The following is a 69,299-nucleotide window of genomic DNA, read 5'->3' as shown; positions in this document are numbered from 1 at the left end:
GAAACACCATCTCAAGTATCCTTCTTTACACCAACAAAAGACAAGCAGTTGGTTTGGATGCTTGTCTTCATGCATTTTTTTCATTTCATCACGCTCTTTTAGGGTGAACTGTAAGGTAGTTGTCATTTTTTAAACATGACTCTTATTGTTCAGTTGCTGGCTTGCCATGCAAATTTGCATTTGTAACACTCCCAGCTATAACATAGAGGTCAAAGAAAACAGCATTCCTGTTTTTACTTGACTGTTCTCTCGGCCGTTAAGAGTTTTTACTGTTGGCTCCCATCTAGATTATTTATATTAAAGAGAGATGTAAAGGAATTAATTTTTTATTTTTGTGTAGCAGGATAAACCCATCACCAAAATTAACATTATCATCATTTACGCAAACATGTCTTTTTAAAGTTCGTTATGCAGGAATACTTGTGAAGTCCTTGCTGGTGTGAGTCAACATGGATTTTCGCTCCATTTTCACTACATGATGAATGTGTTATGAGGACTGTCACTATCTGATTTGCTTGGCCAAGGACATAGGTTTTGTACTTTATCTCCCAGCAGCGTATTGTGTGTATGCAGCCGCATCAAAACAGCAGTCATGTCTTGTTACCTGGCAACCATCCCACTAGCCAGCGAAGACTCCTGTTCTGGTGCAGAGAGCCAGTTTTAATCACCTAGCGAATATCCAGCGCTGAAAACAGACAGGGCCTCAGCTTAATCTTGTTACCACGACGAGGGCGTTTTCAGATATCATTGCTAATCAAATCATCCCAAAGGCACTAAGCCTGTGGGTTTTTCTTGGTAGATGTGGTGGAAGTGGTGATGTTGGATGCAGTGAGTGCGTATGAGTGTGTGTGCATGTGCTTGTGTTTATGAGTGTGAGAGGAGGCAAGGGCAGTGTCGAGGGTAGTGTCTGTGTTTATTTGGTGGGATGTGCGCATGTCTAAATTCACAGCATTTCTTTGCAAAGGTGTTGCCCAAAGATCTAAATTCATCCCACATACGTGGATCCTCACAGCTTAAACATGAATATAAAATTGTATCTACAGCATATATACACACTTCTTATCAGTCTCTTCGAAAACCTCATCTTTGGTCGCAAACTCACTTCAATTTGAAAGGCTCCCCCGACTTCTCCCAGAAGATAACCTGCATGTTTTTTCTCTTTTTTTAATAGCCCAAAGCCACTTGCCTGCACCCAGAGAGACTCCCCAACCCAAGGCCCAAGAGAGCCTGCACAACAGAGAGAAAAGGAGAACAAAGACAACCTGAAAAGTCTTAAAAAGTTAAAGCATGTACTTTGATAGCCTCGGCCTACCTATTGTGGCGGCGCTGATCCAACCCCAGGGAGACTGAAAGCACCGCAGAGAAAGAAGGAATAGAGAGGGGAAGAAGTGGGCCACACCAAATTCTTCTGCTTCTTCATCTTTTGCTCGTATCTACACTACTCTTACATTTTAGTTTGATGTGTGCAAAGGTGATGGGTTCGTCTGTGTTTTTGCAGTGAGTGTTTGGTAAAAAAAAGCACAGAACATTAGCATATCTATTTTCATCGCTATATTGTGAATGAAAACCAAGAACTGTGAAATATTGTACAGTACAGTAATCCGAAGATTGTAATGTTGCAATTGCACTATACAATTGGAATTTCCTTTTGCTACTAAGCTCTATTTTTCACGCAACATCATCACTTCTCCTGTGTTGTATTTTTACTTTTCTACATCCATATAGTAGGAGATTTCTTTCTTTTTTTACTTAAACCCAATACAAAGTTCCTTATTGGTACAGCAATACAATTATGCAAGATACACTCTACATCTTGAAGTGTGAGACTCCATACACAGCAAGGAAAAAAACTCGCCAAGAAATCATACAAACACACATAACAAGATGTCCACTAATAACTGCGAGCCTCCTCTCTAAACCAGTAATCTGGTGTAGTAATAAATTCGTTGTAGTTCAGTAAAAATAGCAGAAATTCCCAGGAAAGAACTAAACTCAGGCCAATTCCAAGTATTTGTGTACCTCACTTTAGGCCATTTTTTAACTGTCTGCAAGATGCCACAGTTTGGGATTTTGTTACACTTCACCTATAATAATCACTAGCATCTAATACATTTTCCACAAATTCAGTCAATCAAAGAACTTCCCGTGCTGAGCTTACATTGTGATGATGCATTCATTGCGTTAACACAAGACCGAAAACTGATAGGGGTTTTTATACACTGACCTTCATTGTCCTAAAAAAACCTGCTTGCTAAGTGTCAGTTATGTCTGCAAGCTTAGAGTTTACATTTGTATTGGGGGGTTGCATGATTTGATGCCACAGGATTGTTTGACTATTCCATAACACATACACACATGAACCGATACAAAAAAAAACCCTCCTCCATGTGATATTACATTTCCCAGTTAATTTTCTCCGAGGGTTCAGTGTAATTAATGGACCAGTTTAGAAGGGCCAGTGAGACCACAAGCTGCAGTCCCTATGTCTGTTTCTGTGGTCACTTATGAAGGGCCCCTCAAAAGGCCCCACTGGGCTACCCACAGTACAGGGGCCCAGTCCTGTCATTCAAATGCCCACCCAGAGACCAGGTCCTATCCATCGGGGTTAGACTGATGGAGATGCGGAGGCAGAGAGGGATGGTTTTAGTCTGCAATGACCAAATCCCCCTCAAGTCGTTTGGACTGTGCTCATTATTGCCCATTTACATTTAATCGGCAGGCTTGCTCGACCTGTGCTGCTAGCAACTCTAACTCATTAGCAATAACGGGGTAGAGGGTGGCACGGAGGCGGAGTGAGGTGCACGAAGGCCCGAGGCGGCCAACCACTAAAATACACCAGAGGGAGCTTTGTAGGAAAAGAGCACAGTAGCTAAGCTTCAAGGCACAAACACACAAAGATTTACCTCTGTGTCTGTATCTCAACCGATAGGAAGAAGCAGAGTAAAACAGGAAGAATTTAAGTGGATATGTGGCAATATGCAGGGCGTGGATCTGCAATCATATCAACCCAAGCTATACTCTACCTACAGTATATGGATACAATAGAATTATGGTTAGTCAGTAACACAATGCAGACCATGCAAAATGTTGAGTAATATGACTGCTTTCAAACTTAGCCAAGCATTTGGCACCTCAACGGCAATAAAAATAAGTAATCCACTCTGAAAGACCTTTTTTCAGATCACATAGGGAGACAATGCTCCCCCCACCCACCACAAAAAAAAGTTTGATGGATGTGACCCAAAACAAGTGAGTGGACAGACACTGCCATGTGTCACCTAAACAACAAATTACATGGGTCTCCAACTGGTGGCCCGGGGACCGGATACAGTCCACTGCATCATTTTGTGTAGCCCTCAAAAGCAAATAATGTGCATTGACTGGATGTTTCTCGCAAAACACTTGTAATAGCGTATAGAAATAGCATGCATTTTTTTGCCAATCCCCTTTTAAAATGTTTTTAATATGAGCTGGAAAAAGATGCTTTTGTGAACTTGTGATTTAAAAAGCATTTGTCTATCAATGTGTTGTATATATGTAATTATATGAGTTGATAATTCATTTATAGGGGTTAACAGTCATAACCCTCCCCACCCCACCCCCACATCCCTAAGTGAAGTTATAACTACGATAGGGTTTATGATCAAACTGAGTTTGACAACTCTGGTATAACAGAATTTAGCTACAGATTCCAGACCTGTGACATTTATTAAAAAAAATTTAAGTTTAACATAATCCAGCCACTCATTTCCTCTATCACTAATTCCACAGTTGGCTCATGGGCCAGACCTGGTGTGTCACTTCATGTTATGAGGCTCACTAAAGCAAAACATGTATGCCTTCTTCTTTTTTTTATCACAAACCTGTGCCATTATTGCAAATTGTCTTCCCTTTTAATGTGATGAATATTGCAAGTATATTTTTACCAAAACCATTTTTGAAAAATAAGTAGTTGAGCAAACTTTGTTAATTTTCAAAGCTAGGTGAGGTGGACATTGGGGAAAAGCAGATGGTAGCAGTGGTAGGGGACAGCTCGACAGCATAGGATGGCAGTGTGTAGGATGACTCTGGTGGTGGGTAGGAAGATTAAGAAGACAAAGGTAGAGCAGAGAACCATGTGGTGGAAGCTGAGAAAGGAAGAATGTTGTGCGGCCTTTCAGAAAGAGGTAAGACAGGCTCTCGATGGACAGCAGAAGCTCCCAGAAGACTGGACAACGACAGCCAAGGTAATCAGAGAGACAGGCAGGAGAGTACTTGGTGTGTCTTTTGGTAGGAAAGGGGAGAAGGAGACTTGGTGGTGGAACCCCAAAATACAGGTAGTCATACAAGGTGCAGATTGTAATGGACATATTGGCAAAGGAAACAGGGCCGATGAAGAAGTGATGGGTAAGTACGGCATCCAGGAAAGGAACTTTGAGGGACAGATGGTGGTGGACTTTGCAAAAAGGATGAAGATGGCTGTAGTGAACACTTATTTCCAGAAGAGGGAGGAACATATAGTGACCTACAAAAGCGGAGGAAGAAGCACGCAGGTGGATCATATTTTGTGCAGACGATGTAATCTGAAGGAGGTTACTGACTGTAAAGTAGTGGTAGGGGAGAGTGTAGCTCGACAGGGTTAGGGTGGTAGTAGATGGTAGTGTGTGGGATGACTTTGGTGGTGGGTAGGAAGATTAAGAAAACAAAGGTAGAGCAGAGAACCATGTGGTGGAAGCTGAGAAAGGAAGAATGTTGTGCGGCCTTTCAGAAAGAGGTAAGACAGGCTCTCGATGGACAGCAGAAGCTCCCGGAAGACTGGACAACGACAGCTGAGGTAATCAGAGAGACAGGTAGGAGAGTACTTGGTGTGTCTTTTGGTAGGAAAGGGGAGAAGGAGACTTGGTGGTGGAACCCCAAAATACTGGGAGTCATACAAGGAAAGAGATTAGCGAAGAAGTGGGATACTGAGAGGACTGAGGAGAGGCAAAAGGAGTACATCGAGATGCGACGTAGGGGAAAGGTAGAGGTGGCAAAGGCTAAACAAGAGGCATATGAAGACATGTACACCAGGTTGGACACGAAAGAAGGAGAAAATGATCTCTACAGGTTGGCCAGACAGAGGGATAGAGATGGGAAGGATGTGCAGCAGGTAAGGGTGATTAAGGATAGAGATGGAAATGTGTTGACTGGTGCCAGTGGTGTGCTAAATAGATGGAAAGAATACTTTGAGAAGTTGATGAATGAAGAAAATGAGAGAGAAGGAAGAGTTGAAGAGGCAAATGTGAAGGACCAGGAAGTGGCAATGATTACTAAGGGGGAAGTCAGAAAGGCACTACAAAGGATGAAAAATGGAAAGTCAGTTGGTCCTGATGACATACCGGTAGAGGTATGGAAGCAATTTGGAGAGATGGCTGTGGAGTTTTTGACCAACTTATTCAACAGAATACTAGCGGGCGAAAAGATGCCTGAAGAATGGAGGAAAAGTGTTCTAGTTCCCATTTTTAAGAACAAAGGGGATGTTCAGAGCTGTGGGAACTATAGAGGAATAAAGTTGATGAGCCACACAATGAAGTTATGGGAAAGAGTAGTGGAGGCTAGACTCAGGACAGAAGTAATTATCTGCGAGCAACAGTATGGTTTCATGCCTAGAAAGAGTACCACAGATGCATTATTTGCCTTAAGGATGCTAGTGGAAAAGTACAGAGAAGGTCAGAAGGAGCTACATTGTGTCTTTGTGGATCTAGAGAAAGCATATGACAGAGTACCAAGAGAGGAACTGTGGTACTGCATGCGTACGTCTGGTGTGGCAGAGAAGTATGTTGAAATAATACAGGACATGTATGATGGCAACAGAACAATGGTGAGGTGTGCCTTCGGTGTGACAGAGGAATTTAAGGTGGAGGTGGGACTGGATCAGGGATCAGCTCTGAGCCCCTTCCTGTTTGCAGTGGTAATGGATAGGCTGACAGATGAGGTTAGACTGGAATCCCCTTGGACCATGATGTTCGCACATGATATTGTGATATGCAGTGAAAGCAGGGAGCATGCAGAGGAACAATTAGAAAGATGGAGACATGCACTGGAAAGGCGAAGAATGAAGATTAGCCGAAGTAAAACAGAATATATGTGTGTGAATGAGAAAAGTGGAGGTGGAAGAGTGAGGCTACAGGGAGAAGAGATAGCGAGGGTGGACGACTTCAAATATTTAGGGTCAAAAATCCAGAGCAATGGTGAGTGTGGTAAGGAAGTGAAGAAACGGGTCCAAGCAGGTTAGAACAGCTGGCGAAAGGTGTCTGGTGTGTTATGTGACAGAAGAGTCTCTGCTAGGATGAAGGGCAAAGTTTACAAAACAGTGGTGAGGCCGGCCATGATGTACGGATAAGAGACGGTGGCACTGAAGAAACAAAAGGAAACAGAACTGGAGGTGGCAGAAATGAAGATCTTGAGGTTCTCGCTCGGAGTGAGCAGGTTGGATAGGATTAGAAATGAGCTCATTAGAGGGACAGCCAAAGTTGGATGTTTTGCTGACAAGGTTCGAGAGAGCAGACTTCGATGGTTTGGACATGTTCAGAGGCGAGTATATTGGTGGTAGGGTGCTGAGGATGGAGCTGCCAGGCAAAAGGGCGAGAGGAAGACCAAAGAGAAGGTTTATGGATGTGGTGAGGGAAGACATGAGGGCAGTTGGGGTTAGGGAGGAAGATGCAGGAGATAGGCTATAATGGCAAAAGATGACACGCTGTGGCAACCCCTAACGGGACAAGCCAAAAGGAAAAGAAGAAGATGTGTGTGTGGAGGGGTACTGTGAATAAGTGAGCATTTCTGCAAATAACCAAGGAGGTATATATATATATATATATATATATATATATATATATATATATATATATTTATATAAATTGTGAATAAGTGAATCCACAAATGCTAAACCGCTAATATGCATGTATGGTACGATGGAGCAACTGGCTACAGTGTTGGCCTCACAGTTCTGAGGACTGGGGTTCAAATCCTGGCCCTGCATGTGTGGAATTTGCATGTTCTCCCCGTGTCTGTGTGGGTTTACTCTGGACACTCTGATTTCCTCCTGCATCCAAAAAACATGCATTCATTGGAGACTCTAAATTGCCCATAGATGTGACTGTGAGTGCAACTGTTGTCTATGTGCCCTGTGATTGGCTTCAGAGTGTACCGACTCTTTTCCTACGATTGCTGAGATAAGCTCCAGCACTCATGGGACCCTTGTGAGGCTAAGCGGCTATGAAAATGAATGGATGCATGTATGAAATAATATAATGAGGGCTTTGTAGATTTAAATGGTTACTCGGCACAACAGTCCTCTGAGGGAAACCACTGGCCCGGGACAAGATTGAATTAGACACTCCTGCTGTAGAAAAATGCCCGTATGGTGTCTATAACAATCATTAAAGGGGATATCGTCGGAAGGATACTCCTCCCCTCCTTCCTAAAAGTCGATCACTGAGGTCCGTAGACCTACTGTACTTAAGTCGTGAGCAGTTATTCACCACTTCATTCTGTATGGTATACCATTCATTTTCAATGCTCTACCCCCTGGATCACTGAATATTCTTCTGCATAAAAAGATGTCTTCATGCCAGACTATTTGTGCCACTTTTAAAGGGGTTGAAAGAAGTCATGTAGGATTGAAGTCAGCTGTATTTCTCCCATGTTAAATGTGCTGGGGGAAATTACCAAAACTAGCTCGCCTCCTCATTGAGTTACGCCAAGCACAGCACTGTATTTGACTGAGTGACGAACTACAGCCCTCCTGTTTTATAAGGCTTGATGTGTGTTTCTGTGCGTGCAGAAATTTTAAACTGTACGGCCAACTGAAAGCTCCCCCATCAAAGGGTGAAAACAATTATGGTAACCAGACATTAAAATCGTTATTATTATTACTATATTTACTATACCAGTATTTGATACTTTAATTTTATTGTACTTTATTACTTACTCACTATGAGACAACCACTATCCAGTGTGTTTATCAATCCATATATTTAAGAGTAAAACAATAACAATGGGTTAAAGGTAATTACTGAGAATGTGCATTTACTGAGAATTAATTTGGTTAGAAATATCTTTGTCCTGCTGAGCTTATATGCAGACACTATTTATTGGGATAGGAGTGTGATTTGGAGTTTTGTGGAGGTACGAATTGTTCTTAACTGTCAAACTTTTCAACTGCAGAGGAGGAAAAAGCAGCACGAAAAAGATTAAAAGAACATTATGGAATACTGAGAGTGAATACAGTATGCCTGACCTTTTCTGGTCATCACCTCATTATCCACACAGACCTCTCACAGTGTGGGGTGGAGCAGTGGTCAGAGAATGGGGGGGCATTACAACAGATGCTCCACCTCTGGCACATAGCAGCCCTTTAGAGGTGACTGTATATCCCCAAAATTACTGCTAATATTACAATTGTAATATTACTATTCGTTATCAGGTAGGAACTTAATCAACCCCATTAAAATTGTGCAACAGCTAATTATCCAATTCCTTTTTTCAAAGGCATCAGAGGAAAATACAATTTCATATTAGGCACCTCAATTTCACTTGAATATTAATCCAACAGCATTTGAAATAACATTTGCAGCTAAAAAACTGTGACCATATTCAAAATATGATTAAACAATGCCATAGCCTTGTATTTCTATTATTAATCAACCAATAGCTTGGTGATGGAAAAAATAATAATGGGAAATGGGTTGCCTCTGTTTCTTGACTGACAACATTGTTTCCTATCTCATTAGGCAAAGGAAAACTACAGCAAATGATGAGGCATATGGCTAAGTATTACTAATTTTCTGCTGTGCTCGTTTTTGGTTTTTGTAACAACATTCGAAAATAGGGCTCAAACAAAGGATAGTGAGTGATTGGGTAGCAGTTTTTAGATAAATTATATTTATTTGAGACACTGTGTGACTGTGTGTGTGTGTTTGTGTGTGTTTGTGTGTGTGTGTGTGTGTGTGTGTGTGCATGCACGCATGCATGTTCGTGTGCGCAAGGGAGTTCGCCCAGGGCCGACCTCTGCCTTGAGGTGTTTTTGGTGCAGGTGTGGAGCCAACAGGCAGAAATAGACCAGTTAGCCAGGTCTATATATGAGAGTTTTAATGTTAGAATAGATAGCTGATGGTGGGAAGGAATAGTGTCTTTATGTCAATGGTAGAATCTTCTGAGCTGGTATTGTTGGGTGGGGGAGGGGAGATTAAAATTGGTCCCACAGAGGTACACACGTTTGAGGTTATTCGTAGGCCTTGGGCAAAAATTCTGGGCAAGCTAGCGAATGAATGAGAAAGTGTGTCAACACTGGGAAAAAAATACTCCAGGCATGCATTAGAATAGACAATAATAAACATCAAAATGTGGACAGCAGAAGTATCACAGTGAGATGCAACCAAAAAAAAATTTATGATCACGTTGGCTGGTTGCTGTTTAGAAAAAATGTAAAAAAAAAAATATAACACAGGTGAACGTGTTCGACAAGTTGTCTTTCTATTAAGTTCAGTTAAGAAAATACGATGAAAGTTTGCAACTATCTAAAAAATTTGCCAACAAAAAAAACACTGGGTAACAAAATAAACCCAAATATCTATATTAACCATTAACCATCTAGTAATGGCCATATTTTTTAATCAGCATGTTTTCACCACTTTAAAATAATAATTTAAAAAAATGACAAAGATGTTTTATATTTTTTGAAGAATAAACATAGTAGATCACATTGACCCATGAAAGATTTTGGTATAGAGTACCAAAGAAACAAGCACATCAGGATGCTGAATCTCAGTTTGTTTTTTAACGAGTACTTCTTTCTACAATTAAGTCACTGCAGTGAACTTACAACTTCTGCACGAGTGTCAGCAACACATTTGTTCTATATTCTTTACACACATCAATTTCTATTACATCTGCCTTCTTCCCAATGTGACAGTCATAGCAACAATTTAGCAGTTTACACCTTTCTTCAAAACAACTACAAATACACAATTTAACAAGTGTTACAATCACTTAGTACAGGAATCAATTTTATCGGAAGCCCCAAAAGGTTTCTTATGAATTGCAATGCTTTTTCATGCAAAATCTTATTTCCACACCTTAGTGTCAATGTATTGACCTCATCCAGTGTAAGATGAACATGAATCTCATGAGACCAAAGACTATGGTGAATAAAGATTGAAATCTTTATTTCTGACAACTACAGTTCCATATTTGATGCCATTGTTAGTTGTAGTCCCAGGGAGTCCAAGTGTGTCTGCTTTTGCATTGTCTGCTGTGCTTTTGATACTCTGCCAGTCTGTCTGTGTGTGAGTGTGTGTGTGTGCATGCATGCCTGTGCGTGCATGTGTATTTGTGTGCCGACGGCTGAGTGCATCTACCTGCTCTTGTGCTTTTCTGTATTTGTTTTTGCATGAGTACTGTACATGCACGTCTGATTGCAGATGCTCCTGCTCACCTTTGTGCACGGCCTTGTGCACTCCTGCCTCTTGTTTTTTTAACATGCCACCTTTATTTTGTGGACATTTGGTTGGTCCACACAAGACAATTGATAGTATGAACTCCTTTCACCTCACTAGAATTCACTGTTTATGTGTGTGCGTGCACGTGTGTGTTTGTGTGGTGTTCCCCTGGGTTCTCAAAGTAAGCCTTGTCTGCCTCATCAGCCTGTCTGCCGGCATGGCTGTAGGGTGGGCCTCCACTGTAGGAGCCCTGGGACCGACAAGGGACAATCACTGCTGCCTCATAGCTGCAAGGAAGGAGACAGACAGAGCCTGCATGCATGAAAAGATCTTAAGAAACAGGACATTCTGCCATGTATTCCATCTCAACATTCCATTTTCTTAATCCCTCCTTCCTCTGGAAGAAATTACACAAGATATCACATTCTACGTGCATGTAGTAGTTTTTTTTAAAAATGAATCTTCTGTCAACACTTTTTCATTTACTCGCTGACATGATCTCGATCTCACACACCAAAAGGCAAGATTTTTTTTTTTTTTCGTCAGCTCTTCCAGGTGGAGAAACTTTACCTACCGAGGTTATATAGGATAATTACATAAATGAATGTTTTTCTCTTTTGGATGTGGGAGGAAACTGGAGAGGTTGGAGAAAACCCACTGAGGCACGGGGAGAACATGCAAAGTCCGCACAGGCGCGGCATAGATTTGAAACCCTGTCCTCAGAACTGTGAGGTAGATGCTCCTACTGCTCAACCACTGTGTTTAGCTAGTTTAGTTATTTTTTTCTTTTTTCTTTTTATTTTCAGTGGACTGACATTCAAAAATAAAATAAAATTGATGAATGAAATTGCACAATTAAAATGCAATACTTGCTACTCGAGTCATTGGCAGTGCTGGTTAGGAATGTTTCACCTGCATAACTGTCTTCATCACGACATCCATTGGAGTGAGGGTTTTATATACATGAAAATTTCAAGTTACTTCAATTTCAAGGGAATTAATAGTTAAGGCTTCTGACAACTCTTTAAAATAACAATGATTAAGATGTCTTAAGTGCATGGGCGCCAACAGAGAGATGCAGTGAGCCACATATTTTTGTGGGGAAACTCCACCCACTTCATATGAGGCAGAATTTTACAGATAGAGACATTGTAATATCTATTTCATTATACCCACAAACTTGGGCAGATGGTGAGTATATCATAGCCCTATGTTTCCAAGCGGCAACAGTGACTAAATGATTCATTGTACGATAAACTCATGACCAAGCCTGCAAAATCAATCTATCTATCTATCTATCTATCTATCTATCTATCTATCTATCTATCTATCTATCTATCTATCTATCTATCTATCTATCTATCTATCTATCTATCTATCTATCTATCTATCTATCTATCTATCTATCTATCTATCTATCTAGAGTGGAAACCAAATGTGTCAAATGATGGCAGTGTGTTCTCATTGTGTTACAAATCACATTACATAATCTTCCCATGACCTCATTCAATGATCTGTCATCTGAGTACCTGATGTGGCTGGAGTATCCCTTGTTGCTCTTTCACTTTTGAAAGTTGCACAATTATGACACGCTACTTGCTGACACATGGCGAATTCAACTGTGCACCTGTCAATTAGTCTTTACGGCTTGCCACTGTCACAATGGAATCCACGTCTGAGCCGATGACTTCACCTAGATTGGATTACTTGCTCTCCACCCTCTGTGGGAAGAAAAGTAGATATCACCTTGACCCATGGCTCATCTGGAAAAATATGACATACACACAAACACAAGGGAGGACTTCCTGCATTAGTTTGTGTTTCGTTCAATACCAAGATATGTCACTGAGGTCTGAGCTGCAGCAAAATGTGTTGCTTCCTTACACACATCCATCCATTTTCAGAACTGCTTATCCAGAATATTTAATATTATTAAAAATGAAATTATGTTCATTTATCTCCAAAGCTCAACAAGAAGTTATGCTAAAAATCAATTGATATTTATTATAACAATAATATCTTCTCATTTGACAATTCATTGTAGTAATATTGGATGTATAGAGATTTTAATCTATTATTCTGGAGTTTTCAAAAAAACAATAAATACTGCAAAAATAAATACAGATGAAAACTCTTGCATGTACATCTCAGAGCAAAAGTAAACCACCGCACTGTGTAATGATCGATACATAGGTCATGGTAGTAAAGGGCAGCACTGTTCCTGGAAAACTGGTTAGCGCTCTATTTGCTGTTGCAGTCATTCAAAAGTAATACTCAATAAGGAGATACAAATGCTGCAACCTGGAGAATGCAACTAGCCTTGTTAGCTTACCTTACTTAGTGTCACCACTAGTAACTTGCTTTCTTTTGAAGCATTTTGTTACAATTTTTCATAATGAGCCAAAACATCATCCAATTATTTAACAGATAATACAAATGCATTGTGAATTACCGGATGACCACATAGCGTAATCCACAACTCGCATTTTCTATGAGTTCAGCATCTCTAATAAAGCTTCTGTCATGATCCTGCCGCTCCAGCACGAGCTTTGCGGGTGTCCGCGCAGGTGCGCTAATTGGAATGCGATGACAACTGGCCGGCTGCATTTGAGTCCGATCCTCGTTTCCGATGGGACGTGATAAAACGAACTGGCCAATACAGGACCCAGCAGGAAAGACCCGGCGTCGCCGGGACCGACGCAAGGTAGACCATCTGCCGGAGGACCAAGCCTGTCCGATCCGGGTAGGCTCCCTGATGTCCTCCGCTTCCGTGTCTTACGCTCCACCAGCGAGGTATGAATACGTCCCGAACACGACCCGTCCGGCTCCTCATATTCTTCTGGACTCTTATTTTTTGGAAAATGAGGAGGACCGTGATTTGTATGACCGGCTGCCTGAGTACGACTCCGACGACTTTCATTTTGAATCTCTTTGCCCAGCTTTTCATCCCAGTCAGTTTGCTCCGCCTCCCCGCGCTTCCAGCACCCGAGCGTCTTCGCCCGGTAGGTTGAAATACACCAATCCGTTTGAGGGAACCCGCTTGGCCATCTACCTGGGACCTCCGCGTGGCGGCCAGAGGAGACGCCCCGGCCGGGCGCTCCCTGGTGTCTCTCGCTGCGCGGCAACGAAGACACCGTCCTCCCACTCCTCGCCGGCAACGGTGAGACCGGCAGACCCGCAGCTGGTGGCGAAGCTTCAGCCCAGAGGGAGGAGGAGCCGGCAAATCACGAGGCGTTCTGTCGCGAAATGCGGGCGCAGATAGAGCGGCCCTGGTCCGGCAAGGATTGGCGAACCAGCCGAGCTACGCTGACGTCGCAACGGCGACGGACTCGCTGCTGACACAGGTTCACGTGGCAGTTGGAACTGACCCGCTCCCGAGACACGCCCACGTGTCAGTTTCGACTGACTCTCTGCCTACTCTCGTTCACGTTGCCGTGGAAACCAACCCGCCCCCTCGCCAAGTGCACGCAGCAGTGGGAACGGACTCGCCACCTCGTCAAGTGCACGTCGCAGTGGGTACGGACTCGCCACCTCGCCAAGCGCACGTAGCTGTGGAAACTGACCCGCCTCCTCGCCATTCCCACGTCGAGGTTTTGGCTGTTCCGAGCAGAGTTCACGTGGCAGTTGGAACTGACCCGCTCCCGAGACGCGCCCACGTGTCAGTTTCGACTGACTCTCTGCCGACTCTCGTTCACGTTGCCCTGGAAACGGATTCGCCACCGTGCCACGCCCACGTTGCTATTTCAACGGATGCACTGCAAGCTCACGTGGCAGTGGGGACCGACCCGATGCCGCTTCACGTTGCTGTCCAGGAGGTGGCGACGTCTCCACAGCCACTTCTCGTCCGTGCTCTGGAGTACCAGTGGACCGGCCCGCGGACGCTCCACACTCCTGCTCTGTCGGCGACGGGCACGCCCTCACGTTCCTGTCCAGGAGGTGGCGATGGTGTCGCCGCCTTCTCACGTTGCTGTCCAGGAGGGGGTGATGGTGTCGCCGCCTTCTCACGTTGCTGTCCAGGAGGGGGCGAAGGTGTCGTCGCCTTCTCACGTTGCTGTCCAGGAGGGGGCGATGGTGTCGCCGCCTTCTCACGTTGCTGTCCAGGAGGGGGCGATGGTGTCGCCGCCTTCTCACGTTGCTGTCCAGGAGGGGGCGATGGTGTCGCCGGCTTCTCACGTTGCTGTCCAGGGGGGGGGGGCGATGGTGTCGCCGGCTTCTCACGTTGCTGTCCAGGAGGGGGCGATGGTGTCGCCGCCTTCTCACGTTGCTGTCCAGGAGGTGGCGATGGTGTCGCCGGCTTCTCACGTTGCTGTCCAGGAGGGGGCGATGGTGTCGCCGGCTTCTCACGTTGCTGTCCAGGAGGGGGCGATGGTGTCGCCGCCTTCTCACGTTGCTGTCCAGGAGGGGGCGATGGTGTCGCCGCCTTCTCACGTTGCTGTCCAGGAGGGGGCGAAGGTGTCGTCGCCTTCTCACGTTGCTGTCCAGGAGGGGGCGATGGTGTCACCGGCTTCTCACGTTGCTGTCCAGGAGGGGGCGAAGGTGTCGCTGCCTTCTCACGTTGCTGTCCAGGAGGGGGCGATGGTGTCGCCGCCTTCTCACGTTGCTGTCCAGGAGGGGGCGATGGTGTCGCCGGCTTCTCACGTTGCTGTCCAGGAGGGGGCGATGGTGTCGCCGCCTTCTCACGTTGCTGTCCAGGAGGGGGTGATGGTGTCGCCAGCTTCTCACGTTGCTGTCCAGGAGGGGGCGAAGGTGTCGTCGCCTTCTCACGTTGCTGTCCAGGAGGGGGCGATGGTGTCACCGGCTTCTCACGTTGCTGTCCAGGAGGGGGCGAAGGTGTCGTCGCCTTCTCACGTTGCTGTCAGGAGGGGGCGATGGTGTCACCGGCTTCTCACGTTGCTGTCCAGGAGGGGGCGAAGGTGTCGCTGCCTTCTCACGTTGCTGTCCAGGAGGGGGCGATGGTGTCGCCGCTTCTCACGTTGCTGTCCAGGGGGGGGGGGCGATGGTGTCACCGCCTTCTCACGTTGCTGTCCAGGAGGGGGCGATGGTTGTCGCCGCCTTCTCACGTTGCTGTCCAGGAGGGGGCGATGGTGTCGCCGCCTTCTCACGTTGCTGTCCAGGGGGGGGGGGGGGGGGGGGGCGATGGTGTCGCCGCTTCTCACGTTGCTGTCCAGGAGGGGGCGATGGTGTCGCCGGCTTCTCACGTTGCTGTCCAGGAGGGGGCGATGGTGTCGCCGGCCTTCTCACGTTGCTGTCCAGGAGGGGGCGATGGTGTCGCCGCCTTCTCACGTTGCTGTCCAGGAGGTGGCGATGGTGTCGCCGGCTTCTCACGTTGCTGTCCAGGAGGGGGCGATGGTGTCGCCGGCTTCTCACGTTGCTGTCCAGGGGGGGGGGGCGATGGTGTCGCCGCCTTCTCACGTTGCTGTCCAGGAGGGGGCGAAGGTGTCGTCGCCTTCTCACGTTGCTGTCCAGGAGGGGGCGATGGTGTCACCGGCTTCTCACGTTGCTGTCCAGGAGGGGGCGAAGGTGTCGCTGCCTTCTCACGTTGCTGTCCAGGAGGGGGGGATGGTGTTGCCGCCTTCTCACGTTGCTGTCCGGGGGGGGGGGGGGGGGCGATGGTGTCGCCGCCTTCTCACGTTGCTGTCCAGGAGGGGGGCGATGGTGTCACCGCCTTCTCACGTTGCTGTCCAGGAGGGGGCGATGGTTGTCGCCGCCTTCTCACGTTGCTGTCCAGGAGGGGGCGATGGTGTCGCCGGCTTCTCACGTTGCTGTCCAGGAGGGGGCGAAGGTGTCGCTGCCTTCTCACGTTGCTGTCCAGGAGGGGGCGAAGGTGTCGTCGCCTTCTCATGTTGCTGTCCAGGAGGGGGTGATGGTGTCGCCAGCTTCTCACGTTGCTGTCCAGGAGGGGGCGAAGGTGTCGTCGCCTTCTCACGTTGCTGTCCAGGAGGGGGCGATGGTGTCACCGGCTTCTCACGTTGCTGTCCAGGAGGGGGCGAAGGTGTCATCGCCTTCTCACGTTGCTGTCCAGGAGGGGGCGATGGTGTCACCGGCTTCTCACGTTGCTGTCCAGGAGGGGGCGAAGGTGTCGCTGCCTTCTCACGTTGCTGTCCAGGAGGGGGGGATGGTGTTGCCGCCTTCTCACGTTGCTGTCCAGGGGGGGGGGGCGATGGTGTCACCGCCTTCTCACGTTGCTGTCCAGGAGGTGGCGATGGTGTCGCCGCCTTCTCACGTTGCTGTCCAGGAGGGGGCGATGGTGTCGCCGCCTTCTCACGTTGCTGTCCAGGAGGGGGCGAAGGTGTCGTCGCCTTCTCACGTTGCTGTCCAGGAGGGGGCGATGGTGTCACCGGCTTCTCACGTTGCTGTCCAGGAGGGGGCGAAGGTGTCGCTGCCTTCTCACGTTGCTGTCCAGGAGGGGGGGATGGTGTTGCCGCCTTCTCACGTTGCTGTCCAGGGGGGGGGGGCGATGGTGTCGCCGCCTTCTCACGTTGCTGTCCAGGAGGGGGCGATGGTGTCGCCGCCTTCTCACGTTGCTGTCCAGGAGGAGCTGGGGAGTTCTGTGGAGCCACCCTGGGGCTGGAGAGACTTCGGGATGGTGGCGGTCATTGCTCTGGTCCTTCTCTCCATCATCCTATTCACTCCAGATGGCTCCCAGCCGCTTCATGACCTGGCCTCGTTGGCGACCAATCCCTGGTCGTCTTGCAACGACGGCGTCGGAGGTACTCGTCCGGAGCAGTGGCCTGCCTTGTTGTAGTTCCTGCTTCGCCGTTTGGTTGCTCACAGAGGTCGTCCGGCCGAATCGCCCCTTGTGTACCCTGGTGCTTGGCGTCCGGGTCGTCCTCCTGACCTGTCCACCCGGACGCCTTGTGTTTGGTGGCCTGGAGGGCAATTATTGTCTGTTTTTTCGTTTAGGCACGTCTGGGAGCCGTGCCTTTGGGGGGGGGGTACTGTCATGATCCTGCCGCTCCAGCACGAGCTTTGCGGGTGTCCGCGCAGGTGCGCTGATTGGAAGGTGCACACCTGTGCCTCATGGAGTCTGATTATGCTGTGGATTTATATGACCGCGATGACAACTGGCCGGCGCCAGTTCGTATGATCTTCATGTCCCGTTCGTGTGCTCCGGTATCCCTGATTGAACCTGTGTGTACCGACCTTCGTCCGTTCTCCGTCCAACCTTGTAAGCCTGACTCCTTCGTTACTTGTGCCTGCTTTGATTGTTCTCCTGTGTACCGACTCCTGCCTGTCCGCTCATCTGCTCTCTTCGCCCGACGTTCCAACTACCGCTGCTGCTCGATCCCCTACCTCTGCATATAATAAACGTGTCTCTTCTTGAACTACCTTGCGTCTTCCGAGTTCCTGCATTTGGGTCCTACTCTCGTTTCCGATGGGACGTGATAGCTTCAGTTGTGAAGATAATCCATTGATATGAGTAAACCCTGACTACCTGTGATAAAAAATCAAACATATCCGGAACTTATCCGGAATTTAGCTTTGACTTCAACACTGCTATAAGAAAATTATTAGATGTCTATTCTATTCTGTCCTGTGGTTGGCAAGCTGGGCTCAAACTCCCCTGTGAAGTCCAGATTCCCAATTCATACTGACAGTAACTAATCACTTCCAAATTAAAATCAAGTAATTCCTCCTTGGACAATTTTGAAATCATAGTCCAACAAATAAAAAGTCTACTTTGAATATTTGGCGATCCTGTGAATGACTGGTCAGCAGATCTGCCTCACAGTTCTGAAGTTCAAAGGTTCACAGGTTCACAAATTCATGTACAAATCCCAGGCCCGCTGGGGTGGAGTTTGAATATTTTCAACCTGTCTTTGTGGGTTTTTTGTTGTTGTTTTTTGTGGGAACTCCAGTTTCCCATTACATCCCAAAAGCATGTGGGGTAGGTTGATTGAAGACTTTAAATTGCCCGTAGGTGTTAGTGTGAGTCCAAATGGGTGTTTATGTGCACCCTGCCATTGGGTGGCGAATAGTTCAAGGTGCACCCCGCCTCTTGCATACCCACGACCCTGGTGAGGGTAAGCGGTACAGAAAATGGATGCATGGATGAATACGGCATATTTATTGCACTGGTCAGAGAGTATGATGGCATGTTTTGACTGGTGCTTCTCCCTCCTGAAAAGTTCGTTTTGTGACTAAAATTGGCTTACTTTAACTAGGATATATTGCTGTACCATGGCCTAAGAACAAAGTTTCGTTTTTTTCCCCATTAGTGCCGAAAGTCGTCAGTGCTTTGGACCAAAGGCCTCCTTTCTAATCAGCAGGATACACAGCTGGCATTCGTCATCCATCACGTTGTGTTGGATCAACTATCTCCCATTTATTCTGTTGTAGTCGGCGTCCACCTTGACACTAGCTCCTTTTTAGCTTTGATTGTTGTGCTCCCATGAATATCCATACAGCTCCTGTGGGCCAGGCTAATGGAGGCCTCCTTCTGCTGACATGTTGGTCAAGGGCTCCAAGCTACAACTGCATACATGCGAGAAACTATATGCGCTAAGTCTGAATAGTATCGGCCGTAAAGAATGACTAAAAATAATTATTTTTTAAAAAAATATGATGTTTCAGCATTGCAGCTCTCAGAAAAGTATATAGGATTGATTTGTTGTTATTCAAATTCAAAACCTGATTCAGGATTTGTTTTTTTTATGCAGATTCAACCCACCACCAATTTCTGAACAGCCCTATTGGCTAATTTCTTTCCAAAGTCTATGCTTCCAACATTGTCGTAATTAAGACTGTCCTTGGCCTAAGGCACAAAGGGAGCTCCATTAATGCATGGCTGGAGGAGTTTGGTGTGCAAGAACTTAAAAGCTCTGACCTCAACCCCATTAAATGTCTTTGAGATGAACTATAAAGGGAATGACAAACTGCATTTTGATGACCAAGTTTCATAATACTTTTCCCATGCTGTATAAAAGAAATCATTTCATCAGACAACTGTAAATATGTTTAAATATAGAATCAACAAAGTCTACCTTTATTATTCTTATTGCCATTTATCTCTGGAGTAATGCAGCATGCGTATTGCCATGGGCTGGCCCTCTGAAATAGAAGGAAAGGCTGTATCTGCGTGACTGTATAAATGTGTGTGTGCGTGTGTGTGTATGAATGTTGGGGTGGGGTGGGGTGTGTGATGGAACGATGCAAAAGACAAAAGGGATGTGTGTCATGTCTCATAATGGCGACTGCTTAGCTGCTCTCGGACAACGGAGAGACAGACCGACAGAGGGAGAGACGGAGGTGATGATCAAAAGGATTGCAGTCATGATGATGAGGTCCGTGACTGGACGGACGCCATCTCTATCCAGTTCGCTCTCATCAATGTTAATGCTGCCTTGACAGACATTGCATGGCAAGCAAGAGATGGATGTCTCACACTTAACGCGTTCCTGTCTGCTGACACACACACACTGACAAGCACATAGACACACTATTGGGTTTCTGGACAGTTTTAGGGATGACAGAATTCAAATTAGAGTAGCACTTTGGGTCAGGACTAAATTGAACACCTCCACAACCATTCTTCAGAGTACAACTATAAACAAATTTGTCCCGTTGATTAATAACGTCCTGCAGTAATTGAAGTGAAATGCAATGTAATATTTGGCTGCAACTATCAAAGGCACAGTTTATTCAGTCTGAAGTAATTTGCATTTAAAAAGAAAAACGACTTGACATCGACGAAGTTCAGCTTGATTGGCAACTGGTTGACATTATTGCCATTATTTACTGATGTGGAAACAGGAGTTCAGAAGAGCCAGAGATCATCAGATTTAAATATTCCATTTGGTCCCATATTTCACCAATCAACCTGTTCTACTAATTTGGATGTTATACCGGCGTTCTATTGCCTCAGTAAACATGAAAATAAATTAAAATCATCTGCATAACCCTGAGCTACATACACCTTCCAAAAATCTACACCACTAATTAGGATCTCCCCCTAACCTCTCAGCCAATGAGCCAGCGCTATCAACATAAAAACACGTGGGCTCTTACAAATAGTTAGGTGGGTTTTCTATATGGAGGTAAGCAATAGGAGGAAAGAGTGCATTAATTCCTAGCCAAATATGGACAAAGCAGACAGAAAACTCCGTCAAAGAGACCCTAGGTGTCCAAGGGGTTTTTCTGGACATTAGTATAACAAAAACAACGTGTTTTTTTAAATGAAATTGACAGGTTCACATGAGGTCCATGTTAGACAGTCCCTCTCTGGAGGTCTCTATAGTCAAAGTGGTCAATTGGTTAACATTGGTAAACAGGTCCGCCTCACAGTTCTGACAGTTGGAATTCAAATCCTGCCACTGCCTGTGTAGAGTTTGCATGTTCTCCCTGTGCCTGGATAGGTTTTCTCCGGGTATTCCAGTTTCCTCCCACATCCCAAAAACATGCGTGCTTGGTTGATTGAAAACCCTAAATTGGCCATAAGTATGAATATGAGTACAAATAGTTGTTGATTTATATGTACCATGTTATTGGCTGGCAACGATTTCAGGGTTTAGGCCACCTCTTGCCCAAAGACAGTTGGGATAGGTTCCAGCATGCCCACGACTACAAATAATGATTGGATGGATGGAACCAAAAAAAAAAAAAACAATTAATTGATAAATGCGTGAAGGAAATGTAGTCAAATGACAATACTATTTAGAAAATATATCAAGGAAATCATTAAATTGATATTTTGATCTCAAAAGAACCCTATAAAATGGCAACCAATTCCCACTGAGATGGTAGTAAAAAAAAACAAAAAACAAAAAATGTCCTATCAGCTTATCTGAAGGGACCTGACGTGGACTACTAACATGGCGATATTGTCAAAAAACACTTCCATCTATCCATTTTCTGAGATGCTTATCCTCACGAGGGTCACGGGACTGCTGGAGCCAATCCTGAGTGTCATCTGGGAGGAGGCAGGGTACACCCTGAACTTGTTGCCAGTGCAAACAGTCGCCACAATCACACTTAGTGGCAATTTAGAGTCTTCAATTAATACATGTTTTTGGGATGTGGGAGGAAACCGGAGTGCCTGGAGAAAACCCATGCAGGCAAGGGGAAAACATGCAAACTCCATAAGGAGGGGTCGGAATTGAACCCTGGTCCTCAGAACAATGAGGCTCACATGCTCCAGCTGCTCCACTGTCCTGCCTAAAAAAAGACTTGCTTTGGAAAATGCTTGCCATCTGGGAAACCCACTTTAATATAAAAAGACGATCTAAGGAAATAATTTTTACAGCCACTTTCTTGCTCATTAGTAAGATTGTTTGTTTGATTGGATATATTCCGATTCACATCACAATTCAAGGCGTCACAGCTCGTGTAGATGTCAGCTTCCCTTACACACTAATTTTTTTTTGTTGTAAACATGAAACATGTTCAATACTGAAGGTTATTGCCCTTGACCCTTTTCAAACCCTGTTATCAGAACAAATCCACCCTTAACACACCGCAGATAATCTAATTTTAACTAGACCAGATCATGACAAGATAATCTTATAGAGAATTTTTTTTAAATCATTAGATCATCTGATGTTGACCATCGTTGTTTTGGGAAGGGACCAACCATTCCAATTGTGTCTACGTGTGGGATGACACACACGGTATCATGGTTCAACCTTTTTTACCTGATCCTCAAAGCCATGTCAATAGAATCGTGGTCTGGAAATCCCCGTCACAGATCTTCCACAGTGTCATGGATACCTGGAAAGACAACTCCTGACATTTATACAAACAATACACATACACGAATGCAAACAGATAGAAGTATATGGGAAATTGTAAGTATCAAATAAAAGGATATATGAGATAAAGAAAATACAAATGAATTCCAATATGAGTTACTGCAGAAGCAAATTTGGAAATAGAACGATTTAATAGTGCAGCACTATTATTACTTCAGAATATAAGAAGAAATTGCCAGAAATTCAATCAGTGAATTGTTTTTGAGCAATTTACAATCCTGGAAATATTTGATTTCAAAGGTTTTTTTTTCCAAAACTGGTGATAAATCAATAGAAAACTGGAGATTACATACACATTCATACTTTATGTTTGGAGGGTAAAATTGGGGTGAAATGAGGGTTAGGTTAAAGTAATATTTCCCCAAAAGTTTCTAGATTTTTGTCATGCCCCTGGCATCTTGCCCAGGCTGGGCGTGGTCAGCCAATTAGTCGGCACACACCTGCACCCCTTTTCGGCTGATTACACCCGGTACTTATAGGACACGGGGGACAACTAGTCCTCCGCCAGATCATTGATTCCCATGCCTCGTTCCCGCAGTCCCGTATACCTGACCTACCGTGTACCGACACTCGCCTGTTCCCTGACCATCCTAGTAAGCCTGCCTCTTCTGATACTGCTGCTTTTCTTGACTGACTCGCTGATCATTGACCACGGACCGAATAAAGGCTTTCTGTACACTACCTGCTTGCCTCTGGAGTCGTGCATTTGGGTCCGCCCTCGAGCCTCGTTTGTTCCAATTTTGTCCTCCTTTTTAGTCCCCTTGTGTCACTGAGTTAATTTAATAAAAATGCCATCTAAATTACAGTTTTTACATTTGAAAAATATTGAGAGAGTTTTAACATGAAGACATTTCAATCCGGCAAATGGTTTATGAGGCTTGATTCCACATAAAATATGAGTTTGTAGGTATTGCACTATAAATAAAAGAATGCTGTATTAATTATGGGATGGAATCACAGAGCAACTTGCGGTATGATACTGTGATATTTTTCAAGGGATATATGGAAAATATGGTGACTATGTGAAAATGGATAAACATGAAGCTACCATATCATGAGAGCAAAATTTGAAGAAAGAAAATATCCAAATTTCAAAGTTTTTTTTTTTTTAATCTAGCTGTTTTAATACAGTAACAAAATTTGCAGTTGCAAATTTCTCATTGCTCGTCCAGACATTAAAATAACACAGCAGTGTTTGTATAAAACATTAAGTTACATTTACAAGCAGAAATCTAAATCTTTTCAGTCGGCACTCAAATAAAATATTAAATATAACATTTTTGTTGACACAACACTAATACTGTCTTCTAACTCTCATTTTCTAGACTAAACCTTGTGGGATTCCATGTTTGTTTTTTTTTTTTTTTAACGTTATCTAGTGAGCTTGGATACGTAGTGGTGAACTCCTTTCAACAAGAGATTCTCCCCTTCTGATAGACAATGGATCGTGCACCCATCATGAAGTTAAGTTCAGCATTTGTTATTCAGGGATTCAGGAGTGGAGCACAATATCCCACGACTTTCACCCTCGAACAACAACAATGGCACTTTCATTTAACCCCTTAATATATGTTAATCCAGAAATGTCAATGAGTTCTCTTAAGAGTCTTCCACAGGTCATCGGGAGCGGAGGGGCCAGAGAAGGTGGGAGTCAAGAAGACGGACAGGAGTGCTTTTATTTCATTTCATAGACAGGTGTTCAAATGATACCCCGGGGGCCAGATCTGGCCCGCCACATGATTTTATGTGGCCTGCAAAGGCAAATCTATTGAGTTAACCCCATGATTTTTGTGAAAATCTGTACCAAAATTTCAAATTCTCATAACCATACCATAAATGATAACAGAGATATTGCAAGCATTTATATGTTAAAAAACATCAACACTAGTTGAAAAACGCATTGTATTTAATTTATGATTCCAAAACTAATTTATTTATTGATGTATTTTTTGATTGCGATTAAATATTCTTATGGTTTCACAGTCATAACGGTCCACTGAGGGAAACTGTAACTACAATGCGGCCCGCGATAAAAAATTGTTTGACACCCCTGATTTAATAAGAGAGGTTTTGCTCAAAACAAAAGGCACATTTTTGGTCGCTGTTGCCATTGCGTGTGCGAGGATTAAAAGGCCAGTGTGAGTCAGTGTGAGTGTTTGATCCACCCACTCAAAGCGCTACCCACTCTTTGTGTTGCTTCTCAATTTAGGATCCTCCACTGGCTAAGCGGCTAGCATAAGTGTTTAAAGAAAGGAGAAAGTGATAAATATTTAAGGCTGCTTCATATGAAAATCCAAGCCCCTAACCCCACAAATCAGGGCTTTGGCATTATTGCCAAAGGGCTCTCCATCTGTTTATACCTTTGATTTGATTTCTCATTGTATGTATTGATGTATCTCTATATGCATCTGTCAATATCGAGACGGATTGCAGGTTTATTTATACACATGAATCCACATATACAATATAAATAAAGTCAAACCAGTAAAATTACGCACATGGACACATGGGCTATTTGTGTGCAAAGCCATGTGCATGCACGGGGCTGTGCTGTTTTGTGGCCACAGTGGTCTTGACTTTGATAGTGGCAGCCAACTGATCACGGGCGAATCAAGACCTGGGGGCATACTGGGTTCACTGAGGGGGAAGTGAGACATATTCAGTGAGACCAAATCAGCTTCGATCTGGCCTCAGAAAGCCCTTCAGGACAAATGCATTTCACCAACACAGGTTTCAGGTTTGTGCGTCTGCAGATGCTCAGTCACACTCCACAATCAGCATTTTTATTTCCATTCTGCTTATGAATGTTTGCAGTCATTTCTTCATTTTCTAATCATGTGTCTTTATGACAGGGTCACATCTACAGTTACGGGTGCAAAACTGTTTGGAAACACACACACTTGAAAATATTGTTCGTTGTCTCTGTTTCGTTACTTTTAATTTTTTCATCACATTCATAATGTTTAAACATTTTTTTCAATTAAACTTTTCAGATTAAAAATACCCAAATGAACAAAAAGATCTTATGACTTTCTTTATAGAATGAATATCTACATTTGGCATTAAAACACTTTCAAAACCTCTAATTCAGCTTTAAAGAATGTACCATATACCCCATTCACTTTGTATTGAAGATGAGCGATAACAGCCATCATTGTCATTTTGTTTTAATAAGACAAGTGTTGTAGCTAAATTATTTCTAGATTAAAATTGAGCTGACTTTGAGGAAAAATATGAATTAATTCCTTTGATGAAATTAATTGATAAAAGTGGACAAGACCATCAGGAACAAAAAGCAATTTGTCATATGGAGTCATAAATACACTGAAGAATGTTTCCTTTAAGTACCAAAACATTAAAATACAGCATACAATGGTGGCAGTGAAAACAAATCTGTTGTAGGTTTCAGGTGCTAAACCAAACAAATAAGAGCACTAATGCATTGCTGTAAGCAAAAAAAAAATAAATAAATAAACAAACCCCCCCACCCCAAGATTATGCTATTTACAGCATTCATCAACACAAATGACAAGAGACCAGACAGCATAAGAGGCTTTAAGATTCTGTATATATGGAAGGTTTCCCACAATTCCTAAACACCTGCTTTCTCTTCGCAGTGTGGAGGAGGTTGCAAGAGCTGGACTGATATCATTCTAAAAAAATAAATAAATAAATAAAGGCATGTCACGGTTTGGAAGTAGACACGCACGCGAAGCCCACAAACTGAGCTGGAAAGGGAATAGTTTCCTTTTAAAAGAAATTGGAAGGATGGGTGCTTATGGAGGGTATTCTATATAGCGCGCTCATAGTACTGCCCAGCACATGTTTGAGTCCCAAACCAAGCAGATTCTGCAGTTTCATTCCAGATGCTTTTGAGTTTTCTTGGCTGTCAGTGCAGCATATCACATCCTTAAGACATTCTTTATGATGGCAAATGCTGGTGTTTGCTTTCTATGATCTCCTCAATTTGGAGGGAAAACCTAACTGTAGTCAGATAATACAAAAGAAAAACACTTAAGGGACAGAATTTTGAATTTAGAATTTAAATCTTCTTTAATATATATAAAAAAAGAGATTTGTACACCTTGCCATTACATCACTATCTTTATTTGCATCCATTCATAATGTGCTTGACCTAGATTTGCAAATCTTCAAAGTCATCATCTTTGATGCTTCTGAAAGATGATGCTGGAAGTGTTTAAATTTTGGTATGGTGTGTGTTAAGAGTGTGGATAACTGTCATGTGGACAACCATAAATGTTAAACCTGTTCAACTGACTGCAAAACCACCAAGTTAGATCTTGCTACAATAGCTAAACATAGTGAACTAAACGACACAAATAAAGGAGGAACTCATTGAGAATGAATTGAATGAGATGCCTAGTTTGGGGCACTGGAATCACAATTGTTGAAAAAGATATTCATTTTGTGTTATGTGCTGTGTTGGTCATCTCAAATATGCTACACCACACCGTAAAAGCAGTATGCACACACTTGAAAACTATTTCCTTGTCAACTGTGAGAAGTCATTTAAATTATCACGTTTAAAAAATCTTACAGTGAAGAAAATAAGTATTTGAACACCCTACTAGATTGCAAGTTCTCCCACTTAGAAATCATGGAGGGGTCTGAAATTTTCATCGTAGGTGCATGTCAACTGTGAGAGGAAGCGAAGGAGTGGCTCCGTAAGAATCATATCAAGGTTCTGGCATGGCCTAGCCAGTCTCCAGCCCAAAACCCAATAGAAAATCTTCAGAGGGAGCTGAAACTCCGTGTTTCTCAGCGACAGCCCAGAAATCTGTCTGATCTAGGAAGAGATCTGTGTGGAGGAGTGGGCCAAAATCCCTCCTGCTGTGTTTGCAAACTTGGTGAACAACTACGAAATGTTTGACCTCTGTAATTGCCAACAAAGGCAACTGTACCAAATATTAACATTGGTTTTCTCAGGTGTTTAAATACTCATTGACAGCTGTATCACACAAATAAATCATTTAAAAAAAATCATACATTTTGATTTCTGGATTTTTCTTTTTAGATTATCTCTCTCACAGTGGACATGGGCCTACGATGAAAATTTCAGACCCCTCAATGATTTCTAAGTGGGAGATCTTGGAATATAGCAGGGTGTGCAAATACTTATTTTCTTCACTGTACGTGTGTACAATGCTTTAGGATAGTTTGAACATGTTGGTCTTAGCACCGCACAGCTTGGAGCAGGTTCATTCACTTGGCCACATGTTGATTTTAGGCATGTCGGGAAAGTGAAGCGACTTCTTTGGTGGTTGTCTGCTACAGTACTACTACTAGACAAGGGCCAGCCCAGGTCATTGCCACTCCACAAGAAATTTGTGTCATCACCACCACATTACCTTGCTTTCCAGACAACGTGTTATATCTTCCACCTCAATGCACTCCTTTTTCCCTTAAATCCCTTCAATTTGTCTCCTGTCTGTGATACTTTTTTGTCGAGGATGCAAGTTTGCATGGTGGAGTGGGTTGCAAGATGTGGACTGAATTGCGGGGAAGCAGAGACAGGTAGGATTTCAGGATTTATGCTAAAAAAAAAAAAAAACATTTTCAAAAAGACAAAAAGGCAAACACTAAACTATCCAATTAAAAAAAATATACAATGAAAATGAAAAGGAACCCAAAGGGAAAAAAACAGTCACCACTACAAAAAACATGACAGTACGAAGGAAATATGACATTTAAGGACAATGATCCGACGCAGACTGACAGAAACCAGGGAACTAATTACAAAAAGTGACATTACAATGAGCCACACCTGGAAAATAAATTTTGAAAAGACACATTCGAGTGCATCCAACTCCTCCTCTTTTTCCAATCTATCTCATCCTTCTTCTTGTTGTCATTACACTTGCCTGTTTCTTCACGCTCCTACTACCCTTCCTCTCTACCTCCCTGCTCTCTCTCTGGCATTCTCCAGCTCACTCCTCACATCAGAGTGTGTTGGATTTTGACATCTGCCTGCAGGAGCAGTGACCCATGAAGTAATTAGAGGAGGAATCTCGCCTTCCCTTCCTCCAATCCCCCCCACCCTCAATCTACATCTTCCCCACACTCTGTCTGCATCGAGCCGGAGATCATATAAAAAAGCTGGTTATGTTTACTCCCTGATCCATTTAATTTCTGTAACGAGGGCCGAGTCAGGCCTCATCTCCTTACCGCACCATGCTTAAGCCAAAGCGATTGGCGAGAGAGGCACCCCGAACCCCCGAGGGCTACTGTTGAGCTTCAACCACATCGCTCAGCTGCTGAGACGAGATGGGAACCTAACCGGATTATCTCTGAAAGCAGCACAGGTGGAAGAGCCCTACTTCAAACACATACACAGGCATACTTACATACATGTGCAGACAGAGCAAGATGCGACTTCACACAATTTAATGCATCATCAAAAAAGTGCTGGAATGAGACATCCATGCAATACATGTGAGTTTGTGTACACTGCAGAGAAAAAAAGTTGTGTGCTGTATATGATGAACATAATAATCTAATAGGAGCTTTGGCCCACTAACATTATCTATTACATATCATGTGTTGTAGTATCAAAATATTGTTGCATACAAATCACCCTTTTACTCCCATACAACTAAATTTATTTGTCCCCATTCACCAATCTGATGCATAAATGGAACCAAGTGAGGGCTGAGGCAAATCTCACATTTTACCATGTTTTGGCTAATTTCCATTTTATATATAGATAAAAAAAAACCCTTTAAAATCCATTTACAGTTATGTTTCTTTATTGTGGGAAACACATTCTATAGATTAGATTGAAAAAAAAAAAAAAGGTTTCGATAGCTCTAGAAGTGAAGGACAGAGAAAGCCCACTCATGATTTGTGAGTTGTGAGTAAAACTGTTTATCATGTTTTGCTTAATCTTAAAATCCACTTGAAAAATAAAGTCTTAAGTGTCATGATGGTAATAAATCAGATTATAGAGATTTGTGACACATCGGTGGCATGACATCATCTTTAATGGCAGTCTCCATGATATGACGACATTAAAAAGCGAACGTGTCATCATTCCAAACGTTTTTTCCTCCTTGCTCCGCTGTTGTTCTTCTCATTGACCTGAGTCTATGTGTTTGGATCACCTTGTACGAGGCAATCTCTGCTGTGAGGCGCTAACCTGTAAACAGAGGAGTGAGGACTTAAGGAGGAGGAGATTGGAAATAAAGAAATAAGATTTGGTCAGGGGCCACGGTGGGACAGCTGTCGAGCATTGGCCTCACATTTCTGAGGACCAGGGTTCAAATCCCACCCCATGTGGAGTTTTCTCCAAGCACTCCAGTTTCCTCCCACATACCAAAAAAATGTATTAATTGGAGACTCTTAATTGCCCATAGGTATGATTGTGAGTGCAGCTGTTGTCTGTCTCCATGTGCGCGATGAATGGCTGGCAACCAGTTTAAGGTGTATCCTTCCTCCCACCCGATGCCAGCTGGGATAGGCTCCAGCATTCCCGCGACCCTCGTGAAGATAAGCGACTCAGAAAATAGATGGATTAATGGATAGATTTCCTCAGTGACGTTGAGTTCCCACCATTTCAAAAAGTAGTTAAAAACAGTCTGAGCCAATTATATAATTTTATAAACAAATGCAGTTTTCCAGCTATCCGTCCATCCATTTTCTTTCATCCTGGTTACCTGCCAATCACAGGGCACATGAAGACAGACATAAGTCACACTCACAATCACACCAATTTAGAGTCTCCAAGTAATCTTGCACATTTTTGGGATGTGAGAGGAAATCAGAGTGCCCAGAGAAAACCCATGCAAGCACAGGTAGAACATGCAAACTCCACACAGGTGGCCTGGGATTGAATCTGGGTCCTCAGAACTGTGAAGCCAACGCTTTACAGCTGCTCCACCGTGTCGCCTACTTTTCCAACCATTTATAAAAAAAATTAAATCCTTTTTTTGGACATGCTGTGTGAAGTTTTTCCAAGCTGACCTGAATCCATCGTGCATATTGGCATACAAATGATTGATCACAGACAGCAGATGCGTGAAGTAAAAATGTTATGTTTATTTTAAATGGTTATATTTTCTTGTTCATACTGTATTTCAATATTCATTCATCTGTCTGTCTGTTCTTCCATCTGTCTCTCCATCCATCCATCCATGCATTAATCCAGCCATTCATGCATCCATCCATCCATCCATCCATTCATCCTTTTTCTTCCACTTTTCTGGAGTGACGCAGGAAGCAGTTTAAGAAGGGTGTCCTAGACATTCCTCTCCCCAACCACTTAATCCAACTCTTCCAGAGCAATTCCAAATCCTTCCCAGGGCCGCCCGGAACACCCCACCAGGGAGGCCTACAGAAGGTATCCTAACAAGGTGCTCAAGCCACCTCATCTGGCTTCTCTTGATGCGGTGGAGCAGTGGGTCTACTCTGACTCTTTTGGCCACCTGTTTCAGTGATCTTGTTCTTTCGGTCACGACCCACAGCTTGTGACCATACCGTAGGCCAGGTTAGGAATGTAGAATGACCAGTATATCCGTCTTCACCATGACAGCCCGATAAAGTTGGCATCACACCAGTTATTGCACCGTTCAGCCTGTCAATCTCCTGTTCCATTCTTTTCTCACTTGTGAACAAAACCCCAAGATACATGAATTCCTATACATCGAATAGGAGATCTGACGAAAATGGGGGAGTATATATTAGTTAATTTTTTTGATGATGACATGTAAAAGCAAATACCCTCATGTTCAGATACACTTATACTGGTTATGAAAACTAATGGGGAATTATTGACCATGGTCAATCATGTCAAATTGGGACCTGGCTCCATGCCTTAATTTTGGGTAATGACTGGGCTAGTGTTTGACTCAATTATGTAGGAAAATAGTCAAACAGGATGGCTGAGTTTTCTGAAGTCCAAGATGATGTCCACAAACATCTTGTTTTGCTTTAAACACAAAGACCACTATACTCAAGTTGTTTTGTTCATGTTCCACGTTTTTGCCTTGCAGTTATCGAACCTCGTTTCATGATTTTGGGACTTTGCCTTTTTGCCATGTGTTTTTGTGCTTCTGCCTTTTTAGACTGTTTAGTTGTGTGTGACCTCTCCCTGAATTAAACTACCCTAAAAAATGTTGTCCCTGCCTTGCAGTCCTGCAATTGGATTCTACCACACGCCTGTTTTCACGGAAGACTAAGGAAATCAGAAGGTATTCAGAGAGAGTATGGAATCAGAGTCCAGTAAATGGTTAAATGGTTTAAAAAACTTTCACTTCCTTCCCATTTTGTGTACAATAACCTTGCTGGCAAAAGGAAGCTGGTATAGGCTCCAGCTCCCCTTTTGACCGTGATGGAGACATGGTATAGAAATGTGTGATTGGATAGATAAAACGGAGGGATGGAAAAATTTGAATTATTTTTTGAATACCTGAAATGTTGGCAAGACAAAAGAGCCTAAAGCCACTAATAATAACCTGGTACTAAATGTTTGACCAGCCCAACTGTACTGCTGATGAAACATTTGTATTCCACCTTACCAAGCCCAAGGGTTATTCCCAAACTGGATCACATTGAAAGTTACTGATTGCAATGAATGGTGTGCTCATTCACTGAAAACTGAAAAGCCTTAATCCTATAGGTCATGTACTGTACCTTGAAAAAATCCGATATCATTTAATGGTGTTTTGAAAAGATTTTTATTGGCAATTATGAATTTTCATGGGCGCCGCCATTTGGGCAAGTCACATGACCTACTTGCACGAATGTGACATATTCTATGCGTGAACAAAGAAATCATGGCCAATTTGTAGTGTCATTACATGCATTGCCACCACCATCGGACACGTGAAAATGCCCTACTGTATCATGAAATTTTACCATAGTTCAGATAGAAATAATCAGAAGAAGGCTCGGTGGCATATTCTGCCCAATAATATAAAGAAACATCTAAATGGGAATTCCAGTGGTTTGGATTAACAATGTATCGAATAGGTCATGTAATATGTACTGTATCTTGATAATGTGATGTTAATCCGCTCTCATTTAATTGTGTTTTGAGAAAATTTTTATCGACACAAATTTTCAGGGGCAGCGCCATTTTGGCGAGTCACATGGCCTATGTGCGCGGATGTGACGTATTACATGCCGCACCAAAGGCTCGATTACAATGGGACACAATTATGGCCAGCGCTGTTTCAGATTTATCCTCATCTGATGAAGAAATAGCAGTATCGGTTGATCGGGTAGACGGAGGAATACTTCCATAGAGATTTGAACCTGTGCCTGAAAATAATGTAGACTTTTTCTCTGGTTCTTCAGACGGGAATAAATCTTCGGCGGCGGGCCGCAAGCAAGCTCCGGCAGCACTCTGTGAGCTCGTAGTTTTATCGACCCAGTGGCTAATGAAATGTCAATTTAGACTAAAGTCCTCTTTGCCCAAACCAGCAAAATGTGACAAGGCAGTTGTATTGTGTTTAAGACGATTTAAACACACACACAACACAAACACGATAAGATAACGAACACAAAATAGAAGTTCAAAGACTGAGTAGCCGAGCCAAAATGGCGAATACTCACCAACATTGAACAGATATTCCCAAACAGACTAATGTTCTTTCCAGCAAATATACTAAATCAGTTATTCCAAGCAGAGGTGTGGTGTGAATAAACCCCGTTAATCCGTCTGTCTTCTCCTTATATTGGCACTCCTGGAACATTCCAGATTTTCACGTCATAACAACTTAAAAGTATGAAAGGAAACTGCATCACAAAGAACTGCATCATAATAACTGGCCTAAACGCACTCGAAAATTGATAGGATGCATGAATGGTGTGTCATTCCCGTCTGGAGATCAATCCAATTATTCACCAATTTTTACAGCCACAGGTTCAAATCTGTATGGATGTAGTACTCCATCTTCCCAATCAACCGATACTACTATTTCTTCATTAGAAGAGGATAAATCAGGGAAAAGTACTGTCCATGATTGTGTAGGAATGTAACCAAGCCTTTGTTTACGCACTTAATGTCCCATGCATCTGCCTCCGAGTAGTCAGACTCCGTGTCATTCCCATCCAAAGATCCCTCCAAATATTCACCATTATTTACAGCCACAGGTTCAAATCTGTATGGACGTAGTCCTCCATCTTCCCGATCAACTGATACTGCTATTTTTTCATTGGATGAGGATAAATACGAGAAATCAGCGCTGTGATTGTGTAGGAATTGATCTGTAACCAAGCCTTTGTTTACGCCCGATACGTCACTTCCTGATTTTGAAGTCATGTGATCTTGCAAAAATAGTGCCGACCATAGAAAAATATTATTACTTGGATAAAAGAACGCATTAAAGTTATGATTTACAATTTTTTTACTCAAATTTTTCTGAATATGCTTATATTTATAATGGATAATCAGAATTTCATCAAGATAAGCAATGAGTGGAGCATTCCTTTAACATGCCCACTGCCAACCAAAAGGGATTGGAGCTCATTCCTTTATTAGTCTCTACATGATATGAGCGATTAAGGATTGGTCTTGTGATATCCATTTCTCAAGTCCTGAGATTTAATTCAACACCTCATATAAATTGGTTGGGAGGGAAAGCACACAGTAATATAAAACCAGATTGCTGCTGAGAAAAAAATGGGTTACTTTCTCCATTGTGCTACAGCGGTGTCAGAAGGACATTACATAACTCTGAGATGAAGCCATTTGAAATGCCACTGCTTGCGGGCCTTCACCCATAGAGCACACAGGGAGGATCGCGGACACTCATTATAAAGTGTGGTGAGACAGTAACTGCTTGTTATTTACCTGTCTTTCTACAAACATTGTTCTTGTCTTTCTGTCTGGGCACCATCTTAAGTTTTGTCTTAAATATAAATTTTACCAGGATCATCTGCGAGTGCAACTCTTTTTATTTCAAATTACAAATACTGTGGGGGGAAAGGGTGATGACAACAGATGGCTTTGAATTCTCAAGAAGTTACACAAGGGTTGACCCAACTAGAGGTTAGATACAGCCTGGTCCTTTCTTTAATATGGCCTCCCAAGAATTGACATTGTGAAGAGTCAAGAGAGATAACATTTCTTGCAGTCATTCATCCTAAAATTGGTTAGTAAAAATATATTGATTGATATGTTTAAGTCATTTGCGCCATCAAAAATTGCTTAGTTGATTTGGTGTAAATTAAAAAAAAATTAAAAATACATAAATTTATGAGAAATTTAAATATACTGTACATTTTTTAGTTTTTTCCTTATAAAAATAATGAATTAATGACACTGCCTGACTTAATTGCAGGCACTATTGGTTCTATTCTATTCTTGTGGAGTTGGTTAACCCTAACCCGACCATTGAGTGATGGTGTGATGTAAGTCTGAATTATTGTCTGTCTGTATACAGTATGTGCCCTGCTTATCCAGGGTGTAGTCTGTTGTTTGCCCAAAATTAGATGGGATAGACTCCAGCACGATAAGTGAAGCCCTGAATGGATGGATGGATGGGCTTTAAATTTGTCAGTTTCAAAAATCTAATTTGGGCCTTGAAGACAAAAGATTACCCACCAAGGAGTTACATTGAGTTACACCTGTCCCCCTTCAGTTACTGTTGCCACTGTCAACTTTAATCCCTTGAAAAATATAAACAACTTTTTAAATAAAATGCTACTGGTGTATGGCACTAGAATACAGACGCGTCTCTCATGTGGCGTCATGTCAATATCTTTGCCTGTCCATGTTAAAAGCCTGTTCAGGACTGTTTTAGAACAATCACAAATGAGAAACTGGACTTTGAAATGTCAATTTTTTTAGGAGCTAAAACAAATGTTCAGATGAGGTCACCCAGTGGTATATCCATGCGTGGCTGTATGCTACCTTTTTTCAACCATGTTTGCATTACAAAAGATAGTTTAAAGATTTAACTGCCACAACATGACCACTAAAAACAGAAAAGAGCAGAACATAAAATACAGTAAAGTTACACTTATTGGGAACCAAAGGAGCATCATCAGACACAGTTGGGGAAATCCTGGATGAAAACAAATCCTTGCACGAACAACAAGTGTGATAAATGTTTCCGCATAGGAAATGAAAAGGCCACAAATGAAAAGTTAGTCACTTTGATTACAATAAACCGCTTAAGCTTTTTCCAGATGCAGTATTTGAGCTCCGATCTTTTTGTTTAATCTATGCATAAGATATTACAAGATAACTATGTAGAATTTTTTTAATTTATATAACGAGAAAAGCCAACTTAGATAGAGTAGTAAGTTATTAAAGTCGGTAGTCGGTGAGCTGCGGTAGAGTGATGTGCGATATGGACAAAATCCTATACAGAGTGCCCTTGCCCATTCGGAGTTCATGGTTCACGGTCCTATATATTTGCGGATTGTGCTCTCAGTTTTTTTTTTTTTTTATAATATACCATATTTTTCAGAGGCAATGCAGCCCTATGGGGACACAACCCAGTGCAATCTGAAGGCCGGTCCCAAGCCCGGATAAATAATTGCGCCAGGAAGGGCATCCAGCGTAAAACTGTGCCAAACAAATGAAGAGTTTGTTTTCAAAACGAGACATGGGCATTTTTTTCAGATTTATGAAACTCGCGCCAAAATTATCCATTCGGAGCTGGATAATTTTGGCGTGAGTTTCGTAAATAAAATGGATGCCTATGTCTCGTTTTGAAAACAAACTCTTCAAATACAGGATAAGCGTTCATTGAAATAAAACCATACCATTTTGGTCGTGCCCTGGTTTAACAACGCCTGCCCCCGACACCATTAACCTGCAGGGCGTCGGTGGAAATTGAGGTACTGTGGGTCAAAGACAAAGAAGAGGAGGAAAGGAGATTTGTCGGCAGAAGAAGAAGAGGAATGCACAGAGAATACAACTGAATGTAGGGACTTTGAATACTGGGAGTATTACAGGAAAAGGTCAGGTGACAAAGGTGGAGCAGGGATCCATGTGGTGGAAGTTGAGAAAGGAAGAATGTTGTGCGGCCTTTCGGAAAGAGGTGAGACAGGCTCTCGATGGACAGGAGGAACTCCCGGAAGACTGTACTACGGCAACCAGGTTATTAGAGAGACAGACAGGACAGTACTTCTGGTAGGAAATGTGAGAAGGAGACTTGGTGGTGGAACAACACATTACAAGAAATCATACAGGGAAAGAGGTTCATGAAGAAGAAGTCCAGAACAGCAGAACAGTGGTGAGGTGTGCCATAGGTGTGACAGAAGAACTCTGGTGTGTTATGTGACAGAAGAGTCTCTGCTAGGAGGAAGGGAAAAGTTTATGAAACAGTGGTCAGGTCGGCCATGATGTATTGATTGGAGATGGTGGCACTGAAGAGACAACAGGAAGCAGAACTTGAGGTGCTAGGAATTCAGATCTTGACTCTAGGAGTGAACAGGTTGGATAGGATTCTAAATTAGCTCACTAAAGGGACAGCCAAAGTTGGACATTTTGGAGACAAGGTTCGACAGAGAAGACTTCGATGATTTGGACATGTCCAGAGGTGTGAAAGTGAGTACCGTGACTTCTCAAGCATAATGCATCCTGAAGTATAATGCGCACCCCCAAAGTTGACCTAAACATTCAGAAAAACCCTTCTACCAATGTACAATGGCACCGCCGATTTGCTGCTACCCATATGCTCAAAATATTGGGAATTATCTGTATTTATATTTTGTTAGTTTTGTACTTGTGTTGTTTTTCAAAAAACTGTCTGTACAACAATCATTAATAATCATTGCGGATGTGCTGATATAGTTGTAATATAATCTCGGGACAGACCACAAGACACAATTGCCCTGGTCCCTGTAATTGTCAGAACAGAATCCCTCAACCAACTAGAATAAATGCTCAATGATGACATAACATTTTATGAATACTGTTGATAAATTACTGTCTTAAATAAATAAACTATTGACACTGTTTGACTTAAACATTGTTTGCATTAAATATTTGTGCATAGGGCAGTTTATCCGGCCATGCTACCCTGAGAACACCCAATCTCGTCAGATCTCGGAAGCTAAACGGGTTTGGCCCTGGTTAGTGCTTAGATGGGAGACCACCTGGGAATACCAGGTGCTGTAGGCTTCTCTGCTCTGCTCAGAGGGGTTGCATCAGGAAGGGCATCTGACGTAAAACTGTGCCAAATAAATGTGTTTATCTAAGATGACACGGTGTGGCGACCCCTAAAGGGACAAGCTGAAAGGAAAAAAAGAAGAAGAAGAAGAAGTGCAGCTTATCCGCTCCATTACTCATCCTTGGCCAAGATTTCAAAAGCAACTCATCTCCAATCTGAAAAATATCAATGGTAGCTACCTTTGGTGACTTGGCCCAGTTCTGGTGCCTCCTGAATTCATGAACAATGATTTTGCTCCCACAGCATGTCATCCTCTGTGCCATTCATGGCGTTTGTGGGGAAACGTTTTTTGAAGAGTTTTGGTTCTGCAGCGCAATCTCTCGCCCACCAGATGCCATAGCTTTCCTATCGCGTCATGTGGCTTTCAAAACAACATGAGCTCTAACTATGTAGAAACGAGCATAATGGGCACAGTTAAAAAAAAAAAAGCGACCATTTGTGCGCTCTCCCATTTTGTTTATGTGCCCATGATGCTCGTGTTACGTAGTTTGAGCTCACAGTGTTTTAATACCCACCTGAAGCCATTGAGGCGAGCTACCGTTGTTTCGGATTGTGGTGCTACTTCTGGGTTGGCGGCGCCATTGGCATGAGTAATGACACATTTCTTTTAAAAGCAGCTGGACAACTAGCCATTGTAGTTGACATTTCTTGTCTTGGTTTAAGTTAAAACAAACTCACGGGCAGTCGTTTCTAATCGTTGGTGCAGTAGCAACAAACATGCTACACTAACGATCATAAAATGCAAGGTCCCCGAGGAGGTGATAGAGTTCAGGTTGGGGGCGCACATTACCGTAGTAAACATAAATGTGTAACATAATACATCGAATATCATATCGAAATGTATATGTTTACCTTTTTTAACCACTATGTATGTACCTGTATACAATTGTACAATGTGATTGTATTTTTTATTTTTCATCCATACTTAAATATAATGCGCTTTATTAAAAAATTTTTGGAAAAATTTGCACATTATTTTTGAGAAATTACGGTATATTGGTAGAAGGGTGCTGAGGATGGAGCTGCCAGGGAAAAGAGAGGGAGGAAGACCAAAGAGAAGGTTGATGGATGCTCTGAGGGAAGACATGAGGGCAGTTGCTGTTGGAGAAGAAAATGCAGAAGATATATTTGGATGGAAAAAGATGACATGCTCTGGCGACCACTAATGGGACACGCAGAAAGGAAAAGAGGAAGAAGAAGACCACATGTTACAGGGTCTCATCATCTGCACCTCATTTATGCTAATTAGGGCATGCATATAAGCCTTGTGTATATTACTGTCAGTTGCCAGTTTATTCTGTTTGAGACTACATTGTTGTGTGTGAGTACGCAAACATCTTGTTCATGTATTTCCCTCGTTACAGCTTTACTGTGTCGCTATAGTCAAGTCTTGTTTTGTTTCTGTACCACGTTTTTGCCTTGTAGTTATCCGACCCCATCTTACGATTTTTGGACTTTGCCTGAATTAAACTACCCTTGAAAATCATGTCCCTGCCTTGGAGTCCTGCATTTGGGTTCTCGCCCTTGCCGCCTGCTTGTGACAGAACAAACTGGCCAGAACAGGACTCAGTGAGAAAAACGCGGCATCCCCGGTCATGCCGCCGGTCAGCTTCCCAGAACACTCAGCCTGCCGACCAAGCGTAATCCAAGGGGGCACTGTCTTTTTGTCCTCTCCTACCTTGTTATCTGCGCCACCCATGTGTTATAATTATTCTTCATGCCCGACCCGTTCAGCATCATATGTTTTGTTAGACTAGGATTTTTTTGATTTTGAGGAAGACATTGACTTGTTTGACCGGCTGCCCAATTCTGACTTGGATATAGATTCTTGTTTTTCCCTCCCTATTTTAGTTAAAGTCAATTTGTGTCACCTCTCCGTGTTTCTAGCCCCCATGTGCCAAAACTCAATTCCTCATCCTCCGACGTTTTCTCAGGCACCCGCTTGGCCATTTATCCAGGACCCCCACGTGGTGGTGGTGGCCTGCGGTGGCGTCCAAGTAGAGCTCAGCTTTATGCTTCCAGCTTCATTACGCCCATGCCACGCCAAGCAAAATCCGCCAGTAAATCAACTCGTTCTATATCACCCATGTTTCCCAGTTAAACTTCACAAGTCCATGTACACTCTGCCACTCTAGTATCCACGCCTACCAAGCTTCCAAGGGCAGCAGCCTGAGGAGGCACCTTTTTATCCACACCCGCCCATTGCTCATGTCTCAGCTGCACTGGAGCCCCAGTCGCCTTGCGCTCATGTCGTGGTGGCACTGAAACTCTGGGCTCCTCTTGCTCATGTGTCTTTGGCACAGGACCCCCAGCCACCTCTCATTCATCCCTTGGGGGAGCTGGACCTGCAAGCACCTCTTGCTCATGCCTCAGTGGCACTTGACCCTGAGCCACTTTTCACTCATGCCTCGGCGCCGCTCAGCCCGAAGCCACCTCTTGACCACACCTTGGCTGTGCTCGATCCCGAGCCGCCTCTCACCCAGGCCATAGCGGTGCTTGTCCAGCAGCAACCGCTGCTTGTAAACCATGCCTCGGCGGCACTCGACCAGCAGCAGACCCACTTCCCGACCATGTCTCAACCATGCCTCAGTGGTCCTCAACCAGCACCAGCGTCAGCAGCCGTCACCTCTCAACCATGCCTCGGCGGTGCTTTATCAACAGCTGTCACCTGCTCCTGTTTAGCTCTTACTTTGCCATTGGGACCCTCCTCGCAGACATCCACCTGAGTCACCCCATAGGCACCCTAGTGCTTGGCGTCCTAGCTGACCTCCTGACCTGCTCAGAAAAGCACCTTGCTTTGGGTGGCCTGAACGAAACCAGATAGAATGAGGAGGGGGTCTGGTTACATTGTCACCATGCACAATAGTATGTATTCTAACATACACCTTATGTAAGCTACCATATGATATCACTCACAAGGTAGTGACAAACAATAACATTTTACATCTGTAAACATAAGAATCTTACATTGCCCACACTTGAACAGTGTATCCAGGTCATTCATTCCTCAAGATGTTGCTCACACTCATGGTGTCACATCGAAACTAAAATTATCACACTACATCCAACAAAATTACATCACTCGCAAATAATAACTCGAATAAAAGTATGTCAGAAGAAATAATTGAAACAAGACATGCATTGTAAATGCTACAATATTACATCATCCCAGCTAGAAGCACGCAGTTATGCTATTTCCTCAGTCATTCTTTTATTTGTTATTATTTGCTAGTTATGCGATTTTGTTTGCTGTGGTGTGATATATTAGCTGGGAGCATGCTGGGAGGATGTAACTTGTGTTGAAAGTGCATGTTTTGTGTAAATTATATCTTCAATCATTCTTCCATTCATCCATTCATTTTCTGAGCCGCTTAAATATGAGATTATGAATTATGACCTGACAAGTTAATTTTAAAAGTTGGGAACTTGTTTGCATAGAAAATGAACATTTCAAACACTGGCTGTATCAATGTGTAACTTGTGGATGTTGTTATACATTTTGTAACTTTGCCGAACCTTGGACTGAATTTAAAGTTATTCATGTACTTTTAATTTAGATGTTGTCCATTTGGGTCTCAGAGCCTTATTAGTCTATTATGCATAACTCAGATACACCATATTCAAATGTAGTAAAATAAGAATAGAGACGTAAGTGGAATCTAATGATGGATTTGTTATTGCAAAACTTCAAATTCAGTGGTAAATGTGATCTATCCATGCCTAAATCATCACAATGATAGCTACAGTGCAGTGTAATGTTTTGCAGTCTTAAAACTCTGGTACTCTGTGGAGGACCCATGTAAGTTTGTGAATTTAGTGTAAAAATGTGATGTGGAAACCCACTTCAATGTTTTAGTCAAAGGTGCAACTTGTGGGAATTTCTAGGTTCCTGTAAGTGTGACTCATGCAGTCTGCTAGTTTTGTGGTGAGAGTAAATTGTGTGACCCCAGCATCAGTCACCACCAGCCCACAGACTAGCTCTCGTTTTACTACCCTTCTCCGGAGATAGAATCTGCTGTAAATCCTAACAGTTATCCTGCTTGTTTTCTTGAAAACTGTGTTTAAGGATGGCTGACTCGTTGCTAAGTAATGAACAATTTGTCTTACGGGAAACCCTTTAAGTTCACAGCGAAGAAACGTGTTGAAGAAACACATCAGCTAATTGCAGCAAATTTGTACCAGTTGGATTCAAAATCAGTCACTGGTGTTTGGGAGGTCATGTTTCAGGAGTATGTGATTCCACAGCCATTAATGCCTTTTTCTCTTTCCTTGTGCGCAGGTGATGAAACATCTTTGGAACACAGTACTATCATTTTTTCTTTCTTTCACTATAAACAAAATGCAACAGACGGCCCAGCTGAATATATATAATCCCCAATTGGACAATTTCACTTGTGGTCCTCCCAAATCATCTGATATCCAAACATCTCTCCCCCTTTTGCTTTGTCTTTAAACATGCCGGCCCTGTTATCACCCTTGCTTCCTTTACCCCCTTCTTCTCACTCTTTCCTTCCCTCCTTTCTTTCTCTCAAAGCATGAGAACAGAGCTAAGCCGATTAAGGAATCCTAGCCCAGGCTAATCACCCCGGACTGGAGCACTTCCGCTGCACTGATTACCAAGGAAACCATTAAGAAGAAGAAAGTGGCTGGATCTTTCATCCTGGTCGGCCAGGCTCAGGGGAGGTCAGAGAGGGGTGTGTTTGATAGGCCATTTACCCTTCCTGTTCTTATTATTCCAGCATTTCCTCTATCTGGACTCAACACGACTACAACTAACGGACTCCGTGGCTTTCTTTTGCCCTCCCCATGGGCTGTAATCATTGCCATACTGGTGTCCTGGTCTCACTGTTACGCAGACATGACAATGACTACTCGTTTTCATACATGTATTTACCCTCACAACCTCTCACAACTGTAAACCCAAAACTTCTCAGCCATACAAACACATATTGGAGCATCGAGCAAAACGTCAGTGAACTAAATATAAAAAAGTAATATCACTTCTTAATTGATGACTTTCCCAGGGTATTGAATAGGTCACAAATGTACACATGTTTGTCTTAGAGTCTTATCTCTCTTCAAAGCAGGGCTCATCAGTTCATGCAAGACTGGTAGGACAGCACAAGCCTGTTTTTTTGGTGGGGAAACCCAGGTATTTGTGCTGAAAGTTGGAGACATGCCTTAAACCCCATTTGGCATTATTCTTTTGACATGCAAAATGGGATTCGTTAAGATGACTTGCTGAGGGGCCACTGTCTGTCAACAAGAATCATTAGGTGGAAACTCCCAAATGAATATTCCATCCATCCATTTTGTTTGCCACTTATCCTCACAACGGCCGCGGGAGTGCTGGAGCCTATACCAGCTGTCAACGGCCAGGAGGCAAAGTACACACTGAACTGCTTGCCAGTCAATCGCAGGGCACATGGAGACAGACAACAGTTGCACTCACAATCACACCGAATGGCAATTTGAATGGTCCCATCAATGCATGTTTTTGGAATGTGGGAGGAACACGGAGAGCCCGGGAAAACCCATGGGGACTACATGCAAACTCCACAGAGGTGCGTTTGGGATTGAACTCTGGTCCTTAGAACTGTGAGGTCAACGCTTTACCGCTCCACCGTGCCACTATAAATATTCCATTCAGTTGTAAAATATTTTTGGATCTTACTCATACCCAAAAGAGACTCAATTTGGGGTTTGCAGTGGCACTAAGTTGGGGCATACCGTAAATACTTGGGTTTCCACACCAAAAAAACAAGTTTGTGCTGTATTACCTATTACCTCCATGAACTGCTGAAGCCTGCACGGATATGAGACGAAAACTCTTCCAAGACAGCCAGAACAGTCAGTTGCATTTGAGTCAATGCTCTTAGGATGAAATGTCCTTGATGAATGAGAATATTTACAAGTTAAGATGCAAAACAAGTGTGTGTTGCTGGCACACGAGCGCCTCATGGGTCCTGTAACAGATGGTGTTAATGACGTGTGCTCTAGCCAAGGGAGGCACCTCATTCGGCGTAGATGGGTGACATATGCTCTGTCGGAGATCTATCACAGGACAGGCTAACCCCCACAGTGGCCGGACACACCCCCATTAACCCTGCTGCATTTGTGACACAATGACAGCGACAGGCCCTAAACAAACACAGAGCTCAGTTCGTCCGTTTTTGTTCTCAGTGTCCTCTCAGTCCCACCTCATTGTCCCTTGTCTGTCCCACCTCTGCCATTTTCACTAATGTCCGCACTGAACGAACTGGCCAGCCCAGCTTGATAAATGACGCTTTGCTTGAGACGTTAAGGCCCCCATGAGAGCCCTTGCTCTTTTCTATAGGAATCTGGGTATAGGGGCGTAACAAGACTGTTGTCTGTCTGCTTCCTCCCTGATGATAGCGTGGACAGGTTCCAGCATTCCTGTGATCCTCGTAAGGATAAGCGGCTGAGAAAATGTATGAATGGATGGATACATTCATGGTTAGGATTATTTATCAAACAAGTATTCATCTATCCATCCATTTTCTGAGTTGATTATCCTCACAAAGGTCGCAGGAGGCAGTGTACACCCTGAACTGGTTGCCAGGAGCATGAGCCAATATTGCACAACACAACATAGTGAACCATAAACATTTTTGTAACTCTCTGAGTTCACATTGATGATCACTAAACACCATACGAATGAAAATGCACCTGGGCTGTGTCACTCACATCTGTGGATTCGTCCAACTGCAGTGAGAGACACTCACAATCTCCAATGTCCTTCCACAGATCAGCCATGGCTTCGCAGCGCCATGTAACTGTACTCCTTTACAGCTGCAGAGATTTTATTGAAGATAATATTTCCGCTTTATTTTTAAAAGATCAGAACGAGTCAGCTAACCCTCTGTTACCATCTCTCCATCTTGGAAGGATTTGTTATTAACAATGTTGTGACAAACCAGGAACGATGCTTCGGTGGTGGCTTTCTCTGTTCAACTATATTGTGTGGCAGATGAGCCAAACGCACTTAAAAAATGACATCATGATAAAAAGTCAACCACCATTCCGTATATAAGTGATACGTTTTTGTCTTCTTTACTCCAGCATCCATACTCATGCTTGATAAGACTTTTTAAGCGAGGGCTTAAAATAGGGGGGGAACTCACTGACATCATGTTTTCCTGTACGTGTTGTAAGTGTTGTTGTTTGCACATGCGCGGTGAGCTAAAGGTCAGGAAAATATGGCTGGTCTTTTTTTTTTTTTTTTCTCGTGGCACACCATCGCGATCAACACATAGAGCACCTCTGAAGTATACAATTTGCCTCATTATCACGGTCAGTGTTCCTGTGCCACATAGCTAAGTCAAGTCTTGTTTATGCCTCGTAGTATTCCGAGCTCGTTTTTATGTTTTTGGACCTTTCCTTTTGCCATGTATTTTTTTGGCCTTTGCCTTTTTTGTACTGCTTTCTTGTGTATGACCTCTCTCTAGAATAACCCTCAACATCATATCACTCCGTGAAAGTCCTGTATTTGGGTCCTACCTACAGAACGAACTGGCAAGAACAGGACCCAGCATGAAAAACGGGGCATTGCCATACAGGCCGCCGGTCTGCTTCACGGTGCACTCAGCCTGCCGACCAAGCGTTCCCTCTCCGACTGTGTTCTATCTTTTTGTCCTCTGGTTCCTTCCCACCTGCACCATGCACGTGTTATAATTATCCTCCACCCCTGACCTGTTCACCGCCATATGTTTTGTTAGACTCGGATTTTTTCTGATTTTGAGGAGGACCTTGACTTTTTATGAGTGCCTGCCTGATTCTGATTTAGATATAGATTTAGTTTTTTCCCTCCATATTTTTAGTCAGTCATTTTGTGTCACCTCTCCCCGTTTCTAGCACTCATGTGCATATGACCAAGTCCTCTGCCTCCGGCCTTTTCTGAACCATCCATTTGGCCATTTATCTCAGATGCTCACGAGGTGGCCAGTGGAGGCAACCAAGTACAGCTCAGCTTTATGCCTCCCCCTTCATTCCGCCCAAGCCACGCCAAGAAAAATCTGCCAGTAAGTCAACTCGTTCTATATCAACCATGTTTCCCAGTTCACCTTCCTGAGCTCGTGTGCACTCTGGCAGTTTTGTATCCATTCCTACCAAGCGTCAATGGCAGCAGGCAGACGAGGGACCTGCTGACCCCCAGCCACCTCTCACTCTGTGCCTCGGTGGCGCTCGACCAGCAACCGCCACCTTTCGACCATGCTTCCGTGGTGCTCGACCAGCAGCAACAGCATCCGCTGCCTCTCGACCATGCCTCGGCATTTCTTAAACAGCAGCAATGGCTGCTACTTCTCCATCATGCTTCAGTGTGATTGACCTACTGCTGCTGCAACCGCCGCTTCGCCTCGGTGGTGCTCGACCAACAGCAGCTGCCCCCTCTCAACCATACCTCAGCAGTGCTCAACGAGCAGCAGGAGCAGCCACTGCCTCTCAAACACACGTCACAGGTGCTCAACCAGGAGAATCCTCCATCTCTGCCTTTCGACCATGCCTCGGTGGTTCTCGACTAGCAGCAGCCGCTGGTTCAGTGGTGCTTTGTCTGCAGCTGTCACATGCTCCTGTTTAGTTCCTGCTTTGACATTGTGACCCTCCTCCTGGACGTCCGCTTGAGTGACTCCATAGGAACCCTGGTGCTTGTAGTCCTAGCCACCCTCCTGAACTACTCAGCCAAGATCCTCAGTTTGGGTGGCCTGAACAGGCCACCAGACAGATTGGGGTGGAGGTTTTCCAATTTCTGCCCCAAAATAATATCCTTCTTGGCCATGCTTCATGCCAACCCTGAATAAAGCTTCATTGAAACTTCAAGTGTTTGTTTTGTGTGTGTTTGTGTGTGTGTGTGTGTGTGCGTGTGTGTAACTCTGCTAACTAACAAAACAACAAATAAATCAGACATTTTTTCCCCCTTTGTGCTTGGGAGTGTTAAAAATGAAAGACATTGTTACGGTGGTTGTAAAGTTGACATCTCTTTAAAAGCTAGAACCATGACCACTCTTCTGAAAACACAACAAAGTTTCTCTATAGCGATGCTTACCCACAATTTTCATTCTAGCTCACCACATAATGTATGTTTGATGGGCTTCTTCCCCAAAAACAGTTCGATAAATTATGATTTATTTTCCAGTGTTTTCTTTTTCAAATCCACTGCAATACTGTTGTCTTGTGATATTACCTACCACCTATAATGACATTGTAGTAAGCAGTTTTTACAAATTTACTTCATCAAGCAGGACATTAAGTTGTTCTAGTCTCAGTGGTTAACATCAATGCAATGACACTTGGCCACAAAAGGGGAATTCCTTGAACATGATGGCAACTAAAAGACGATTGGCTCGTCGTAACTGTGTAATCCAACCTGCCCTGCAATATTGTAACCCCACACTGATGCACAATGGATTTGAATAAACCCTCTGGGTTTTTTTTTTCTTGGTACTGTACTGTGATTCCACATCGGCTCATTGTCAAAATGGTGAGAGTCACCAGTGGACAAATTACCAAATTACACTACAGCCTCTGGGGAACACAATCTGGAATGAGTGGAAAGTTTTGGGACTAAAAATACTGGCTCCTGTTTCTGTAACAAAGAAGATGTAACTAAAGCTCCCTTTTGTTCCATGACAGCCAAAAAGCCCGTTGCCGTACCAATTGTTAATAGGTGATGTTTAGTTGATGATCTCGTGATGCAACATTTGATGAGTTATCTGTGTGGTAGTTGGAGCACAAATATTGTATGAACATTTGGACTATTGAATATCACAGAGAATAAATTTACAATTGATTCACTATATACAGTAAGTAGCTCCAAGATAGTTCAATGAATATGAGGAGGAACAAACACTCTTGGATTCAAATTTAACCCGGTAGATTTGGTAGAGATTGGGTTTTTAATTGACTTGGAAGGTCCATTATTTATTCACTATTTTTCATACTTGAAGCAAGGACTTTCCTTTTCTCTGACTTGATGACACAAAGGACTGTCAAAATCTCTTGGCATGAAAAAATGCATTGGTGGTCTGAGGCAGTCATCATTATCTTACTTAATAATAATGGACACCATGTGGTCTCAGAGAAAATGCAAATGCCCGAATAGGGTAAGAAAAAAAAAGGACAAATATTTACGTTTCCCCAAAGAGCTTGTATCGGGAGATAATCTGCTGTATCCTGAGGGAATCTTTAGTAGTTTATATACACAATCTGACCTACAAATATTGGTAGAGAAGCTGACATTGTAACCCAAGGATATTTGTCCTGTCACTACATTGTATTGAGTCTTTATAGCATGAGAAGTAGACAGTTAAGTGATTTGCATCTAGTTTTTGGCTGCTACAGTTCAGCCAGATACATAGCAACAGCCAACAGGGCTTAATGGGACTATGGGATAGTTTTACAAGTGTAGCTTGTTTATTTTCATCTTAAATCTGGGTCTTACTGATTTTAATCTTTACCTCACTCAAACACAAGTAATTTGACCAAGCTTCCCCTGCATTTGTATGCTGATACAATGCTTGCTGGACACGTGAAAGTCAAAGAATTCCAAAAACTAACTCTAGCGAAGCAACAAGCAACAAAACCTGTGCGATCGCAGCGCTTAAAGGTAAAGATTTGCAAGCCTTTTCTGTGGCCGATGATTTGTGGTTTGGCTTGTATGGTGGTTCCACCCACAATACGTTTTATACATGGACATTTTTGCAACATTTTGATGACACTTGAATTAAGTGTGGGTAGATTGGTCATCCCTGGAGAGTGACACGCACTTAAATCAACATATATGTTTTAATTTGTTGTACATATTTTATTCTATTGTATTGTCAGACCTGTTATTTTTGACAAATCAATAAGAGGCAGTTAACTATTTGCACATTGTATTTAAATGATGGTTAACAGTTAACTTGAAATGAGTTATAGGATTCAGTACACTACAGAATGCAAATTTTGCTGGGAAGCAAAATAAAAAAAAAATCATTTTGAGAGAGAAAGAAACTATCCCTGCAACAAGAAAATTTACCGAACTCTGACCCAAAACCTGAGGTATGGACCATACCATTGGTGACGTGTACTGTCCCAATGTTAGTCATGGACATAACTATCTGACCATTCATCTATCACAGAGGAAACTGTGAAAACTAATAAAATAGCAGAATAGGCAAGGAGAGAACAAGAACATGACATTTTAAAAGGAGAAAAGGTTCTTTGATGTGGTATAATGCAGCATGTTTTTTTTTCATTTTCAAAGCCACCTATCCTCCTAAGGGTCATGGCAGTGTTGGAACATGTCTCAGCTAAGTTAGGGTGAAAGGCGGACTTCACCCTGAACTGGTTGTCAGTCACTTTAAGGGCAGAGCACATATTGACATCTTCATTGAGCGAGAATGGATCCTTCGTTGCCTGCACCAAAATCAGCACGTGGACCATTACATCATCAGTGACACACAGCATGTATTATCTCAAAACTAAAAACCAACAAAACAGAACCAACAGAAGAATATCTCTCTGACAACAACGGAGAAATATTGTTATCAATTTTTTAAATTGTAGGTTTTCTATCATTTTCCCAGACATAAACATCAATTTATGTTATATTGAACAATAAATAAATATATTATATTGAAAAGATGAATAAAGTTCACTTTTGTGGAACAGTGAACGACAATGTTCATGATTCTGACTGATGATACATGATACATAGGTGATGTCCAATACTAGGGTGCTTTGTGTGGGAAATGTTCAAACATAAGTTTCCTTTGAATGCTACTAGATGAAGAATGTGAACTTTTATTTGGAATTACACGCCAAAGGCATGTTGAGATATGTGGGAATCTCCACATCCGTGCCATGCCATCTCCAATGACTATGCCTCTCATTTTCCATCTCATCTGATGAGGCTATGGAAGGCGAGAGTTTGTCTCTGTGTGTATTTGAAAAGCACACCTGGTAGAGGAGACCTATAACCCCACCACATCCCTCCACCTATCCACAAAATGACCTCGCCACTTCCTATCTCTCCGCCCTCCATTCCACCTTCCTTCTTTCCCTCCTGCCCACACCCCGAGGATAGAGATTGATCTGTGTTTGCTCATGAGGGTGATGTCACCCTTGCCGAGCTGAGGTTTAAGAAGCCAACTTCGTTTATGTGCATATGGGAAATAGTGTATGCAGCTTTGAAATTCATATAATTGTGTTCCATTGTTATTCTCTGGGAAATGTTTTGCCTTCATTTACTTGTCCAAAGGGGAGATGATAAAGACATTGTGGGGAAAAGAAACATGCAAACAAATCTTAATGGAGACCATGAAGGATGTTATGTTTCCAGAAGTAGGATTTTTTTTAAAAAGGAAAATGAAAAAGAAACACACCAAAAGCATTGTAATCTTAAGAGGGAGAAAAAATGAAAAAGTCTCAAGACTAGAAGTAAGTATTTTTGAGCAACTAACTTGTATTTTAATTTCACATAAATAAGGCAAAAATACATAAGTACCAGTAGAACTCAGGACAATTTCTTTACAATCATTTGTCAAAAAATCTGAATGTAAGTATTTTCCATTGTAATATTATGCATAATTTTGTAACTTCATTTCTGTTTTTAATGTATTTTCATTGTCATTCAATACTACTCAAAAGCAATATATATATATATATATATATATATATATATATATATATATATATATATATATTAAGGCCAAAATTATCTAGTTTAATAATCTCTAGTGGTAGAGATAGACCAATGTGTAAAAGCAAAAAAAAAAAATCTTTGGTCCATAAACAACATTTCAAAGATAGATAGATAGATAGATAGATAGATAGATAGATAGATAGATAGATAGATAGACAGATAGATAGATAGATAGATAGATAGATAGATAGATAGATAGATAGATAGATAGATAGATAGATAGATAGATAGATAGATAGATAGATAGATTTTGCATGCTTGTTCATGAGTTTATCATACAATGAATCACTTAGTTACAGTTGCTGCTGATAGAAATCTCCCAGATTTGAAAAGTCTTGACATTCTTTCATTAATTATATGCTTTAGCCTTTTGCAAGGGCAACTTTGAGACTAGTGTCAGTCATGGAAGTATCGACATACTTTCAAGTGGCATGCACACAAGATGACTAACACTCTTCTCCGTGTCAGATAAAAGCATGAATAATGGCACTAAAAAAAGAAAAAGGGCATGTCCCTCTCCAGTTAGTTATCTGATCAATATAATGCAATTACAGAGATTTATGTCACTCAGCATTCCAGGGCGAGTTTGCCTCAGCCACCTGTGGAAATATGATCTGTTCTTAACTCTTTAACTCTGGGAGAGGAGAAAACAAAAGGTGCGGCAAACCCATTTCACCCAATGTTGTACTATAAATACCTCAACCCAATCTCCCGTCACCGCCAAGCTCTAAAAACACACTCATTCACCTGAATGAAGTGAAACATTATCAGCATGTTTAAAATAATTTCACACACTAACACTATACACACATAGTGAATTTTAGCAAATAAAGAGGACCTCTCCGGTGCCACATCACAGAATTCATGCATGTAAAAACAATATTAGCTAACACTATCCTTGTTTAAATAAGACAACTATTTGTTTTTTTAATGTTTGTGGATGATGAGGAACTTCAAGTTCAAAACTGGAATAGTATTAATTTTACTCACATTTACAGTTTTCATCTAATGCTATTCAATTCTAATGGCGATTATTTTCGTTACTTACATTGAAGTTTGCTTGTGCCTTAAATAAGCATCCATTACAGTTAGTCTTGTATTGTAGAATTTATGCAAGAAACTAAGGTAGCGGTTTCCAGAGGTTTGGAATGAACATTCTTTCTCTTTAAGTATCCATTCATTTTCTACACAGTTTATCCACATTAAGAAAAGGTGAGCTAGAGCCCATCCAAACTGACTAAGAACATAGAGAAAGAAAAATTCACACATTGAAATTCATACATTCATCCATTTTCTGAGCCACTTACCCTCAAAAGGGTTGCAGCAATGTTGCAGCCTATCCTAACCGTCGGGCAGGAGGTGGGGTACACCCTGAACTGGTTGCCAGACAATGGCAGGGCACATAGAGACAGACAACAGTCGCACTCACAATCACAGCTATATTGGCAATTTAGAGTCTCCAATGAATGCATGTTTTTGGAATGTGGGAGGAAACCGGAGTGCCTTGAGAAAACCCACACAGGCGCAGGGAGAACATGCAAACTCCACACATCTGGGGTTAACATGTTCCTAAACAGTCACTGTCTGCACAGGCAAACTAGTTAACTGCAATGTGAACATAATATTTTGCTTTCAAAAGCAGTATCAGACCTCTGGTTCTATTTTAGGTGGTACGGTGGACGACTGGTAAGCACATCTGCCTGAGAGGTCTGAGGACCTGGGTTCAAATCCAGGTTCATCTGTCTGGAGTTTGCATGTTCTCCTCGTAATTGAAGATTCGAAATTTGGTATTTGAGAAACATCAGGAAGTGCGTTGACCTGTGTTGCCAATTGTGGAAGTAGGTTGCACATATACCCTCTTGTCCATTGGTGTGAATGTGATTTGGAATGGTTGGTTGCCTACATTGTATGTGCTACATGGTGACCAGTCTAGGGTGGATCCCACTTTCATCCAAAGCTATCTGGGATAGGGGCTTTGGCTCATCAAGGACACTATTGAGGAAAGGTACTACAGAAAAATTGATGTATAGGTTACACTTTTGTGCAATTTCTCACTAAATTATTGATTTTTTGCTCCCAAGAAACATTGAATAATCCTTTTGCAGAGGCCAACTCTTGGTCTGCTCTTATGTATGGTTAACACTTTTTTTTGCCCCCTGACACGGCAGGTTTACTTTGTAAATAGCTGCAGTTATCAAGTTTGATCAGATTCATTTGCAAAAGGTCATAGCATCGGACTCACTGTAGTTCCTCCGGGAATTGTGGTCAGTATGGTTTTTCTTCCAGTAAACAAAGTGATCTGTCAAGCCTCCGCAGACACACACACACACATCCACAATAAAACACAACCTCTAATGTATGAGGGAATTTTACTCAAGCCTCAAGGGCGAGCTGATCTGAAGGCTGATGCATCAAATTCAAGTCCTTTTAAAGATTTTACAAAATGCACATGCTTATCTTTGTTTATTAAAAAAAAATTAAGCGAAAGCGACTGCCCTATCTTTTTTCGGCTCCTTTATGTCTATAACTTTCCAACAGCCTCATTAAAGGTCTTTGTGTATCTGTCATATTCAAACAAATATCATTGGACAACAATGGCATCAACTCAGGTCAAAACTTTCCGGACCTGGTAACCGTATCTCTTGTTATTTTACCCCACAGAGCTCCATAACTAGATTTACTCCAATGTAATCCTGCACCAAGTGGTAAGTGCTGAGGGTGGATGTGTTCCGTGCATGAGCAGACTGTATTTTTATATTTGTGTGTGTGTATTTGCATGCCCATGTGTGTATGTCAATATGGGCATTCAGTGACACATCAGTATGTTTGGGTAGGGAAATCAGTAAGAGAGCCGATGTTTGCCGGGTCCATCTGTGAGGTGGTGGATGTTGAGAAATGCCCAGCCCAAGGGGGTCTTCTCTTGTGTGCTTAACGGAGTTAAGGAATGCCACCATAGACAAACATGCTACGAGCTATGAAACAATGTCCATCCAACTGAACTCCGGAGCAGCATCCAACACAAGAGGATCGTCAGTGCAAAAAAAGAGAGGCTTGAAGAATGAGAATAAATAATGTTACTCTCACTCACAGGTATTACGACATAAAATTACCGTATAGCAATGCTGCTTAGAAGAAATTGGTATAGAAAGTGTTGATGTAGTAATTAATTTCTGCATTTCATTAGTTTTATTTTTTTTTCTAATTTACTGCTGTGTTGCAAACACATGTGGGACCAAAAGTGCATTTCTCACGTGTAGGCAAGTATTCAGGTTTCCATTTCCAGACTGCAGGTAATGTATATTTTACTACAATCACACATGCATAGATTTGAATAATTGTATTTTGGGGAAATTGACTTTGATTTAATCATTTGAGTGAGCCAAAACATTCGTCTCACACACACACACACACACACACACACACACACACACACACACACACACACGCAACGCACACGCCCACAGGCACACACGCGCACACATGCAGGCAATCATAAAAGCAACAAATCGTGAACTGAATAACATTCTGTTGTTATGTCAGTATTGATTTATAATATAAATTAATAATGAATATTTGTATTGCAGGTATACTTTGACTGTACCATGTGGAGATGCTTTTAATATTAAAAGCTTCAACTAAAAAATGTGCTGTCAATCAGAAGAGAGCGTTATTATATTTACCACAGCTTCCAAAACATTGATAAGCAGATCCCTGAAATGAAATCATGTAGTAGCCAGATGGATGTGACTCTAATCGTTTTATCTACAGTCCCTGAAATGTGAAAGCCAATGAACAAATGGTACAGTCCTAAACACATTCCCCCACCTTCTGTTTTCACATTAGCCGAGTCAAGGCAAGGGACAGGCTATAAAGGCATCATTTGGATGTCCTGGGTGTAATTGGAGAGTAATATAGTTTGCTCTAATGTTTTGCATGATAATAGTGTGTTGTCAAGTTCTTAGAGGATGGCAAGAGGAAGATAAAGGAAAGTCGATTCCAACAACTGGGAAGAAAACAGTCTGTGGAGGCCTTTGCCAGGATCACCTCTCCTCTATCTTGTCCCTGTCATGGAAAATCAATCTATGCACCCTGCCGACCGCTAGCTAATTGCAACCAGAGCTTTGTTGGTTGCCAAGAATGGTTACGGCACTGCTCATATCAAGCTCATAACAGTTGGGCCTAAAATGTGTCAGCATGGGTTTCAGAGTTTCATTTTCTCCATGCTGAGTGCATCCTGGTACCATTTTTCTCAATCTCTGTTTTTTTTTTTTTTCTTGCCAGAAATCATTCTACATTGTGTTAACTAGCAATGAGTACAAGATAGTTTGATCACGTGAATCCATTTCAGTAAGGAAAGGATTTTACATGAATTTGTAAACAGGTTAAGAAAAATACATTTAGCTATTTCAAATACACTACTCCTAATTCTGGCTTTTACAGTACCAACACTAACCACTCATTTGTCATGCTGTTTACAGCCTTTGGTCAACAAAAATTTAATTCAAGGTTTACTGTATGTTTTTCTTTACATATTACTTAGCCTAAAACTTTTCATAATCTGACCATGTTTGCGGCTTTGTTTTATCTGAAAACAACACATAGAAGTAGAAAATATTATGAAGTTGTGTCATAAGATTGATAAGTATCATGTCTAAAACTATCCTAATACTAGAATGATGCAAACAGGTTGAATAAAAATTGTCAGGAATATGAATCCTTTTTAATATTTAAAAGTTAATACCTTTCAGGAATAGCTCCTACATTATGACACTATTTTGTCACTTACTGACTAAAGATTTAAAATTTTGCAAGCGCTTATCTCTGTGTAAAGAAAATATGTAGACAACAGAAACATTGAGTTGGTTTCATAGTCGGTTTCTTTCAGCTTGTCCCTTTCAGGGTCACCACAGCGCACATATATGTTTGGCACAATTTATTTATTTTTTTTTACACTGGATGCCCTTCCTGACACAACCCTTCTCAGGGAATGGAGGCCCCTGTGGGATACAAACCCACAACGCCTGGTTTACCAAACCAGTGCTCTAACCACTGAGCTGCAGGGCCTCTGAGAGCAGAAATATTAAATAAAAAATGTTTTTGTGAATCTGTACTCAACAAACATTTGCTTTCACCGAAAAATATGATTATACTAACATTGTGTCACTGAAAAATGGTGTTAAAAGGTGCATTTTTCAAAATATAAAGTATTTGTTTGATCCTGCTGCTATGACTGCATTCATGCAGTGTATTTATTTATTGTGTTATTTTTATCTTTTATATGTTTTCTATTTGTAGCTATACTATGAAACACCCATTCAGTATGTAACAATCTTTTTAATCATACCAACAGATGGCGTTTATGTTTTGGATATAAAAGGCAAATTCACTGGGCGGCAAGCAAAACACTACACTGTTATAAAAATGAATGAAGGGGATGCTGGTAAATAAATAAATAAAATCCTCTTGCTAAATATATTTTTGTGCGGCCTCTGAACACTTTATGTTTTTTGTTTAAATAATAGGTCAGTAGTTTAAAACCTTGACCAAATGACCCCAAAAACTTTTCTTTTGGACATGCCTGGAAGTTACTCGTGCTAAGTAGAATTACTGTAAGCACACGGTTTAATAGTCCCCTACGGCTTAGCCTTGTCTGTGATTTCAAGGCAAAAAAAAGAAAAAAAAACTTGCTCTAAGGCAGCTCTTTAACTGGTGTTATGGTGCAAGGAAAATTGCCATTAGACAGTGGAACAAATAACCTTGAATTGTCATGGGTGTCTTTGCCGGGGATCTAAAACAACAACAAAGAATTAATCAAATTAAAAGGAACCCTTGTTATGAGATTTCTATTTAATTTCCAAAACCAAGCCCTTCATTTATTTTTTTAAAGTACAAATAAATGGGCAAGTCACACTTTAAGTACTCAGTAACAGTTTTATATTTCTGAAGAATTAGCAATCCTTTAAGCTAATTTGGATACATTGGCCTTATTGTGGGGTATGAAAATAGTGAGTGGAGTCCCACCCCTTTCCACACTCTTTATATGCCCCTAATGCAGTTTTGTTTCCCCCTTGTTGATCATTCACCAGTGAAAGCATATTAAATCCTACAGATTATTACAAATCTATGAATGCCATTAAGATTACCACACAATAAGCATTAAGTAGCGCATCCGACCAACTCAAGTGTCAACCTGCTAAATCATATCTTTGGATGGATGATGTGCCTTTTAATTTCATAAATAAAAACGTTTTTAAAAAGCATGTTAACGAATACAGTTGTTGTTTATTTACTTTACCTTGACCTTTTTATTACTAGAGTGAAGTATGATTGTGTGTGCAGATGCATGGTTCTGATTGCCATATTTGTATTTTTGCCCCCATTATTAACACATGAATTATGAAAAGGCACAGAACTAATAGGAACTGGTTAGAGCATGGAGGTCACAGTTCTGAGGACCGGGGTTCAAATCCTGCCCCCACCTTTGTGGATGTTGCATTATCTCCCCGTGGGTGTGTGGGTTTTCTCCGGGAACTCCGGATTCCTCCCTCATCCCAAAAATCTGCAACATTCATTTGAGACTCTAAATTGCCCTTTGGTGTAATTGTGAGTGTGACTGTTGTCTGTCTCTATGTGCCTCACAATGGACCTTTCCGACCTGTCAATCACTCGTATAATAATAGCCAATCAGATAGCCCCATTGTCTTAACCCCTGGCTTGACACGCCCCTCCCGCTGTATTGTCCCACAAGCAATGCTGGTTGTCAGTAGGGTGCGCTTAGAAAAGTTAATGTTATGAAGAAAATGGTCCTCAGATGCGCTTGGGGAGCGTGGAATTCTGATGCAAGATATCCTGCTAGTTTACGAGGGGCCCGGTTGATTCATTTTCCAAAGCCTAAAACACAGTTGCCGAAGTGTCTACGATGGATTAAGGCTCGAAGAAGAGCGCACGTACAACTAATTGTGAAAAATATCAACAAACACAAGGCTGTATGTTCGAAGGTAAGTGAGGAAGAAGTATCTTCTCTGAGTTTGAATGAATTATTATCAGTGCTTTATACATTGCAGGAGAACAACTTTCACTTCATTACTGTGTCACTAACCTGCTGAATGAAGTGTGTAATGTTTTATGCCGAAGAGTCGGGTTAGGGATACGTAAATGCGCGGTGTCATGCAAGAGAAATGTCTCTTTGCCTAATTGTATCACATCAGACTTTTAAGACAGAGCACTGTGTTCGTTTAGGAGCCAACTCAAATGAATACACCCACTCACTTATAAAGACTACAATGATATTACTTGTGATCTTTCCAAGTAAAGATTACTCACCCTGCTTTACATGTGCAGTACGATGCCACTATTTTATCCTGTTGGATTTCAATATGAAGTTTGTGAGGCGCCAAACGTTTTTGCATTGATCGCCAACATTTCGCTGTAACTCTGACATTCTGTCCAGCTCCATCCAAAATCTTAATTCTGTGTACATATCCTTGTGTGAAATAGTTGAGACCTTTCTGTACAACGCTCTGGACAAGTCTGACACATTTGGCAAAAAACATACCCAATATTATCTGGAATACCCGATAGAGAATCCCCTTCAAACCTGTTCTGTTCAATCGCCATTTTGTAAGCTTGTGGGACATGGCTAAGGGGGCGCAGCTTAAATCGCCATCGGAAAGGTCCATTGCTGGCAACCAGTTCAGGGTGTGCCTCACCTCCTCCCCAATGATAGGTGGGAAAGTCACCCACACCACTGTGACACTTGTGGGGATAAGTGATTCGGAAAATGAATGAATGAATGAATCATTATGAGAAATACAAAATAAAAAGTAAATAATGTATTCCCATTTTAAATAAAAGTCTTAATCAAGAAGTGTATTGACAAATCTATTGAAATCTTTCCAAAAAGTCCAAGAGTGTGAGTGGATCCAAAATGTATATCAATATCCCTTTTACATTTAGTCACATAACAGTCAGCCAGATAGTATTTGGGCAGTATTTTCAAAGTCACTTCTAGAACTTGGCTTGTCATCAAGTACTGATTGAGGATAGAAGAGACCTTTTTTAAGTTAATATTATATGCAAAACGGTTCCAATGAGAGACAACAATGGAAATGGAGACTCAACACTTTCCGAATGGAGACTCAACACTTTCCGAAACAAGGATTCTTGTCACAAAATTAATATAAAGTCAAATGAACATGAAAAATATGCACCTCTAAAGGATAAGGGGAGAAACAGGGTGGGACATTAGCAGAAAGTTATTTTTAAAGAGCATTGTAACCCAACTCCAAACCAAAAACATCTCATTCTTCCCAATATCCTCATTTAAAACATTAGTACATGATCACTACTTGTAGCCTTTTATGAACCTTTTATGACCTATGATTTAATGTAAGGTATTTTGGAGATGTGTTACTATCTCACATTGTACAGGCTGTTGTATACTATCAGCACGTATTTCTTTCTGTTTTATATTTTTTATTTGTTTGTTTGTTTTGCTTTAATCTTTGTTGATGTTTTTAAAGTTCTGCAGCCATTTTGGCACTGCAAGTTAGAATGATTTCTCAATTGTCTTACTCGCACAAGCAGACGGATGAGCTAGCTAGCTAGCTAGCTAGCTAGATAGATAGATAGATAGATAGATAGATAGATAGATAGATAGATAGATAGATAGATAGATAGATAGATAGATAGATAGATAGATAGATAGATAGATAGATAGATAGATAGATAGATCGCACCTTCCAAAATGTGTTTGTTATACATATTTATTTAACAAATAATTTTTTATACAAAATGGTGTGAAATCTACATTAACTTGCTCCCATTTAAGGGACACTCATTTTTTATGGTCGTTTCTGTTTCATATATGGAAGGAAAGTTGTTTTCCCAACTTTCATCCATAAAAACAGTAGAAATAAAGTGTTTTTCAAGGTGTCATCTCCTCTTCTTTATAGCCAAGCAGTTTAGGCAAGTGCCATATGCCCTGATTAAAGCTAACGGCAGGCCAAGGAGCACAGGGTGGCTGTTTTGTCATTAGCCCCTCGCGAGGCTACGGTGGAAACTCATTTAGCCCCATGCTGGACCTTCATTATCATAGACTTGTATCAGATGGCATCTCTGGCTAGGATCTCTGGCTCCTGGCTAACGGGTGGGAAGTTGCTGCGGCCTCGGCCCCTCTCCAGCCTCAGCAGGGAGAGAAAAAATGGCTTTAAAATGGTGGGAAAGACTTTGTGTATGATTTGTAATTTCGTAAGGAGAAATAAAAAGACTACTGTCGAGGATGAGGTGGTGGTGTGGAACCTGAGTTTAAAGGTCAATTACACAGTTTGCAGCTAGGGTCCTGCAGCCTTACTATATGGGGAAAAAAAAGTAGTGTTAAACTCAATTGACAGCAAAACACAAAAGAAATGGAAGCAAAGCAAAGCACATTTATTTATATAGCGCATTTCAAACACAAGGTAACTCAATGTGCAATATAAAGAAATAAAAAAAAATTAAGATGGGAAGAAAACAATAAAAATGACAAAATATATATATTAAATAAATGAAAATTAAAATAATTACAAATAAAAGTACAATTAGAAATTGCGTACAGTGTAAGAAATATCATGAAAGTGCAAATACTCTAAAAAGCATGAGAAAAAAGAAAGATTTTCAACCTGATCTAAAAACATTCACACTTGGGATGACATCACCTCTGTTGGCAACTTCTTCCATTTGTGTGCAGCATAATAGCTAAATGCTGTTTCACCATGGCGCACCGTGGTGCAGCTATAAGGCGTTGGCCTCAGAGTTCTGAGATCCAGGGTTGAATGCCTGGCCGGCCTATGTGGAGTTTGCATGTTCTTCCCGTGCCTGCATGGGTTTTCTCCGGGCACTCCAGTTTTCTCCCACATCCCAAAAACATGCATTAATTCGACATTCTAAATTGACCCTAGGTGTGATTGTGAGTGTGACTGTTGCCTCCTGCCCAATGACAGCTGGAATAGCCTCCAACCGCTCCTGCGACCCTTGTAAAGATAAGCGGCTAAGAAAATGGATGGATGGATGCTTCGCCATGTTTGCCTTGGACTCTGCTCTCCACTATTTGACCTGATCTCAGAGCTCTACTGGATTTGTATTCCGTGAGCATTTCTTTCATGTATTAAGGACCTAAACCAGTTAGTGATTTTTAAACCAGTAGCATAACTTTAACATCTATTCTAAAGCTGAGTGGAAGCCACTGTAGCGACTTTAGAATTGGAGTTATATGCTCTGACCTCTTTGTACTGGTCAGAACCCAAGCAGCAGCATTCTGAATGAGCTGCGGCTGTTTAATGCTCTCTTTGTAGAGTCCAATCTGAAGACCATTACTGTAGTCGAGTCTATTTGAGATAAAAGCATAGATGAGCTTTACCTTGTCTGCTTGACACATAAAAGCCTTCACTCTATGTTCTTCAGATGGTAAAAGGCAGTTTTTGTGATTGATTTGATATGACTGTTGAAAGTAAAGTTAGTACCTATCAGAGCACAAAAGTTTCGGACTTGGTGTTTGGTTTTTAACGATTGTTAGTCCGGGCATTTACTAACAGCAATTATCTTTTCTTTATTGCCAAAAACAATTGTCTCAGTTGTGTTGTGGACTTTAGACTGTGGCACAATGCCTCAATATAAGTGTAGTCATGTTGAGACACTGCTAAATACAACTGTGTCATCTGCATAACTATGATAGTCAAAATTGAAGTTTGGAAGAATTTGACCCAAGGGTAGCATTTACAGGCCGAAATGGAAGCGTCCAAGAACTGACTCATGAGGGACCACATTGGTCATTGCCATTTGTGGAGACTGAGCACTTCCAATGGTTACAAAGTAGCTCCTTTCCTCCAGATAGGACTTAAACCATTTAAGAACCATTTAGTCCTACCCACGCTTTCAAAATTGTTCATCAGTATGTTATGATCTACCGTATCAAAAGCTGCAAAGACATCCAATAAGAGAAAAATTGAGACCTTTCCCGAATCAGTATTCAACACTATATCATCTGAATATGGCCTGAGATTTGCCACACTACCTGTATAGTAATGGAAAACAAATACATACATGTTGGTGTTAATGGGATTGAAGTCAGGGTTTTCAAATCCATCCTTCACAGACCTCGTTTCGGGGACAGTCATGCTGGAACAGATAAGTGTTTTCCCCAAGCTAGCCACACGAAACTGGTCAAAAGGTCTCGGCATTATAAAAAACTAAGAATAAATTGGAAATAAGTAGTCGAGCACGGGATGGGCACCTCATTGGTCACATGCCACACTCTGAGTAAATTCTCAATTGATGAAAAACGACTGATATATTTTTTAACATTCCCAGATTCTTTTGGGTCGGGGAAATTATAATCATTTTCTCTACTATACCTGATGACGTTTTACGTTATGGCACAATTCACCACTAGAGGGCAAATTTCTCTTGGTAATGCTTCCACCAGGTCTCCTCCAACAAGAATATAATCAAGGACAGGAAGTAGCTCTTTTTTTACACAAATTTAAGGCAAGCCTGTTTACCATGTTTGTTAGGAGACATAATCAGCCATGTTTTTTTTATTTGCCATGATGAGTCATACTGGACAAACTGAGGCTTTATTATCTTGTGGTAGGAGACTTTTTGCATAACCATTACCAGGAAGACTATACGAGCATCTTATATGGAGTATTTAGTAAGTCTCCAGTAAATGCTTGCTGTTCTGAACTTAGTTTAGCATACAATTGAACTACGTAGTACTCGACCACAATCCATTCCAGAAGGTGCTTCAAGAAGTGATTTGTTCAAAATCTGAATTGATATTTCCCATTACAATTAATGAGAAAAACAAATAATGCATCCTAGGCCTAAAAAATAGGACTTTTAAAGCATTTTTTTAGCATTTTCTGATAAACTGCATCGTAGAAATAAATGTATAGTTTAAATATTTTATATAATGAAATAATGTCAGAAATCTATTTATTTTTTGCTTAATATGTATGCTTTAGTAGCAGAGTAGGCTAGGCTGGGAGTGCATTACCAAAACGAATGGGGACGTTCGAGAACCAGGTATTCACTGTATATTGCACACAACACACAATCAGGGTTTCATGTAAACGACTGGCATCTTAAATGTAGGCTGAAAGCTAAACAAGAGACATTCAACGAACTACAGGTACCATAAACACACTTGAAGGATAATGATTAACTTTATTTATTAGGACAAACACAAACTGTGAATGGTGTGATGGTTGTTAAACTTCGGGACAATTTCAGCCGTAAAATGTCAGATGTCAAGAATGCTGTCACTCCTATTAAAGCTAAGTCAATCTTGAGGTGATCTAGAACACTGTGGAGGAGACCTCTAAATCAAACCGTAAGTGAAGAAAAAATAAATTCCATATTGACTAAGACCTGTACACACAGTCTTTGAAATTTTAACCAGGAGTTAGTCAGGGATAGACACCAGCACTTTTCTGAAATTATCATTAAGAACTACAAGTGACCTAAAATTCTGGACCACTGATACAGCTCAGCACCATTGTATACTGATGTACCTTGCATCACCGCATGAGCCAATCTCGCACAATGCAACATAATTACCAATATAAATTTTGTCATTACCTGAGTGTACTCCGATGACTTGATCTGAAGGGAATTAGCCAGTGTTGCATAGTCTGGACAATAGCTGCTGACAGCCAGCCTTAGGGACACTTCCAAAGGTTCATCGGTGATGGTGCCATGGTACTTGGACTTAATGATCTTCATGTGGGAAATGGTGAACATACAAGTGGAACCAAATAATGCAGACAGGAAGCACATTTCCTCATGTTGGAGTACTTCAGCTCTGTGAGTAAGTTCCAAAACCGCAATGAGAAACACTCACAATCTCTGATGTCTTTTTATGTTTGCTGTGTTAAATCATTAGCCATGGGTTGTGTAACTGTACTTCTTGACAGGTGGAGACCTTTGATTAAAGATAATATTTCTGCCTTATTTTTAAAGTCCCAAAACAATGCATCAGCTGCTTCAACGATTGCCTCTTGTACCACCTCTGCTTCATGGAAGGACTTCTTGTACTTAATGATGACATGACTCACCAGGAACATGGCAAACGCCTTCAGTGGCGGCTTTCGCTTTTGAAGTATGTTGTGTGAAAAATAACCGCTGTCTGGACAACTGGGATTTTAGTTCCTTCACCTTTCTCTTTCTCAGCTCACTTTTTCCCAGGAAGTCAGTGTCATATTTTCCATGCAGTCCTAAAATGGCGCTCCACGTTGCCCGTCTTTGGTAATGTGATGGCAGACTGGCAGATCAAGCATATGCATTTTGTAAATGTCACCATGAAAAAATACTCCTCCTCCCGTTCTGTATGAAAGTGGTAAGTTGTTCTCTTCTTACTTGGTCCAGCTCCCCTACTCATTTATATATACTTTCTTAAGTTTAAGTTGAGTCATGTGATGTCATATGGCAAAAGCACTACCTTCGCAATCAACTGGTTGACACATTGAGCACCCCTGTGCTAAATGACATTAGGTTGAATATTGACTCAGAAAAGGTGCCAATTCTGGTCTTGTTCGATGTCAGTGCAGCTTTTCATACAGTAGATCATAGTATACTGCTGAAGCAGTTGGAAACTTCAAACAGTCCTGAGTGTCATGATCCTGCCGGTCCAGCCCTAGCTGCGCTAGTGTCCACGCGGTCACGCTGATTGGGAGGCACTCACCTGTGTCTCATGCTGGCTGACTGGTCCCGGTGTATATAGGACCATGGGGACGACTGGTCTGGCGCCAGATCGCTGAGGTTCATGCCCCGTTCCAGAACTTCCGTATCTCTGATCCTTTTCCCGTGTGTACCGACCTGACTCCTTTGATACTACTACCTGCTTTGATCGATTTCCCGTGTACTGACTCCTGCCTGCCCGCTGACCTGCTCTCTACACCCGACGTCCTGACTACCGCTGCTGCACCTGACTGCCTGCCCGATCCCCGACCGTGGAACAATACATTTTTTTCCCGAATTATGTCTGAGTCTCCCGTGTACTCCTGCATTTGGGTCGTGACACTGAGATGGTTCAAGTCCGACCTCTGAGGAAAGGAGTTATTTTGTAACCATTGGACCGGTTCAATCTCATCAAATGGCAATGTCTATGGCGTCCCTCAAGGGTCAGATCTTGGAACCCTTCTGTTCAGCCTGTATATGCTACCTTTGAGCGCTACCCACTTCAGAACTTCAATTTTGACTATCATACCTATGCAAATGACACAGTTACATTTAGCATTGTCTCAACATGACTACAGTTCAATTGAGGTGTTGTGCCACTGTCTAAAGCAGATCAATAATTGGATGAGCCAATTTTTTCTTCAATTAAACCACAACAAAACTGAGATAATTGTTTTTCGCAAAAAAGAAAAGACGATTGTTGTTAGTAAATACTGGGACTCACTGTCATGGGTGTATCCTTCCTCGACCCAGTATGCACCTGCTCCAGTGAGCAGGTGCACCCACCTGCTTCTAGATCAAGTTAATTACCGTCGATATATTTTGCCACGTATGCGTTCTGGTCCTTTGCCAGATCGTTGTACCTTGATGTCACGTTCCCGCAGTTCCATGTTCATGTCTTTGATCCTTTGTGTACCGAACCCTGCCTCGTAGACAACTTTGCCTCTTCACCTTCGCCTACTGGTGCCTGTTTGGACTGTCTATCTATGTGTTGACCTTGGATCTAATAAATACGCTCCCTGAACTGTACCTGGTCTTGTGAGTCATGTATCTTGGGTTCAGCCTTGAGTTCTGGTCATTACACTCACTACTTTTAAAAGACAAAGACAAAGTCCAAAACCTTGGTGTTCTAACAGATTCCGACATGACTTTCCACAGTCATAGCAAATCAATTACAAAAACAGCCTTTTAACGTCTGACGGACATATCCAGAATGAAGGCTTTCATGTGTGAAGCAGATCAGGAAAAGTTTATCCATGCTTTTATCTCATAGACATGGTTATTGTAACGGTCTTCTTACTGGATTCCCCAAAAGGATCATTAATGGAATAAGCCGCTGAACAATGAAAAGCCCTAATTCGACAGGATTCTCTGCACAAACACAATTACGGACAGTGCTGATTTCTCGGATTTATCCTCGTCTGCTCTGCTGAAGAAATAGCAGCATTGGTAGATTGGGAAAGCGGAGGAATACATCCATACAGATTTGAACCAGTGGCTGTAAATACTGATGAATATTTGGATGGGTTTTCTGACAGGATTGACGCGGAATCTGACTCGCTAACCAACCACAGGCGCAGAACGGTTGAATGCTGATTGTGTGGAACAATAATGTGCTGGTTTAAGCAGGGGAACCTTTTGTGCCATGCATGATTTCAAACCATGACATCTTAGTGTATTACCAACAGTCACCTTGGAAACAGTGGTCCCAGCTCTTTTGAAGTCATTGACCAATTCCTGCCGTGTAGTTCTGGGCTGATTCCTCACCTTTCTAAGGAACAATGAGACGCCACGAGGTGATATCTTGCATGGGGCTCATCTCCGATTGACATTGACCGTCATGTTTAGCTTCTTCGATTTTGCATTGATTGCTCCAACAGTGGACCTTTTTTCACCAAGTTGTTTAGCAATTTCTCCGTAGCCCTTTCTAGCCGTGTGGAATTGTATAATTTTGTCCCTGGTGATTTTGGACAGCTCTTTGGTCTTGGCCATGTTACAAGTTTGAGTCTTACTGATTGTATGGGGTGGACAGGTGTCTTTATGCACCTAACGACCTCACACAGGTGCATTTGATTCAGGATAATACATGGAGTGGAGATGGACTTTTAAAGGCAGACTAACATGTCTTTGAGGGTCAGAATTCTAGCTGATAGACAAGTGTTCAAATACTTATTTGCAGCTGTATCACATAAATAAATCGTTAAGAAATCATACATTGTGATTTCTGGATTTTTCTTTTTAGAGTATATCTCTCACGGTGGACATGCACCTAGGATGAAAATTTCAGAGCCCTCCATGATTTCTAAGTGGGTGAACTTCCAATATAGCTTGGTGTTCAAATACTTATTTTCTTCACTGTATGTCGTACGGCTCAGGGCGACCACATTTCACTAGCCACTGGGTCCTTAAATGCTTCTTTTTCTTACTGGGCAGAATATGCCACTGAACCTTCCTCAGATTATTTCTATCCGAATGATGGCAATATTTCGCAATACAGTTGGTCATTTTTACGTGTCCGATTATAGTGGTACTGCATGTGATTACACTACAATTCAGCCATGATATCTTTGGTTCCGCACAGAATACATCACATCTACACAAGTAGGTCATGTGGGTCGCCAAAATGGTGGCGCCCATGAAAAGTTGTAATTGCCAATAAAAAAACTTTAAATGATATCGGATTAACCTCGAATTTTCAAAGTACAGTACATATGACGTATCAGATTAAGGCTTTTCATTGTTCAGAAGACTTTTTCTTTAAAGAGCTGCAGCTCATTCAGAATGCCGCAGCTCACGTTCTGACCAAAACAAAGAGGTCAGACCATATCACTCTACGTAACTAAAGTCTTTACACTACCTTCCAGTTGGCTTAATAAACAATAGATAATAAAGTTCTGCTATAGGGCTATAAATCCCAAAATAGTTTAGGTCCTAAATACTGTACGTGAAAGAAATGCTTATGGGATAAAAACCCAGTAGGGATGAGATCGACAGACTCAGGTCAAATAGTGGATCGCAGAGTCCTAAGCAAACATGGTGAAGCAGCATTTAGCTTTTATGGTATATACAAATGGGATAAATTGCTAACCAAAGTCACATCAACCCTAATTGTGAATATTCTTAAATTTTGGTTAAAAGGCTTATTTTTTGCATGCTTTTTATAGTATTTCAAATTTTAAGTGGTATTTATTGCACATTACACTGTACAATGTCCTTATGTACTTTACATGTAACCACTAAACTGTGTTGTTAGATTTAGCGCTTGCTGGTGATTTATTGGTAGATGTTGCAGAAGACTGGAAGAGACCACTGACAAAATGCTGGCAGTGGGAATTGTGTTCTTCTCGTAGACTGAACTTACGCAACCATAGAGACACTCATACAGACACACACATACATACTCTGTGTGGCTCGCTTCTCTTTCCCTCTCTTCTCCATCTATCTCCACTCCTCTCCATCCTTACTTTCTTTGTGTCACTCCACCATCAGTGCTCACAGCTGTGCCTCCCTCATGTAAATGCACTCACATGGCAAAGAGATGCTTGCTGCTCCCGACACAAGCATGTACACAAGCGTCAACATGTTATACAGAAATGATCAGCTTCAAGTGTTCTGAAGTAAATGACAGCAACACATTTCCCACTATTTGCTGACAGTCTTGCTAGCGCCTGGAATAAAACAAATCAATGAACCACAGGCAGGCAATATATTCCAATAACAAAGAGATACTTGTCATCTTTATCTTTAGTTGTTTTTTTTTTTTTTTTGGGGGGGGGGTGAAAGCATCTCTGTCTTCTTTAACATGAGGACATGGATACACTTAAAAAAATAAAGTTGGGTGCTCTCCCTCATTCTTTCAAACGAAACCAGAGGAAAACAGGCATTTAACCATGACAAAACAAAAGTACTGTAATAGAATTTCCAATCTTGGCAAAACTGACAAGGGTAAGAAAATGATATCAAAGAACAATGTCAAGGATGCCTCATCTTGTCAAGGTGCTACATAAATATGCATCTAATTAACATGATGTCCTATTATTGTTACCTGAAAGCATGCACGGAGTGTACTCGCTTGGGCTTCCTAAAGGAGAATGTCTTGACACCACATATCAGCCAGAGCTATTGGATTCGCTGACTTTTAACTGGGTTAACCCACTTCCTGCTGAATACAAATTCAATTTTAACATGCTGCAGTCTTTTATTCGCCACATGTGCCCCCCTATCGCATTTGCATTGCTCTCAATAGACTGTCAAAACCAAGCAGAAACCATTTCCCTCAATTGAATATAAACAAAATGGTAAAATTAAAATGAAGCGTTATTGCTGGTGTAAAAAAGTAGAAGAGAGTGATAGATGGAGGTCGACTGTGAATCTTCTCAGGTAGAGATTGATTCATTTAGTTTCCCATCTCCTACGAGTGCTATTGTCTTCTTCTTTTCCTTTCGGCTTGTCCTGTTAGGGGTCGCCAAAGCGTGTCATCTTAGATGAACGCATATTTGTTTGGCACAGTATTTACGCCGGATGCCCTTCCTGACACAACCCCTCTGCATTCAGCCAGGTAGCGAAGCCTACAGCACCTGGTATTCCCAGGCAGTCTTCCATCCAAGTACTAACCAGGACCATACCCAGGTAGCTTCCGAGATCTGACGAGATCGGGCGTTCTCAAGGTAGCATGGCTGTAAGCCCCACTAGTGCTATTCTCATTACCGAATATTTAAACTGAAACAATGTGAGAATTTAATCAAATCAGAATGACAAACTTGACAAGAAAACTATTCTGAAAAAAAAGTCAATTGCAAGGTCGCACGGTCTGGCAGCTGTCGATCGTTGGCCTCACATTTCTGAGGGCCTTGGGTTCAAATTCCGGCCGCGTCTGTGTGGAGTTTGCATGTTCTCCTCTGCTTGTGTGATTTTTTTTTTCCCGGGCAGTCTGGTTTCCTCCGACATCCCAAAAACATGCATTAATTGGAGACTCTAAATTGCCCCCAGGTGTGATTGTGAGTGTGACTGTTGTCTGTCTCCATGTGCCCTGGGATTGGCTGGCAACCAGTGCAGGGTGTACCCTCCCTCCTGTCCAATGACAGCTGGACTTGGCTCCAGCGCTCCTGCGACCCTTGTGAGGATAAGCGGCTCAGGAAGTGGATAGTTGGATGGAAGTAAATTAAAAAAAAACAGATGTATATTATTAGACTAAAATTTGTGAGAAAATAAATACTCATATGAGTATTAATGTCAATGTAGTTCACCATGCAATAACCTCATAAGCCCTCTATAAAGAGTTTTTGTTTTCTTTTGTTTGGTCTTCTTGTGTCCATGTGACTGTCCTCTCAATGGGGTAATGGGTTTCCTCAAGCAAAGGGAGGGTGAACAAGGCCTAAACAAAGCCAGATGAGGGAGTCAGGAAGCCTTTCAGGACTTCATTATCTCTTCTCTCTGGAAGAGGAAGGTTAAGAGCCCGGCAAGCTGGTACTATTTAGTTGCTAAAGATCAACTGGGACACTCAAATGGCTACTCCACAGACCCACTAACG

The 69,299-nt window shown here is 42.1% G+C and overlaps 1 long non-coding RNA gene and 2 pseudogenes across 1 annotated transcript; 1 reads left to right on the top strand and 2 right to left on the bottom strand.

Annotated features, from left to right (window-relative positions):
- Positions 1 to 9,968: 9,968 nt before the first annotated feature.
- LOC133492991 (uncharacterized) lies at positions 9,969 to 22,620 on the bottom strand. Its single transcript, XR_009792816.1, has 6 exons — positions 22,498 to 22,620; positions 22,088 to 22,163; positions 19,687 to 19,876; positions 19,442 to 19,508; positions 11,987 to 12,178; positions 9,969 to 10,744 (listed from the first exon to the last, which is right to left on the bottom strand). It is a non-coding gene; the product is annotated as an uncharacterized LOC133492991 (long non-coding RNA).
- A 14,562-nt stretch (positions 22,621 to 37,182) lies between these two features.
- On the top strand, positions 37,183 to 37,301 carry LOC133493094 (5S ribosomal RNA; annotated as a pseudogene).
- A 31,033-nt stretch (positions 37,302 to 68,334) lies between these two features.
- Positions 68,335 to 68,453, bottom strand: LOC133493092 (5S ribosomal RNA; annotated as a pseudogene).
- Between the last annotated feature and the right edge of the window lie 846 nt (positions 68,454 to 69,299).

This window comes from Syngnathoides biaculeatus, chromosome 19 (assembly GCF_019802595.1).
Source record: "Syngnathoides biaculeatus isolate LvHL_M chromosome 19, ASM1980259v1, whole genome shotgun sequence".
Taxonomy (NCBI): domain Eukaryota; kingdom Metazoa; phylum Chordata; class Actinopteri; order Syngnathiformes; family Syngnathidae; genus Syngnathoides; species Syngnathoides biaculeatus.
Note: the sequence above shows the minus strand (reverse complement) of the source record. Positions and strands in the feature narration are given on the sequence as shown.